The 69,630-nt window shown below is 50.3% G+C and overlaps 2 protein-coding genes across 2 annotated transcripts in view; both read left to right on the top strand.

Moving 5' to 3' along the window:
• Positions 1–2,545, top strand: part of CNN2 (calponin 2) — a 20,446-nt gene extending 17,901 nt beyond the window's left edge. The window contains exon 7 of the mRNA XM_074305232.1: positions 1,145–2,545. Within this exon, the coding sequence (XP_074161333.1) occupies positions 1,145–1,417 (273 nt within the window). The 3' untranslated portion in view covers positions 1,418–2,545. The remainder of the gene's footprint in view (positions 1–1,144) is intronic.
• An 8,286-nt stretch (positions 2,546–10,831) lies between these two features.
• ABCA7 (ATP binding cassette subfamily A member 7) lies at positions 10,832–67,354 on the top strand. The gene is given in 51 exon segments (XM_074305218.1): positions 10,832–10,959; positions 23,808–23,881; positions 24,020–24,059; positions 24,062–24,112; positions 24,444–24,585; positions 25,512–25,624; positions 27,211–27,332; positions 27,884–28,054; positions 28,463–28,543; positions 29,000–29,216; positions 29,787–29,926; positions 33,916–34,032; positions 36,081–36,242; positions 37,129–37,328; positions 38,236–38,412; positions 38,645–38,867; positions 41,297–41,518; positions 42,356–42,560; positions 42,659–42,769; positions 44,226–44,397; positions 44,571–44,702; positions 44,953–45,092; positions 46,506–46,643; positions 47,087–47,274; positions 47,483–47,561; positions 47,952–48,154; positions 48,559–48,607; positions 48,858–48,959; positions 49,914–50,065; positions 50,192–50,316; positions 50,400–50,498; positions 50,773–50,965; positions 51,052–51,146; positions 51,929–51,961; positions 52,214–52,319; positions 52,412–52,486; positions 53,259–53,428; positions 54,748–54,925; positions 55,745–55,860; positions 56,073–56,217; positions 56,336–56,459; positions 60,662–60,791; positions 61,039–61,171; positions 61,306–61,368; positions 62,640–62,746; positions 63,286–63,427; positions 64,331–64,465; positions 65,118–65,221; positions 66,252–66,344; positions 66,570–66,807; positions 66,959–67,354. Coding segments are annotated over 50 exon segments (6,663 nt in total). The 5' UTR covers positions 10,832–10,959; positions 23,808–23,815; the 3' UTR covers positions 67,103–67,354.
• The last annotated feature ends 2,276 nt before the right edge of the window (positions 67,355–69,630 follow it).

Raw genomic sequence — 69,630 nt, 5'->3', positions numbered from 1 at the left:
TTGAACCCTAGAATATCAGAACTGGGAAGGTCCTTGGAACAGACAATGTCAAGGCTGCAAAGGCCCTTAGATCACAGAATGTCAGAACTGAGAGGACCTTTAGAGCATAAAATGACAAAGCTGGAGGGTTTTTAGAACCCAGAAAATCAAGGCTTGGAAGACCCTTAGAACCCAGATGTCAGAACTGGGAGGACCTTTAGAACATAAAATATAGAATATCAAAACTGAAATAGGTCTTAGAACATAGTATTTTGAAACTAGAAGAGTCCTTAAAGTTTAGAACTTAAGTTAAAAGTTTAGACTATTATGGCAGAAATATTAATAGTCAACATTTATTCATTCTTTAAGGACCTGGTAGATATAATCTTATTTGTTCTGCACAACAATCTGTGAGGTAGATGCTAGTGTTAGGCTGATCTTATAGGAGAGGAAACTAAGAAGTTTCAGAGACTGGCCCCAGTGTCAATGACAGAATTAGAACTGGGGTTTTCCCAAGTCTAGCCATTGCACCCCTAAGAAATCACCTTAGAGCCCAGAATTTCCAAAGAGCTGGATCAGAAGAAGCCAAGGGAAGGGGGAGCCCTGAAAAACAGAGTCAGATTTGGGAGGGAACTGTGTTAATAAGGCAATTTATTAATTGCTGACACAGTTCTTAAGTGACAGGGATACAAAGAAAAAAAAAACTTACATTCTAAGAAGGAAATATATATATAACTACCTACCTTCAAGACAGAAGCAGCTAGGGTCAAAGACCATCTCTGTAGGAAAGGCACTAGAGGAAGGTAAAGACCCTGGGGGCAGGAAAGATGGATCAGAGCAAGGTTTCCTGGAGAAGGTAAGACTTGCCTGAGTTTTGAAGAAACCAGAGAAAGGAAGAGCCAGAAGGGAGAGGAGAGAAAGCATACCAAGCATGGGGAACAGCTTGTACAAATGCTTAGAAAGGGGAGATGCCAGAAAGTGATGTAAAGCCTGGAGGGACTGGACCTGGAGGGAGTATCGGCAGGTCAGCAGTGGAGTTAGGACCAAGGCTGGGCCTCCCACATCCTGGCTGTGTGACGGGGGCTGGGCTGGAGAGGACCCAGCCAAGGAGCCAGGGACTTGTGGGATTCCGAAGCCTGAATTCCTTTTTCCTTCCTGCTTGCAGGTGGGCATGACAGCCCCTGGCACCAGGAGGCACATCTATGACACCAAGATGGGCACAGACAAGTGTGACAACACCTCCATGTCTCTGCAGATGGGCTATACCCAGGGTGCCAACCAAAGCGGGCAGGTGTTCGGGCTGGGACGGCAGATCTACGATCCCAAATACTGTCCCCAGGGTCCCAGTGGAGATGGGCCAGCGGTGGGCCCGGGTGACAGCCCCAGCTCTGTGGAACCCCCCGAGTACCACTATTACCGGGAAGAGGAAGGGTACTGAGTCCATGGGGCCCCCCTCCTCCTGCCTTCCTCTCCCTCATCCTCCCCCTCTTGTTTTCACCACCCCCTGTGCTCCTGGTTTTTGTCCTGTGCTGGAAGAATTTTGTTCCTGTCTGAGCTCTCTCTTTGACTCCTCCTGTGGTCTCAGCCACATCTCTCCCCATCTCTGGGCCTTCGTTTCTCTATTTGTCAGATGAGGGGCCAGGCCTGGCTGTCAAAGGGCTCCCTCCTGCACTGATGTTGGTCAATTCTGTGTATTTGAGTGTCTCATCTCTTGAGCAGAGTGCCAGGTTCTCAGACCTGGAAATCTGGGTGGGTGGGCAAGAAGTCCCTCGGCCCTCTCTCTCTTCAGCTCTGCAGGGGTGTGAGTGGGGCTGGGGGATTATGAAGGACCAGTCCTGCTCATTCCTTGCCTGGACCAAGCTGTCTCCCCCCCTCTTCCTGACCCCGCTTTGGCTCAGCCCTGGGTCCTGCAGATGAAGGTTTTGGAGGGAGGAGGGGGAAAATAGGGCCACCATAGGGTTTCCTGTCAATGTTGAGCTTCCTGCTTATGAGGTTGGCTGGTGGTTTCCTCATCCCTGTCAAAAGATGTTGAAAAATGATGTTTCATTTTTCAAAGGGGGGAGGGGAAAGAGCACCCACTCCCTTTCTTTTTCCTCCACTTGTTCCCTTTCCCACAGGAGCAGGGAGGACCATTTCCAAGGGACCCCCAGCCAACCTTTCAACCAAAACCTCCTTAATCTAGTAAGGGACCAGTCTGGTTTTAACTTAATGTAAGGAGAAAGACTCCAAATAAAAGAAGCTACTTTGTATTTCTGAAAAGGAAAGTTAGCAGCTCTAACCCTCCCTCTCTGAGCCCCATCACAACCCAGGGAATGAATCCCTTGGGCCCCTGCATCTTCCCCACCCCTCCCCACCTGGCAAAGCCTTGGTTCAGACTGGATCAGCTGCCTTCCTTCTTGAACACTGCACAGTGGCCCTGCTGGGCTGGGCCAGGTCAGCCTGGCTCAGGGGGCTTTCCTGGGAGAGTCATCCCATCAGCCCTTGGGGCCTGGGAGAAGGACCTAGAAATAATGTGAAATGGTGATGTGGGAACACAGGCAATAAAACACATTCTTTGTTTAAGAAATGAAGATGAAGGTCGTGTCTGATGCTCAAGAAATCTAGGCAAGATACGAACTCGGGAGTCTTGGGGAATCTGGCCGTTGGAGGCTACTGGGCACGGGATGGGGCAATCGTCTGCTTCTGGGACTTAATGGGTAAACAAAAGAGCTCCCTTTGCCAGTTCCCTTTAGTTCATTCATTCAGCAAACATTTATTAAACACCTGCTGGATAGGGGATTCAGTCATACACTGGAGACCGACTCCAATCAGTCAATTAATTATTCATTGCCTATTATATGTGAAGTGCAGAGGATACAAGTACAGTGAATGAGATAATCTACAGGAGCCTATAAACATAGATTATTGCATAAATATAAAATTAACAAATACCTATTTATATTTTACACATACAGAGTCATTAAATTTCTTGACAATGAAGGTAGTTGAGAAGATCAAGAAATATTCCATGTACAAGGTTGTTCCTGAGCTACATCTTAGAGAGACTGAGGCAGAAGTAAGGAGGGAGGGAATTCTTGGCAAGAGAAAGAGAAGGGCATTTAGCTGGACTGCAGAATGCAGAAGGGGTATTTATGTCAAGTGAGATTGGAAAGACAGACTGGGGGCAGGTTGTGAGGGTTTTATTTTTTAATAGCATTTTATTTTTTTCCCAATTATATATAAAGACAAGTTATAGCATTCATCTTTTCCCACTTAATAGTATTTTTCCCAATTACATGGAAATATAGTTTTCAATATTCACTTTAATACTATTTTAAATTCCTAATTTTTCTCCCTCCTTCTCCAAGATATCAAGTAATCTGATATAGGTTATAATATTTCCATATCAGTCATGTTGTGAAAGAAAAATCAGAACAAAAGGGGAAAACCACAAGAAAGAAAAAACAACCAAAAAGTGAAAATAGGATGTTTTGATCTTCATTCAGTCTCTATAGTTCTCCCTTTGGATGTAGATGGCATTTTCCATTCCAAATCTATTAGAATTGTCTTGTCTGTCAAAGTTGGTCATCATACAACGTTATATTGTTCCTCTGATTGGTTCTATTTATTTCACTCAGCATCAGTTCAGGTAAATCTTTCCAGATCTTTTCCGAAATCTGCCTGCTCATCATTTCTTATAGAACTACAGTATTACATCACATTCATATACACAACTCGCACAGCCATTCCCCAATTCCCTCAATTTCCAATTCCTCATCACCACAAAGAAAAGTTGTATAACTTCCATTTTTACAAAATTTTGCACTCCAATTTTTTCTTTCTCATCTCTTCCTAAAACAGCAAACAGTTTGTTATAGGTCATATATGTGTAATCATGTAAAACATTTTCATATTAATTGTAAAAGGAGAAACAGACCAAAAAGAAAAAAAGCCATAAAAGATAATAAAGTGAAAATAGGATGCTTTGAACTCCATTCTATAGTTCTTTTTTTAGATGTAAATAGCATTTTCCATCATGATTTCTTTGGAATTGTGTTGCATCACTGTATTGCTGTTGGAATTGTGTTGCATCACAGTATTGCTGAGAAGAGTTCTTCATAGTTGATCGTTACACAATGTTGCTGTTACTGTGAACAATGTATTCCTGGTTCTGCTCACTTTAGTTAGCATCAGTTCATATAAATCTCTACAAGTTTTTCTGAACCCATTCCGCTCATCTTTTACAGAACAGTAGTATTCCATTACATTCACAATACTCCAACTTGTTCAGCCATTTCTCAGTTGATGAGCATCCCTTCAATTTCCAAAATTTTATTTTTATTTAAATGCTGGACAGAGAAGCATTTTTGTAACAAGAACAATATGGAATCTGTGAAGTTGAATAGGGGAGTCACATGGTTAAATGACTTGGGCAGGAATGTGTAGGGCAGACTGAAGTGGGAAGAGATTTGAAGCCAGGGATCAATGAAAGCTGTTGCAATGATCCAGGCAAGGAGGTGATGCTTAAATTCAGGTAGAAGCTGTGTGAGTAGAGAGAAGGGTTTGGATGGAAGAGGTGTAAAGGCAGAAATAGCAAGATGCTCCAGTTGTTCCATGGAGCTGTGATCCTCCCACACCCTCCTGTAATACTTGCCTTCCCATCAGTCCAATGGAGGGACTCCAGCCACTACAGGGAAGTTCTACTCAGAGTTCCCTAGGCATCCTGAGAAGAACAATGCAGTACACAGGCCATGCTTCCTCCATTCCTCCATCTCACCATATAATCAGCCCCCTTCCTTGCTCACACACTTCACTGGTGACATCTTTTACTAGGCTTCCCCCTCACCCACCACGAGATTCTCCAACAGTCTGGAGGACCTTTTGGGGTCCTTTTTCTTGGGGGTCCATGGTGGTTCATGATACATAGATTCAACACCACTAGAAGAAGACATGGTGATGATCAACCTCCCTCTCCAAATAACACAAGTGCTTTGAGAGACAAGCAGGAGAAAAAAAGCCCTTCCAATTTCTGCAATCAGGAAATGCTTCCTGGAGGAGGTGACATTTGAAGTGGACATTGGAAGATAATGTAGAGGGGATCAATTTGCACAGAGGAAATGCCCTGTCTCTGTGATTCTTGATCCCTTCTCCACCCATCGAGGGAATGAATCTAAACCATGGAGTCACTATACTGATCCACATCTAGAACACTGGATTTTGAGTCCTGGATTCAAATACTGCCTCAAACATTTCCTAGTTTTATGATTTTGTTTAAAAAAAATCATTTTACTTTTCTTTGTATTAGTTTCTTCATCTGAGAGTGGAATGTGGGATTCAATAGCTTTTAAGGTTCTTTCCATCTCTTCATGGGCTAGGTTAAAGCACCTCGCCTTGAGTCAGGAAGATGTGAATGCCTAGCTGTGTGACCTAGGGCAAGTCAATTAAGTCTGTTTGCCTCAGTTTCTTCAACTGTCAAATGAGTTAGATAAGGAAATGACAAACTACTCCAGTATTTCCACAAGAAAATCCCAAATGGGGTCATGAAGCATCAAACACAACAGAAAAAATGATTGAACCAGGTTCTTTCCAGCTTAAAAATCTGTTTCTGTGATCTTATCAGGGATGGGAGCCAAGCTAGTAGCTGAACCCTACTGGGAACTTCCTGCCCCTCATAGCTGGGCAGGACCAGGGCAGGTCTTTTATAAAAACAACAGCTTCATTTCTCCCAAATTTGGCTTTATGTTCCAAAGGGTTCTCCTCACAAAAGCTCTCTATGGTATTATCATACCCATTTTATAGGTAAAGAAACTGAGGTTCAGAGACATAAAATGACCAGCCCACAATTACAGAACCAAGTTCTACGGTATAGAGCAAAGAGCCATGAATGATGGAATCACAGGATCTGAGTTCCAATCTCATATCTGCCAGTTAAACACCTTCAGTCACCAACTTAGGGCAAATCTACTTAGCCCCACCAGCCTCTAGGTTGGACTGAGTCCAGGATCTTCCAGCTTTGGAACCATGGTCAGCTTTTGAGGCCCTGGCTTTCCCCTAGAATGATGAGCTATTATTGAACTTTGTCGGGCACATCAGGGAACCTGGGAGAGAGTTCCAGACCTGCTATTTATGTGACTTGGCCAGGTTACTTATTTTCTCAAGACCTCAGTTTCTTTACCTATAAAACAGTGAGGAAACTACCAAAGGATTTCTATTTCCAAATGGGCACAGAACTTTGCTTTATAAATCTGTTCCTTTTTATTGTTCGACTGTATCCAACTCTTTGTGACCCCATTTGGGTTTTTCTTGCCCAAGATAATGGAGTAATTTGTCATTTCCTTCTGCTCATTTTACAGATAAAGAAACTGTGATAAATAGGATTGAGTGACTTATCCAGGGTCACACAGTCAGGAAATGTCTGAAGTCAGATTGAAAGTCAGGTCAGATGTTCTAGTCACTGCACCACCCAGTGCTTCCTATCTAATTGTTATTACTATCTCTGTGATGTTGGAGTCTCCTTCCTTCCTTTCTTCGAGGCAATTGGTTAAGTGACTTGCCTAGGGTCACACAGTTAGGAAATGTTAAGTGTTTAAGACCAGATTTGAACTCAGATCCTTTAGGACTAGTGCTCCATCTACTGTGCCATCTAGCTGCCCCCTTGCTGGAACCTTTCCTCCTCAATTTTTTCATCTGTAATAATGATGGGGCTAGATTAGATCTTGAAAGTCTCCTTCCCTCTGGCAGAACCTCAAAAAGGAAGATTCCAGACTTCCTTCTCCATCCTCCTGGCTCCAGACTCCCTCCTCCTTGAAGGACTCCACGTTCCCTACCCACCACTCCCTAGGGACACAACCCTCATCCAAAGCTTTTACCTATTCCCCAGATGCCTGCTGGTTGGCCTTCAGCCACGGCAAGCTGCCATCCTCTGTGAGGATGCCCCTCCCATACAAAGATGACTTTGTGATGTTTTCCAGCCTAATGGACTTGAACTCTGGACCAGAATGGTCAGCTAGAAGCAGAACACTCTATCTCATTAAAGGGGATTTCTGCTCCTATTCAGGTCACTTTGGCTGCCTGCCCTCTTAGCTCTGAAACTGCCTGTGATTCTGCAAAGACCATTTCTGCTTTAAGTACATTTAGAGGCAGCTAAATGGTTCAGCTGATGATGTTCAGGGCTGGCCTAGGAAAACCTGATTTCATATTCAGACTCAGACATTAACCAGCTATGTGGTCCTGAGTCAGTCAATTCTGTCTGCCTCAGTTTCCTCAGCTATAAAATGGGGACAACAATAATACTCTCCAAGGTTGTTGTGAAGATAGTATTTGTAGGGCACTATGTAAGACCTTAAAGAGCTACATAAATGCATCATTTGATAGCCTCCATTAGGAGGATATTTTAGGATCCTACAACTGAAATTGGTCATTGACAGACACCAGGGAAGGCTGCCTGGAGGAGGAAGCATCTGAGATGGACCTTGAAAGGAAGAATTCCCATTTGCTGGGTATGTTGCAGACAGGAGGTATAGTGTAAGCAAACTGTCAGTGAGGAAAGGTGGCAGGAAAAGAATAAGATGTAGGAGAAGTGGTTCGGTTTAGGAGAAATATAAAAGTCTTGATAGTGTGAGATAAAATTCTAAAGAATAGGTGAAGCTAGGCTATTGGAGGGACTCAGTGGCAGACTTGAGTTTGCACTGTGCCTTATAGGGCAAAATGAGCTGAGCGCAGGGAGGGGTAGGGCCGACCTGAACCTTTACATTGTTCCAGATCCTTCTAAAGAATGGATGGGAGGTATTTAATAGAGATCAGATTGCTTGCTCTCTTGGGGAGAGAGAAGGTAAGGAAGAGAGGAAGGAAAAATCTGAAACAAAATCTTTTCTTAAATAATATTTTATTTTTTCAAATACAATAACTATACAAAGATATTTTTCAACATTCACTTTTGCAAAATCTTATGTTCCAAATTTTTTTTCCTCTCCTCCCTCTTTGTCCTCTCTAAGACAGCAAGCATGGAACACAAAATCTTACCAAAAAATGAATGCTGAAAACTATCTTCACATATATTTGGAAAAATAAAATACTATTGAGGAAAAAAAAGTAAAGATAAAAGAAAAGAAAAGAATGGATGGGAGAGGCAGAAAGACTATTAAGTCAAGTCAAGTCAAGATCAGTTGGGAGAAAATTATTCAGGTCAGGGGTGATATAGGCCTAAGAAGGGTGTGACTATGGGAGTGGAGAGATGGGGAACCAAATGGAGAAAGATTTCAAGGGAGAATCAACTGGACTTGTCAACTGGCTGGAAATGAAGGGATGACTCAGGGTTTAAGCCTGGAGGACTGGAAGGATGGTGATATCATCAACAGAGGCAGGAAATCAGGGGGAGGGGCAAAAAAAATTGGATCTGTTCTTGTTGAGATGGAGGAGACAGGATGTCTTCTCTGTTGGGGTGCAGGCTTGAAGAACAGAAGAGAAGGCTGGGAGTCACTTGTCTGAAAAGAAGTCAAAGTTCACAAGTTCCAGAGCTGGATGGGACCTTAGGGATCATCTGGTCTAATCTACCTGTGCCATTGTGGATTTTTTTTTGGAGGGGGGGTTTTGAGGGGACGGGTAGATACCATGATACATAGACTCCTACACCTGGAGTCAGGAAAACTCCGCTTCGTGAGTTCAAATCCATCCACAGGCACTTACTAGCTGTGTGACCCTGGGCAAGTCATTTCACCCTGTTTGCTTCAATTTCCAGGAAATGGCAGCTTTGAGTGTCAAATTATTAATGTTCTTGCTGTGGCTGTAGTTCTGGAGAGTGGGATGTGTACTTTGGACCAGAGACAACAACAGAATTGAAAAGCTATTTTCTATCACTAAGATCAAATACACAATGGCCTAATCAGGGAAGGAAACAACTTCAGGGGATTGAAATGATTTTTCCAGATTTTACAGACAGACCTGATATTTGAACCCAGATATTTTGACCCAAAAGCCAATGTTTGTGTGGTCATGGTTGTTTCTGTTGTTTTCCTAGCCACATCGTAATAGCCTCCCCAAAATGAAAGGGAATGTTGCATGAACACTTCCGGGGGTAGGGTATAGAAGGAAATGAAATAGAGCAGAGCCTGGGTACCCATATTTATGGAGTAATGACAGGTAGAAAGAAGATCAAAACCAAGAAGTGGAGTAAACTCAGAGAAGAGAGTATCCAGAAAGAGGGGTGAAAGAGGAGATGGGAAACAGAAGTGAAGATGAGAAGTGAAGGAGGGGGTGAAGATGGGAAAAGGTCACTGGGAAGGAAACTGACACCTTTCAAGAGACTGATTGATGGGAGGGATATGAAGAGCAAGGAAGTGTTATCCGGTAAGGAGAGACCATTCTTTCTAGGGGTTTAGTTATCAAGAAAATAGAGAGAAAATAATAGCTCTGGAGGAGTGGGCTGGAAGAAAAATGTTTTTAGGATGGGAAAGCGAGCAAATATGTATGGCCAGTGAGAAACAAGGAGAGTGGAAGTCAGAGCTGGGAGGGATTCTAGGAAAAAGGATGCAAGACAACAAGGGATCTTCAGAACACAAAACACAGTTATTCAAACTAGAACAGACCTTATGATGTAGAATGTCAGAGCTGGAAAGGCATTTGTATAGGTAGAGAACTGGACTTTTAGACAAGAAGTTTTGATTTCAAATCCTGTCTTAAGTAGCAGTTGTGAGAATTAAGTGAGATCACTGTATGTAAAGCACTTAGTACAGTATCAGGCACAAAGGAATGTTCACATCAATGTTACCTATCGTCATCAGTAGCATGACTCAGCCTCAGTTTCCTCATCTGTAAAAATGGAAACCATAATAACACTTGCTTTCCAGGATTGTTGTTGGGACCAAATGAGATAATATTTATGAAGCGAATTGCAAACGCTCAAACTATGTATAAGTAGAGAATAGTTACAGAAGACCAGAGCAGAGGAACTTGAGCACGCCGGGTGTCGGAGCTCGAGGAAAGTTTAGCACCTAGAATGCCGGGGCAGAATTGTTGCCTGGGAGGTGAATTGCAGGAGGGAGCCGGGGTTTTTTACCCAGAGAACTGCCCTCCCCTGAGGGACTAGTAGGTTTCTGAATGAAGCCCTCCCTGCTTTTGGAAAAGAGGAAGGAGAGAGGGACGGGACGGAAAGGACGACCCCGGCTTTCGAGGCTGTCGCAGCTACCACTGCCTCACTCGGGGCCATTTGGGCGGCCCAGGAGGAAGCATGCCCTGGGGTAGTGAAGGTGGCAATTTCCCATGGGGCAAAGCTCTAACGGTCTCTCCTTGGTTAAAGCCCGTATCCGATCTGAGACTGTCCAGGGCCATTCCTCTCATTTTACAGACTAGGAAACTAGGACGCCAAAGCTTGGGCAGGGGTGGGGACGGGATGCCATTTTTCAGTCCTCATGCACCGGGCTTGCCCCAGCTTCACCCCCCCCCCCGGGTTAAAAGCGGGGTCCGAGGTATCTCGAGGCTGGACCAAATGGCCTTCCCAGTGCCCTGCAGTCAGTTTCCGAGTCAGTTCTCGGGAGTTTGCAAAGCAGTAGAAAACGCATGAGCCTCGTGCAGGGAAGCCGGGAGGGGAGGATGCCACAAGGCTCGGTAAAACACTCGGGAAATTGCGCAGCTCCAGCCGAGCATCCGCCCAGCCTCGGAGGCGCCCGTGACGAAGCAGGAGGCGGCTGGCGTCGGAGCGCGCGGTGCCTTTAAGGCGCACCTGCGCTGCCCACGAATAACCTCCTGGCGGCTCCCTCTGCACCCCTCAACCACTCCCATCCCCCAGCTTCGCGGCGCCGGGAACGATGCCGCTGATTGGTGGGAGCGGCAGCCAATGACGGCGTGAGGGGGCAGTACTAAGGAGATGTTGGGGGACCCGGGCTGGCAAGCCGAGTACTACGCGCTCGGGTCCTTCGCCTCGCTGCTGGCCTGGAGAAGGCGGGGTCCGGCCGGGGGCGTTCCCTTAAAGGGATCCCGCCATTCTACCTGACTCAGAGGGAGCAGGTAATCAGGGGATGCGAGAGGAAGACCTCCCACCCACTCGGGGAAGGGGCTGGAGGGCAGAGCCAGAAGCATTCCCGGGCTTAAAGGGCCCCGCCCTACAGCTGCGGGACTGAAAACCGGGGTTTCGGGGCTGAGAACCCCAGCGAATTTAGGGGGTTGGACGGTTGGGTGGTGGGGAGAAGAGACCAGGGACAGGAGTGACCTTAAGCTTTGGAGCCAAGGACATAGAACACGCTGCCTGAGCCTGGAGAGGGCGAAACCTTGTAACTTCAATGTCAGCGTCCTTGAGGTGTACCAGAGAACCCAGAAAGTCAGAGCGGGGGCCCCTTAGAGCATGGAATGTCAGAATTGGGGGGGCTTAGACCCCAGAAAGTCAGAGAGGAGGAGGGACTTAGAGCAGAGAACGTCAGAGCTGTGAGGATCCTTAGAATCCAGAAAGTCAAACTTGGGAGGGTCCTCAGAACACAGAACATCAGAGCTTGGGGGGTGTCTTAGACCCCAGAAAGTCAGAGCTGGGAGGGCCCTTAGACCCCAGAAAGTCAGAGCTGGGAGGGCCCTTAGACCCCAGAAAGTCAGAGCTGGGAGGGCCCTTAGAACCCACAAAGTCAGATCTGGGAGGGCCCTTAGAACCCACAAAGTCAGATCTGGGAGAGCCCTTAGAACCCGGGAGGTCAGGGCTGGGAGAGCCCTTAGAACCCAGGGTGTCAGATCTGGGAGGGCCCTTAGAACCCACAAAGTCAGATCTGGGAGGGCCCTTAGAACCCACAAAGTCAGATCTGGGAGGGCCCTTAGAACCCGGGAGGTCAGAGCTGGGAGGGCCCTTAGACCCCAGAAAGTCAGAGCTGAGGGGCCCTTAGAACCCACAAAGTCAGAGCTGGGAGGGCCCTTAGAACCCACAAAGTCAGATCTGGGAGGGCCCTTAGAACCTAGAAAGTGAGAGGTGGGGGCCTTAGAATAAAGACGTTTGAGGGTGGGGCTTTTACCTTTCATAAAGAGTTGGAAGGGCTCTTAGAACCCAGGATGTCAGTAGAAGGTTCAGAACTGGGAGGGACCTTAAAAACTTTGGAAACTATAGCTCAATGACTCATTTTGGGTTGGTTATATAGATTTGACAGTCATCTGCAGAGAGGTGATAATTAAGTCCATGGGAATGAATAAGATCACCAAATGATCATCTTAGAGAAGAGAGGACCCAGTGCAGAGCCATGAATAACACTCCTGGTCTGTGAGGGTGATAACACAGGAAAGAAGACTGAGAAGAAGCAGACTGGTTGGATAACCAGGAGAGAGCAAGAAATTCCAGACAAGAGAATATTGAAGAGAAGGTGACCCTCAGTGTCCCCTTAAAGGGGTCCCGCCATTCTACCTGACTCAGAGGGAGCAGGTAATCAGGGGATGCAGAGGAAGACCTCCCACCCACTCGGGGAAGGGGCTGGAGGGCAGAGCCAGAAGCATTCCCGGGCTTAAAGGGCCCCACCCTACAGCTGCGGGACTGAAAACTGGGGTTTCGGGGCTGAGAACCCCAGCGAATTTAGGGGGTTGGACGGTTGGTGGTGGGGAGAAGAGACCAGGGACAGGAGTAACCTTAAGCTTTGGAGCCAAGGACATAGAACACGCTGCCTGAACCTGGAGAGGGCAAAACCTTGTAACTTCAATGTCAGCGTCCTTGAGGTGTACCAGAGAACCCAGAAAGTCAGAGCTGGGGGCCCCTTAGAGCATGGAATGTCAGAATTGGGGGGCTTAGACCCCAGAAAGTCAAAGTTGGGAGGGTCCTCAGAACACAGAACATCAGAGCTTGGGGGGTGTCTTAGACCCCAGAAAGTCAGAGCTGGGAGGACCCTTAGAACCCACAAAGTCAGAAAGGCCAGAAATTAGAAGTGGCCCTTAGATTTGACAATTAAGAAAATAGTGGTAACTTTGAAAAGAAATTCAGATTAGCGATGAGATAGAAAAGCAAACAGACTACAAGGGTTGAGGAGAGATTGAGAAGAAAATAAGTAAGTCGGGAGGACTAGAGTTAAAACCTGACCTCATACTAGCTGTGTGACCAGGGGTAAAAAGAGGGAGGAGGGGGAAAGAAAAGAGGGGAGAGAAAGAGAGAAACGAGAGGAAGAAGAGGGGGGAAGGGAGAGAGGAAGAGGAGGGGGGAAGAGACAGAAAAAGAGGGAGGGAAAAAGAGAGAAAGAAGGAGAGAGTGGGAAGAAAGGAGAGAAAGCATACCTTTGTTATGCTCATGGAGTATGGGAAGGGGAAAAGATAGGAATAGTCCCCAAAGTTTTCATTTTAAGCTATAAAAACCACACTCAAACTTTTTTGTTGTCATTGTTTTGCTGAGGCAGTTGGGGTTAAGTGACTTGCCCAGGGTCACAGAGTTAAGAAGTATTAAGGCTAGATTTGAGCTCAAGTCCTCCTGACTTCATGGCTGGTGCTACACTCAAATTTTTGAGATACTAAGATTTTTCCTATACCTATATATTGGTCTTACAGGGCAAGATGAGGTGGCAGCCATAGGATAGGGACAGACACGGGGCTGAGGAACTTCAGAGGACCGAACAATCCCTTTGGTTTGGGGGAGCATTGGTGAAAGCTTGAGTAGATGGACGGATGGGTAGATAGAAATATGGATACATAGATATATTGATAGCTACATAGAATTGTAAAGCACTTTAGAAGCTGTTGGTTATAGGATTCTGGATTTAGACTTGGGAAGACCTTTAGAGGGTATCAAACCTAAGTCCTTTATTTTCTTGTTGAAGAACTGTCATTCATTGGTTTTTCAGGTGTCCAGTGATCCTATCTAGAGTTGGGTTATTTTTGTTTGTTTTTGTTTTTTGATTTTCTTTTTTCTTTTTTTTTTTTTTTTTCTTTTTTGAGGCTGGGGTTAAATGACTTGCCCAGAGTCACACAGCTAGTAATTTTCAATAGTATTTTATTTTCCAAAAACATATAAGGATGGTTTTCAACATTTGTCCTATCTAGGGAAATATTGGAGTGGTTTGTCATTTTCTCCTCCAGTTCGTTTTATAAAAGAGGAAACTGAGGCAACAGAGTTAAGTTATTTGTTCAGAGTCACATAGATACTAAGTGAGTGGCTGAGGCTGAATTTGAACTCTGGAAGATGAGTTTTCCTGACTCAAACCCAGGGCTACATCTACTCTGCCTCCTAGTGGCCCCTGTGAGGAACAGAGACCCAGCAAGTTTAAATGACAAACTGAACTGAAAGTAGATGTCTCAGGCAGGATTTGAACCTCGGATCTCCTCACTCCATCTGCTGTATCCTGCTGCTTCTCTAGCAGATTAGAGGATCAAAAAAAACAAAAACAAAAAAACAAAAAACCACAACCTCTTCCTTAAAAAATGGAATGGATTGTATCCATTAAGCATCATCAGACATGCTCCCTTGCCAGGTGTGTTGCTGAATCAGTTTCTGGTATTGAGTGCTGGTCCATCTGGCTGCTGAGTTCCCTTCCAACTCTGCTGAGATACTGTCAGTCAAACAGCATTTATTAGTCCTACTGTGTGCCAGGCACGGTGCATGCTGTGAATCTGTAGAATAGACTATCACTCTCTTCTCATTCTATTTTCGGGGCCCCGAGGCATAAGCAGGTTCCCTACTTTTTTGCAGGTCTATATCATTCTTCCCCACCCTCACCCCTGTTCCTCTCTACCCCACCCTAAGCACAGCTACAACTGTAGAATATGCCCACTATTTAGCCCCCTTTAAATATCTCCCCTGGCAACAATGGATGACACTATCTGTCTCCCATAGGAACAACCTCTTCCCCAGAAATTTATTTGAGTCTCCCCCATTGTACCTTCAGGCTGGCTTGGACTAGACCCAGTGTAAGGAACCTGACTTGGGCAAGTTCTGAGCCTGTACAGGAAGGGAAATCAGAAGGATTCTAGATTGCAAAACCCATAATGTAAATACTGGAAAGGATCTGAGAAAATTCAGGACTTAGGTCAATTAGGGGCTGATAGAGGTCCTGTCAGTTCTAGATCTATGATCTTGTGACATCAGATAACAGCAGTAAAAGGAGCACATCGAGCATAGAATGTCAGTACCATCTAAAATCTGAAGTGATTCAGAGGTTGAAGAGATCATTTTTGGCTGGAGTTCAGGTAGAATCAAAAAAGTCTTAGAGAAAATGATGTTTGATCAATTTATTAATCAATAAGCATTTAGTCACCCACAATTTTGTTCCGGGCCCTAGGTGCAGGAAGACAAAAGTGAAAGAGGATACTACTTATTATGGGAGATGGGTGGTAGGATAAGGAATTGATGAGTAAATGAAAAACATTTAGTAAACACTAAGTGCTGCATTCTGGGGATATAAATGCAAAGCAAAGGGTTCATGGCTCAAAGAGCTTATATTCTAATGGGGGAGATAACAGATATAAGGGAATGGAGGCATTTTGGTGAGTAATATTGCAGAAGAGCAAATTGACACAAGGTATCCAGGAACAATGGCAGAGTTGATTTTGTTATGATTCTTCATTCTAAGAGGGAGATGCAGGGAGTGGGGAGAAAAGGATACAAGGATTATTCAAGTTGTTACAGAAATTGAAGGAGAGTGAAATGAAACAAAGTTTTCCTGAAATAATGCTTTTAGAAAGTCAGTCATCAATCAGGACAGATTTTGGAGGCCAGGAAGAGAGAGGGTTAGTAGTAAATAAAATTGATAAAGCTACAACAGTGAAAGTAATGCCTTGGAGATATCTTTTCAACTATTGGACTTTCCAGGATTGACTTTAGATAATGAATGTTTGAAATTATTTTTAAGCTTAGGAATTAGAGAAAAAATTTGGGCAATATGGAAGAACTACTATGCTAAGTTCTATGGAGAGATTTTTTTTGTGTGTGGATCTAGTGTAACAGAAGTTTTTAATTTTTGAGTTTCTTTTTGTTAATTTATTATTTAGAATTCAGGACTTCTGCAACTTTTGGTTAATTGAAAACCTGTCCTGTGTTAGTATTAACCTTACTTGATTAAAACTTGATTCTTGGAATAATAATGTTAAGAGAAGGGTAGAACTAGTTTTCTTAGTTGAGAGGTTGTTAAGATGGCTGAAATTTATCCTGTAGGATGTTTATTTGCAACCTTAAATTTTTCTGAGGTAAAAAAAAAAGCCAGAAGAAAATAATCAGCTTTCATCAACATGTAAACCCCTTCTTCCTCTTTTAGCCTATTTATGAACCCTTTAAATGTAATTTGATTCTGTAATAAACTTACTTAGTTTACCTATAGTCTGTTTGATTAACTTTGTATTCTTAAAGGATGCATGAGATTATGACTTTCCTAAACTAAGGTTGTTCAACTGTTGTAATATTGAAGGAAGCATAGGATTATGAATCTGTCATTAACTTTATGGCCTAAGAAAAATGTACAAGATAGCAGAATGTAAAAGAATTGTTTTTCTGTCACTCTGGCATAATTTTATCTTTGAGGCCTTGTTAGAATACTAATTGAGGTTCAGATTTTTATTGTAAACTTATGCTTAAGTATAATAAAATGTAGATTTTTCTAAACTCTATAATTTATGTGCTAGGCTTATTTTGGCAGAAGTTTACTCCCATATAACCATAAATAAAGAGGAGATATTTTGCCCATAACAACAGTTAATGATGAGAGAAAGAGTGGAAAATACTAAAAACATAGTAGCTATAGTTCTCAGCCAATATAGGATATCAGAAAAGCCCACATTTATGTTACTAAATAAACAAGATAAAGGGCTTTAACAGAAACAAATATAAGTGGAAGGCTTATCTCTAGAACTTGTCAGTGAGCTTACTGACTTCTCTGTTATCTAAAACCTATGGGGGTAAAAAATTGACAATTTCATTTTTTAAAAAATGGCTTTGGAAACCAGTGAGAAAGAGAATGGTACTACAGGCCCCTAAATCTTTATAGCAGAACTTTTTGTAATAGCAAAGAATTGGAAATGAAATAGTTGGTCATTGTTTGGGGAGTGGATAAATGAGTTGTAGGAGATGAATGTGAGGGAATATTACTGCCCTGTAAGAAGTTATGATTATAGAGAAGCATGAGAAAACATAAGAACTGATTCAGGGTGAAGTAAGCAGAACTAGGGAGACAAAATTCACAGTGACTACATTAATGTTAATGGAAAATTGAAAGAAGCTAAGTGATGCAGTGGATAGAGTATCATGTCTTTAATGAGAAAGACATGAGTCCAAATACTGCCTTAGGTGCTTACTAGATATGTGACCCTGGCAAGACACTTAACCATTACAGTTTCCTCAACTGTTAGAGAGAGAGAGAGAGAGAGACAGACAGACAGACAGAGAGAGAGAGAGAGACAGAGAGAGAGAGAGAGAGAGAGAGAGAGAGAGAGAGAGAGAGAGAGAGAGAGAGAGAGAGAGAGAGACAGAGAGAGAGAGAGAGAGAGGGAGGGAGGGAGGGAGAGAGAGAGAGAGACAGAGAGAGAGAGAGAGAGAGGGAGGGAGGGAGGGAGAGACAGAGAGAGACAGAGAGAGACAGAGAGAGACAGAGAGAGACAGAGAGAGAGAGAGACAGAGAGAGAGAATAATAGTATCTACTTACCTTAGTGGTTGTGAGGATCAAAAGCAAATTCTTTGTTAAGTGCTTATTAAAGTGTCTAACTTTATAAATACATGTTCCCTTTCCTTATTGAATGTTTGATCTTGGACAAACTGCTAAACCTATTCCAGTCTCAGTTTCTTCATCTGTAAAATTATAAGGGTTAGTTAGACTCAATGTCTTCTAAATATCCTTTCAGCTTTTAAGTTTGTGATCCTTTGCACATAACAATAAAATGATTGAAACTGAATTCAGTGAAATTTCAATGATCTATCAACCTCAAAGCATAAATGTAGAGGAGTCACACCTTTCCTTACAGAAATGGGGAACTATAGGTGTGGAATACTGCATAGGTCAGACTTTTTTGGTTAAAATTGGTGCATTTCCCTCTACTTCTTTGTTAAAATTGGATGGCTTTCTGGGAGGAGAAAGAATGGAGTACTTTGGGAAATGTGGGTGATATAAAGACAAAAAAGATCAATTTTTTAAAATATGAAAAGGCTTTTATTAATTGACACTTATCAATGTAAAATCTAGTCATCAAAAAAAAAAAAAAAAAAAAAAAAGCTCAAGGCATAAAGCAATAAGCTCATGAAAAACAAAAGAACCAAGAAAAATCTGAGCAAATGGGAAAGCTCTTAGAAGAAAAAGAGAAAGAGAGAGCATGATGGATTTGATCAAAATAGTTGAAATTACACAAATCAACTCAGTCAGTTATCACCCTCTTTCAGCCTTGGGGTGAAATAGTTCTGAAAAATGCCCCCCCAAAAGGAGGAAGAACATAGAGAAAAATTGGGACTACATTCTTCTGAAACCTAGCCCAGAACAGGAATAAATGGAGACCCAGAGCCATGAGCTACAGTAGCCAAAAAAAAAAAAAAAAAAAAAAAAAATCAATGAGACTGGATTAAAAGGCCAAATGAAATGAGCAGTGAGAGAAAGAAAATGAACCTGAATGGCAGTTTCCCAGAATATCATGTCTCAGATCACCATAAAAAGAAAATAAAATTGGGTTACAGCAGTAGGAACCAGGTTTGTTGTTATTGTTCAATCATTTTAGTTGTGTCCAAGTCTTTGTGAGTCCTTTTGAAGTTGTCTTGGCAAAAATTATGGAGTGGTTTGTCATTTCCTTCTGCAATTCATTTTACAGATGAGAAAACTGAGACACACAGTTAATTGATTTGCTTAGCATCATACAGCTAGAAAGTATCTGAGACTGAATTTGAACTAAGAAGATAAGGCTTCCTGATTCCAAATCCAGTACTTGTACACTGCAGCACTGCCTAGCTTCCCAAATACCAGGTAGAAGCAGTTAATAGAGGACTTTGATCCTAAAGCTCCAACACCAACTCCATCTCCTCCACTAGTAGTTTTGTTGAGATTGAAAAGGGAGACCCCCAAAAGTTTGGGGTCATAGACAGGTGTTGCGAGGTGTCTCAAAAGAATTTGCAGACTTGAACCCGTTTCCATTCAAAGGGCAAAGTTTTTTGTAACACCATTACAAAGCAGGCTGAATTTCCAAAAGAAATTAGAAGAGAAACAGAAGCAGGAAGATACATTTATCCAGCTTTCTATCACTGACATGCTAATTCTATGGCCCATAGGAAGGATGGAGGAATGGTCTCCAGTATTTGGTTATCACTGACCAACAGACTCTCTATGTGACAGTCAGCAATGAACTGAGGAGTAGTCCTGGAATCAGACAGATTGTCAGAACAATAGCATTCCTAAGTTGGGGAAGAAGTACAAAGCCAGAGGACTTTGGAATCAGATATTTTGCCAGAACAGAAGCCCCCTAAGATCAGGGGACCCCAAAACCACCACTGTATTTCCCTTAGATAGGGATTCCACCCCTTAGTAGAAAACCTTGCTGAGTTGTAGTGACTAAAAAATTGGTTGATGAGCCTTCTCACACTTCCTTCTGGGCTAGTCTCTGGACAGTAAAAATCCACATTCTGACGCCATGCACTATTCAGAGCTTTTCATGTTGGTGGGACCTATTGATGTGGTGCTAGTGAGAATTGACATGGGGAATCCACTCTGGTTGGCACAGGTCCAATGCAAAAGAATTCTCAAAGCCGAAAAGTCTATATGGCAAAAGAGAAGTTTATTGGCACCGAGAGGCCAGCTTTGCTAGGAAGACAGACTTCTCAGTGGGTAAAGTCCTGTCAGGGAAAATGGCAAAGGTTAACACGGAGAAGATAATATTTTCAAAGTGACAGGAGTCCTTGCAGGCATCCTTGCCAAGAAGAGAGTTCCCTTGGCAAAGCTAATTCCTGTTTCAAACTTCTGCAGAAACTTGGAGTTCAGAATTGTCTTTTGTTAGCAGTCTGAGGTTTGGGCTTCCTTTGAATGAGATTCCTTCAATGTTGTCAATGCCCCCAGGCCTAGGTTTCTAGTTGAAAAGAGACTATCTTGGAGTTTTGAGCCATTCAGGCTCAGATCTCCAAATGAATAAAATCACTTTACTGGAGTTTGATCTACTGGGAGTAGTCCCAGCTAATCTTCAACTCAATAGAGGGTATGACCACATCTCTGGCCAGATCTCCAACTGAATGAGATCACTAACTGCCCTGAAGGAGAGCTTCACAGTTCACTACCAGAGCTTGTCTTCCTTGGCACAGCCTCTAAGATCACCATGACATTTCTCCTCGTACTTGTTTATGACTATTATCTCTAGGACATAGATAACTTTTGTACAGATGCCATGAAGATCTGAGAAGTAGATATATCACTGTATGATGAGCAACAGTTTTCCTTAGAGAGTGTTGCTGTTAAAGTTACTTTGTTTCAGGGGCTGTTAGGTGGCTCTGTGATAGAGCACCAGCCCAAAAATCAGGAGGACCCGAGTTCAAATCTGTCCTCAGATATTTAATACTTCCTAGCTGGGTGACCCTGGCAATTGCCTCAGCAAAAGAAAAATTACTATGTTTTTATTTGTTATTTTACTACAGACATTCATTTTATGTGTACATACATATTTCTATATTCTTTTTTATTCCCATTTAATAATTGCCATTGTTTTATAATATCCAATTTAAAATTACTCAGATCCTTAAGTTCCTTTGTTTATTATATTATATCTGTCTAGTTTTGAAAGGAGCACACTGAGGTCCCCATATATTCTAATTTTGCTGCTATTTCTTCCCGTAATTCAATTAAATTTTCCTTTAAATTCTTAGTGGCAGCTAGGCAGTCTAGTGGAGGGAACATCAGCCTGGAGTTAAAAAGACCTGAGTTAAACTTGAATTTTACCTTAGGTTGTGTGACCCTGGGCAAGCCACTTAACCCTGTTTGCCTCAGTTCCCTGTAAATTATAAAATTGAACTGGAGAAAGAAATGGCAAGCCACTCCAGTATTTTTGCCAAGAAAATCCCAAAGGAGATATGAAGAATTGGGCACAACTGAAATGAATGAACAACATTATTATTAGATTCCAATCCATTTGGTATATATACATATTTCATATGTACATATATATAAAGTTTTGATGTTATTTCATTATCTGTGATGACTTTCAGCATCATCTTACTTCTGTCTTTTAACTATGATTATTTTTGTTATTATCTTGACTGTGAAACCATGAATATTATCTTTGCTTTTTAAAATTCATCTGAAGTATAAGTTTTGTGCTAGTCCCGTCCGTATTTGAACTTGGGAATCTTCTTATAAAAAGCATATTATTGAATTCTGCTTTCTAATGCATTCTGCTACCTTCCTCTGTCTCTCATGAGTGAGTTCATTCCATTCATATCCACTGTAATGATGGTTACTTTTATATTTCCTTCTATGATATTTTTTTTATAATTTTTCCTCCTCTTTGTTCCCATATTCACAAAAAAGGTGATACAAGAAAAGATCATCAATTGAAATAATATGAATCCACTTCTCTGTCCTTACACTTTTAACTTGATACAGATTTTGATCATTAATTTTTATGCTTTCTTTTTTATTTCCTCTTTATTGTTCATTATTCAAAATGAAAGTTTGTTTTGCTTGAGACTGTTCTTCCTTTGATGCTACCCTCTTTAAACACCCTCTCATTTTTCTTTAGCCCGACCTATTTCTAAATTTAACAGATTTTTGTATATCTAACTTGGTATTTTTTTCACTGATTTGGAAGCTCCAGATTTGGGCTGTGATATTTCTGGATATTTTCTTCTTGAGATTACTTTCAGGAAGTGATCAGTAGATTTTTTCTGCTTTCATTTTATTCTCTAGTTGTAATAAATCTAGACAATATTCTTTAATGATTTCTCAAAATATATCTAGGTATTTTGTTTGATTGTAATTTGGGGGAAATCCGGTGATTCTTAAATTATTTCTCCTTGATATGATTTCTAGATTAGTTGTTGTTAATAGTCGACATTTTACCTTTTGATTTTTCTTTCCTAATATTTTTTGTTATCTTTAAGAATCTTTGAATCCTGGTTTGTTCATTCTGGTTTTTAATGACTTCACTACTTAGGTAAAGTGTTAGGATTACTAGGTAGAGAAGATTAGAGAAGAGAAGAGAAGAGATTAGAGGAGAGAAGAGAAGAAAGAGAAGAGAAGAGAAGATTAGAGAAGAGAAGAGATGAGAGAAGAGAAGAGAAGAGAAGAGAAGAGAAGAGAAGAGAAGAGAAGATTGAGAAGAGAAGATTAGAGAAGAGAAGAGAAGAGAAGAGAAGAGAGAAGAGGGGAGGGAGGAGAGAAAAGAGCACGAGCAGGGAATTCTCCAGCACTTCCACTCTTCCTGGAGTGCTGTCCTCTTTTATCCTCCCAGAGAATGGGCGTGAGATAATGCAAGGGCTTCTGGGAAGAACCACTTCAGCCAATGAGCTTGCTCCTTCTATCAAATCAACCTGAGTTCTCACCTTGTAATTGTCCAGACAACCTGAATTCTCACCTTGTCACTGTCCAGACAACCTGAGTTCTCACCTAGTAATCCTAACAGTAAGGTTTTCTGACTTTTTTTTCCTCCTTCCTTTTTGCCCCTTAGGAATGCTAATTTCACTTATAAATTAATTTTTCATCTCTTCCAACCATTCTTAATGTTCTTGTGGCCAAGCTTTTATTTTCTGAGGCTCTTTTCTTTTGGCTTTCCCTTATGAAATTTTCTTAATCCACAGGGTTTCTTGAATATATATAAACCTGTGTTGAATTAGGCTACAAGGAGAAAGAGCCAGGAGCCAGGATGCTGGCAGAGAGCAGGACCAGGTTTGAGGGATGTCTGCTTGCTATTCCAGTCCTGTCTTTTTTTATATTTCCAACAGAAGCTCTGATTTCAGGTCTTTTGCTGGGTCCCTGGTGTCAGTTGCTCCAGAGTTTTGCTTTCTCCCAGGCTCTGGGCACTTTGTTGACTTTATTTCCTGCTGTGACTGGGATATGTTGGCCCTTTTTTATGCCATCTCTGTCTCCTTCTTGCATAAAACTGGGCTTCGGGCCTCCTAGAAGGCCACACCAGAGGGGCTTTCTGGTCCTGTCTCCCTGGGCAGTGAGGTTTGGCTTTCTCTTGCTGCTTTTGTCCCCAGGGCCCAGCTCCAGTGGGTATTGGCTAATTCCACTGCTCTGTCTCTGCTCAGAACTCCGCAGGCTTCTGGCAACTATCCGGCAGAGAAAACTCTGCTATTCTCTCTTGTGTGGTTTTATTTATCATTATTCCTTCTGGTGTATTTTTAGAATTTTACTGGATTTCTGTGGGAGAACTATGTTCTCTTAGGATCTTTCACGTCACCACCTTAACAGGAAGACCTTTACTTCAGGGTGATGGCCAAGCAGCGGAGAAAGTTTTTGGTGGAGAAATTATTGTTTGTTGTTCAGTCATCTATCATCTGACTCTTTGTGACACAATTTGGGGTTTTCTTGGCAAAGACACTCCGCAAAAGTATAGAAGGGACATGATCTGCTTTATCTGAAGGAGATCCTCATTGATGAAATTGTAGATCCTTTGTATCTTGTTTTGAGACAAGACTCCCTTCATTTATAATTTTATTTTTATATTTCCTATGAATAAACTTGTGAGTTTTTCAGCTCCAGGCTTATGGAAGGAAGGCTGGCCCCAGAGCCTGGCTCCTTCCTTGGGCTGGGAATGGGGTAGAGTTGGGGAGGGCACCCAGGCTACTTCTACTCCTTGTTGCTCTATTCCTCAAACCCTCCGGCCCCTCGCCCGTATGACCCCTGACATCTCTGTCTTCAGTTCATTTGTCTGACCTTTCTGACCTCTTGACCCTTGACATTTTTGTCCATCCACTTCCCTGCTCTTCCTTTCTTCTGACTCCTGACCCTCTCCCATGTTTTCTCTAGCATCTACCATGGCATTTTGCACCCAGCTGATGTTGCTGCTTTGGAAGAATTTCACATATCGAAGGAGAAAGCCGGTAATGGGGGGCAGGGAGGAGAGAAAGGGCCCAGGCTAAAGCGAGGCTTTCTGGATCCGTGGAGCCATGATCTTGGAGGGGGCTTGGAGGGGGTTCCTGGTAATCCCCTCATTCGCTCCCTGCCTCCTGCTCCCCCAGGTACAGCTGGTCATCGAGCTGCTGTGGCCCCTGTTCCTGTTTTAATTCTGGTTGCCGTCCGTCAGTTCCACCCACCCTTCGAGCACCATGAATGTGAGTTGGCTTCCAGGACCTTGCCCTCTGCCTTCCTCCACTTCTCCAGGAAGCCCTCCTTGATTTCCCCTCCTCTGAACCCAAGCGTGCTCTGTCTCTCCAGTTCTTACCCCTGTCCCCACACAACTCCATCATCTCCTTGTCTTCCATCCCACAGACCCCAAGCTCCCGTCCACTTTTTTGCTTCACATCCCTTACACCCTTTCCTCCCAACCCCCTGCCTTCCTGTGTATTTGAGTGGGCAGTGCCCTCAGGGTCCCAGGGCTCACTGGGAATGGGGAGCTGTGGGTGGAAGAGAGCAGCTGGGTCCTAATGCATCCACTGTCCACAGGCCACTTCCCTAATAAGCCGCTGCCTTCCGCGGGCATGCTGCCCTGGTTACAGGGCATCTTCTGCAACATGAATAACCCCTGCTACCAGTACCCCACGCCGGGGGAGACCCCTGGCATCCTGAACAACTTCAATGAATCCCTGTGAGTGAACAGAACTGAGGCGGGAGGAAGGGGAAAGGGCGAGGGCAGGGGGCTCCTGGGCTCTGCCCACACTCTCTGGGGTCTTGCTCCCTTCATCCCCAGTGTTCCTGTGTTTGAATGATGGGTCTGCAGGGACTTTGAGGACCTGGCCAGGTCTGAAATTTTGTGTCCTAAGCATCTCTCCAGTGTCAGGGTCCTGGGTCTAGAGTCTAGGTTCTAAGGCTAGGTTCTGGATGTGGCAAGTTACATTTATTGGTCAAGGAACGTGCATGTGTTAAGGGCCTACTATGTGCTAGGCCCTGGGGATCCAAATACAAAAGCCACGGAGGGACATTTACAAGTCAACATAAAAACCTTATTAAGTAAGAGCGAGGTCATTGGCAGGAGGACACTGAGGGTCCAGAAAATGGGGAGACAAGGAAAGGCCCCATGGAGGTGGGGCTTGGACCGAGCTGTGAGGTAAGCCAGGAGTTTTAGGGGCAGAGCACAGCGATGACATGTCGTGCACTAGTTAGCCAGCCCAGCGTGCTTCAGACATACAAATACAAGAGGAAGAATGATGGGCCTTCAGCGCCAAACAGAGAAGCTTGGGTTGTCTTTCAGAGCTAGTAGGGAGCCACCCGAGGTTTTTGAGCTAGGGAGTGACGTGGTTAGTCTGCTTTAGGAACATCAAGTCACCAGCTGATGGCCTAGGACTGCTTGGGGGAGGAAAGCTAGTGGGAAGCTGTTGCAGTCGTCTAAATCAGAGGGGAGAAGGGGATTCATACTGGGGGAGAGGGGTATCAGAAAAGGCCAAGGTAGGAAACTGCAGGGCTGGGGGGGGAAGACTTAAAAAATGCTTGGGCCTGGGGGATGAAGGCAGAGAGAGGTCAGGATAAGCTAGGGCGGCCATTCTCTTTCTGAGTGCCCTCATACCTACTTTCCAGGGTCTCCAGGGTCCTGGCTGATGCCCAGCTGGTGCTGAGCAGCCCCAATACACGTAGAACCCTTAGAAGCTTCAGGAAACTGCTGCCTTCCCTACAACCGCTCCAGGGGTCTGGTGAGGGGAAAAGGTGGTGGGGAAGCGATTGAGGGAGGGGAGGAGGGTGGAAGTACCAGAGAGTGGGTGGGCATGGGGCTCTCAGATCAAGGGTAGTATTCAAGAGTGCTGAGCCTGGAGCCTGGAAGCCCCAAGTTCAAATCCAATCTTAGATTCTGATACATGTAAATAAAAAATTTTAACATATATTTTTTTTAAGTTTTAAGTTCCCCCACTGTCTTACATGAACCCCAAATTATCTGGAAACAAAGAATTATCTAGAAGGAAAATGGCTCACTCTATAAATGGGTTACCATTGGACAAAACTGAGAGAATTTGTGAGCAGTGAATTACCTAAAGTACCTAAAAAAAAATCTAAAAACTCCGATTCCCTCAGTTCTTTCTCCAGAGGCAGATACTATTTTTTCATTATGAGTTCCTTGCAATTGTCTTAGATCTTTGTATTGTTGGGAAGAACTAAATCATTTATAGCTGACCATCATCCAATCTTGCTGTACCTGTGTACAATGTTCTCCTGGTTCTGATCATATTCTGATTATATTCATGTAAGTCTTCCCAGATTTTTCTGAAAGCATCCTTGAACAGGCTATGTAACCTCAATTTGCCTCAGTTTCCTCAAATGTAAAACATGGAGAATAATATTACTTAACTCTCGCAGGGTTGGTGTGAGGTTCAAATAAAGATAATAGTTGTAAACCATCTAGCACAGTGCCTAGCATGTAGTAGGTAATATATAAATGTTTATCCCTTCCTCTCCCCTTTTCCGTTGTTAGAAAGAATTTGAGTTCTTGGGAGACAGTGGCTGACTTTTTTTGGTCTTTCCCAATGACACAATTTAGTGCAGTGGAAGGAAGGAATTTGGAGTTCAGAGACAAGCATTCAAATTCCAGCTCCACCACTTTTTTGCTTTCAGCAAGGTTATTAGCCTTCTCTTTAGAACTCAGTTTCTCCTTCTATGAAAGGGGTAACTATTCCTGCCCTGCTTTCCTCACAAAAATGGATAGGATAAAATGAAAGAATGGATTTGGAAAATGCTTTCTGAAACTGTAAAGCAGGGGTTCTCAAACTACAGCCCGTGGGCCAGATGTACCGCTGAGGACGTTTATGCGGCCCCCCGGGTTATGGCAAATGGGCTGAGGGCAGAGACAGAGCGTGAGCTTTTGCTTTTACTCTAGTCCGGCCCTCCCACAGTCTGAGGGACAGGGAACTGGCCCCGTTTAAAAAGTTTGAGGATCACTGCTGTAAAGTATTTTATAAACTGTAAAGTGCCCCACAAACTCTTAAATGTGCTTACTCTCTCTCTCTTTCCCCAAATATATTATATATTAAAATGAATATACAATATTTTATATTATATAATATATTATAATATTTAATAAATATAATATATATTTATATATACACACATGTTCATATCTTTATATATATACATGCTATATATTATTACGTTATGCTATGTATCATACATTATATGTGACATAATATAACTTATTTGTTGTTTATATATTGTTATATATAAAAACAACATGTCCATACCCATACCTGTCTGTCTGTAAGACCTGTGGTTGGGACCCTCTCCTCCCCAGCCCTGCCACTCCGAAGCTATCTGCTTCCAGGAGAGACCTTCTCGAAGTTCCTGCAGGAGAACACATCCCTGCCTCCGTCTCTGGCTGAGGAGCTCCTGGACACCCAGCTCAGTTTGCAAGGGGTAGGGAAGGCCAGGGGCCCAAAGACTGGGCTGGAATGGCGCTGGGGATGGGGAGGGACAAGGATGGGGGCATGTAAAGGGCCAGAGGCTCGGCGGGCAGTGTGGCAGTGGATTTGTGAAGACACGTCTGAACTGCCGAGCGTCGTGAGCCGGAGCAATTGAAGCGTAAGAACAGACAGCCTCGAAGGGTCTGGGGCTCTGATCACCCAGTCGCCCACGATTCCAGAGGACTGATGGAGAAACATTCTCCTGGCCACCCCCATAGAGAAGCGAAGGACTCAGAATGAGACTTGTTTGCTGTGGAAACCTGTTTTGCCCGACAATACGTGTTTATAAATGATAGGAGTAGTTTTTTGCTTTTGTTTTTGTTTTTTTTCTTCTTTTTGATAGGGATGAGGGGGAGAAGAGAGAGGCAGAATTTCGTTATTTGCAAATAAAACTTAAGAGAAAGTCAGAGACAGGGCCTGGTGAATAGAGTCCTGGGTTTGCATTTAAATCCTGTCCATGTTCAGTTGTGTTTGGAGAAGTCACTTAACCCGTCTCTTCCCCAGATGCCCCCGGCCTTGCCTTTGCCGGACCTGGTCTGCAATGCCTCCTTACTGGGCACCTGGCTCAGCGCCTCTGATGCCCTGCAGGAAGGCCTCTGTGCCCTCCCTCCAGCAGAGCTCCGAGCCCTTGGGGCCAGCTTCCTGTCCCAGGCAGACCCGGAGCGGCTGCTTGCTGTGAGTCCGGGGGCCTCGGGGTGGAGGGGGTTAAGCTCGGGTCCATCTGGCTGGGGCTCTGGTCTTCAGAAGGGCTGTCCCTGGGAGGGGAGGATTGTGGGAGAAGCGAGAAGCCTGGATGTCTGACCTCCCTCTGGTCCTGGGACTGAAGGAAAAGGAAGCCCTTCCTTCAGCTTCCACATCCATCAGCCCTTCTATCTGTCCATCCCTTTGTCTGCCGTCCACTCTGTCTCCATCCTTCCATCTATCAGTCTCTCTCCCTTTGTCCACCTCTGCTTTTCCCTCCACATGTCTCTTTCTCAGTCTGTTTGTCCTTTTGTCTCGGAGTCCCTCTGTCTGTCCGTTTCCCCACGTTGATCCGTCCCGCCATTGTTCTGCCTCTCCTGTTCATTCCCCTTCCCTTCATAGGCATTGAGGGCCAATCACAGACAGCTGAGCCCTAAGGCTGTGAACACCTTCATGGAGGCATGGGAGGCTACCAGCAGGGAGGTAAGAGGCTCTCCCTGCCCCCCTCCCCGAAGGGTGAGGATGGCCGGCAGGGGACCAGATGCTGGGAGAACGGAGTGGGGAGGAGTGGGACACAGACGCCCCGGCAGGAGTGTACGTGAAGGCCTGGGAGAAGGCCAGTGCAGTGGGGATTGTGTCCTAGAAGGGAAGGTGAGGAAGACTTTCAAGTGTGTCCAAGAATCCAAAAGCTTTGGGGTTAGTAGATCAGAGTTCATATTATAGGCCTGCTTGATGTCCCTGAGCCTCAGTTTCCCCATCTGTAACATGAGAAGGATGAGATAAAGTCTAAATCCAAGCCTAAACCTAATGACTTCTAGGACAGGAAGTTCATGGGAGACCTTGAACCCCAGGGTAAAAGTTAGGGGATCATCCCTTGGGGTCCCCAGCCCTGTGCCCTCCCATACCTCTATGGGGCCTGCTGGCCCTCTACCTTTCCAGCTTTCCACCCTGCCTGGCTTAGCAGAGCTGCGGGCAGAGCTGCGGAGGGCCCCAGATCCAGGGGGCCCCCTGGAAGAAGTGTCTCGAGTCCTGTGTGGAAAATCTAGGGATCCAGGAGCTGAAATCCCCTTCCTCAACTGGTATGAAGACAATGACCTAAAGATGGTGTTGGGCCAGGGCCGGGGAAGACCGTCCTCTCCCCTGGACAACAGCTCTAGTGAGTTACATTTTCATCCCTTCCCTGCCCACCCCCGGCCCTCACCCAGCCCACCCCCGGCCCCCTTCAGGGTCAGCAAGGCAGTGCCGCTCACTGGGAGGAAGCACGGCCTTGGAGTTAGGAGGGCAGGCCGGAATCCTCGGGCAATCACTTTACTCTGGACCTGTTTTTTTTCTTCTATAAAATGGCAATAATAATTCCTGCCGGGAACTCCTCTCAGAAAGTAACCTCTCCCCCCTCCCCCCGAAAGAGCCTCAGACCAGGAATCAGGAGTGCTCGCTCCGACCTTCACTTGCTTTGTGACGCCCAGTTTTTCCCTTCTCCGAGCCTCAGTCTCCCCATCTGTAAAATAAAAGTTTAGGGACAGTAATACTGGATCTGCAGGCAGGCAGCCCAGGTTCAAATCTGACTGGGCTAATTATTATCTCCGATCCTCAGCTCAGATGGAATAGTCAGGGACTCTGTTTCCCCATCTATCAAAGTCCCTTCCAACTGTCAGTCCAGGATTCTGTGACTCTCAATTGGAGGTTGTCTGGGGCTTCCTCTCCTTCTTCCCTTTCCAATCCCTAGGTTCCTTCTGCCAGACACTAATTGAGTCCATGGAGGCACATCCTATATCTCGGCTTCTGTGGTGGAGACTAAAGCCCCTTGTTCTTGGCAAGGTCCTGTATACTCCTGACACGCCATTCACCCAGAGAGTCATGGCCAAGGTGAGGGGGTTCCATCTTTCCTAGAGCCTGAGTTCTGCCTCTGGCTCAGTCTCTCCCCTTCTGTCATGTAACTCCTGGGCGCCTCTGGGCCTCTCCCTCTGTGATCTGGGTCCGATTCTGGATCCTGGGAGGGGACAGTCCTAGAGAGGAGGGGGCTGTGAGGAGCACGAGGGTCCTAACAAAGCCCAGGCTTAATCAGAAGCAGCCTGGGATAAGAGTCAGGGGACTCCTGAGTTCTAACCATCTGTCACTCAGTTAGTGGGTGATCAACGGACTTCTCTGACCCTTCATTGCTTTTTTTTTTTTTTAAGATGTGGGATCTGGACAAGATAGTCTGTTTTATGATCTAAATCCCAGGTTCTAACGGCTGGGCTCTAAGGGCCCTCCCAGCCCTAACCTCCTGGTTCTAAGGGCCCTCCCAGCTCTGACACCCCGGGTTCTAAGGGCCCTCCCAGCTCTGACCTCCCGGGTTCTAAGGGCCCTCTCAGCTCTGACCTCCCGGGTTCTAAGGGCCCTCCCAGCTCTGACCTCCCGGGTTCTAAGGGCCCTCCCAGCTCTGACCTCCCGGGTTCTAAGGGCCCTCTCAGCTCTGACCTCCCGGGTTCTAAGGGCCCTCCCAGCTCTGACCTCCTGGTTCTAAGGGCCCTCCCAGCTCTGACCTTGTGGGTTCTAAGGGCCCTCCCAGCTCTGACACCCCGGGTTCTAAGGGCCCTCCCAGCTCTGACCTCCTGGGTTCTAAGGGCCCTCCCAGCCCTGACCTTGTGGGTTCTAAGGGCCCACCCAGTTCTGACCTCCTGGGTTCTAAGGGCCCTCCCAGCCCTAACCTCCTGGTTCTAAGGGCCCTCCCAGCTCTGACCTCCTGGGTTCTAAGGCCCTCCCAGCCCTGACCTCCTGGGTTCTAAGGGCCCTCCCAGCCCTAACCTCCTGGTTCTAAGGGCCCTCCCAGCTCTGACCTCCTGGGTTCTAAGGGCCCTCCCAGCCCTAACCTCCTGGTTCTAAGGGCCCTCCCAGTTCTGACCTCCTGGGTTCTAAGGGCCCTCCCAGTTCTGACCTCCTGGGTTCTAAGGCCCTCCCAGCCCTGACCTCCTGGGTTCTAAGGGCCCTCCCAGCCCTAACCTCCTGGTTCTAAGGGCCCTCCCAGCTCTGACCTCCTGGGTTCTAAGGGCCCTCCCAGCCCTAACCTCCTGGTTCTAAGGGCCCTCCCGGCTCTGACCTCCTGGGTTCTAAGGGCCCTCCCAGCACTGACATCCTGGGTTCTAAGGGCCCTCCAGCCCTAACCTCCTGGTTCTAAGGGCCCTCCCAGCTCTGACATCCTTTGTTCTAAGGGCCCTCCCAGCTCTGACACCCCGGGTTCTAAGGGCCCTCCCAGCTCTGACCTCCCGGGTTCTAAGGGCCCTCCCAGCTCTGACCTCCTGGTTCTAAGGGCCCTCCCAGCTCTGACCTCGCGGGTTCTAAGGGCCCTCTCAGCTCTGACCTCCTGGTTCTAAGGGCCCTCCCAGCTCTGACCTCCTGGGTTCTAAGGGCCCTCCCAGCTCTGACCTCCTGGGTTCTAAGGGCCCTCCCAGCTCTGACCTCCTGGGTTCTAAGGGCCCTCCCAGCTCTGATCTCCTGGGTTCTAAGGGCCCTCCCAGCTCTGACCTCCTGGTTCTAAAGGCCCTCCCAGCTCTGACCTCCTGGTTCTAAAGGCTCTCCCAGCTCTGACCTCCCGGGTTCTAAGGGCCCTCCCAACTCTGATCTCCTGGGTTCTAAGGGCCCTCCCAGCCCTGACCTCCTGGTTCTAAGGGCCCTCCCAGCTCTGACCTCCTGGGTTCTAAGGGCCCTCCCAGCTCTGACATCCCGGGTTCTAAGGGCCCTCTCAGCTCTGACCTCCCGGGTTCTAAGGCTCTCCCATTTCTGACCTCCCGTGTTCTAAGGGCCCTCCCAGCTCTGACCTCCCGGGTTCTAAGGGCCCTCCCAGCTCTGACCTCCCAGGTTCTAAGGGCCCTCTCAGCTCTGACCTCCCGGGTTCTAAGGCTCTCCCATCTCTGACCTCCCGGGTTCTAAGGGCCCTCCCAGCTCTGGCCTCCTGGGTTCTAAGGCTCTCCCAGCTCTGACCTCCCGGGTTCTAAGGGCCCTCCCAGCTCTGACCTCCCGGGTTCTAAGGGCCCTCCCAGCTCTGACCTCCTGGGTTCTAAGGGCCCTCCCAGCTCTGACCTCCTGGGTTCTAAGGGCCCTCCCAGCCCTAACCTCCTGGTTCTAAGGGCCCTCCCAGTTCTGACCTCCTGGGTTCCAAGGGCCCTCCCAGTTCTGACCTCCTGGGTTCTAAGGCCCTCCCAGCCCTGACCTCCTGGGTTCTAAGGGCCCTCCCAGCCCTAACCTCCTGGTTCTAAGGGCCCTCCCGGCTCTGACCTCCTGGGTTCTAAGGGCCCTCCCAGCGCTGACATCCTGGGTTCTAAGGGCCCTCCAGCCCTAACCTCCTGGTTCTAAGGGCCCTCCCAGCTCTGACATCCTTTGTTCTAAGGGCCCTCCCAGCTCTGACACCCCGGGTTCTAAGGGCCCTCCCAGCTCTGACCTCCCGGGTTCTAAGGGCCCTCTCAGCTCTGACCTCCTGGTTCTAAGGGCCCTCCCAGCTCTGACCTCCCGGGTTCTAAGGGCCCTCTCAGCTCTGACCTCCTGGTTCTAACGGCCCTCCCAGCTCTGACCTCCTGGGTTCTAAGGGCCCTCCCAGCTCTGACCTCCTGGGTTCTAAGGGCCCTCCCAGCTCTGACCTCCTGGGTTCTAAGGGCCCTCCCAGCTCTGACCTCCTGGGTTCTAAGGGCCCTCCCAGCTCTGACCTCCCAGGTTCTAAGGGCCCTCTCAGCTCTTACCTCCCGGGTTCTAAGGCTCTCCCATCTCTGACCTCCCGTGTTCTAAGGGCCCTCCCAGCTCTGACCTCCCGGGTTCTAAGGGCCCTCCCAGCTCTGACCTCCCAGGTTCTAAGGGCCCTCTCAGCTCTGACCTCCCGGGTTCTAAGGCTCTCCCATCTCTGACCTCCCGGGTTCTAAGGGCCCTCCCAGCTCTGGCCTCCTGGGTTCTAAGGGCCCTCCCAGCTCTGACCTCCTGGGTTCTAAGGCTCTCCCAGCTCTGACCTCCCGGGTTCTAAGGGCCCTCCCAGCTCTGACCTCCCGGGTTCTAAGGGCCCTCCCAGCTCTGACCTCCTGGGTTCTAAGGGCCCTCCCAGCTCTGACCTCCTGGGTTCTAAGGCTCTCCCAGCTCTGACCTCCCGGGTTCTAAGGGCCCTCCCAGCTCTGATCTCCCGGGTTCTAAGGGCCCTCCCAGCTCTGACCTCCCGGGTTCTAAGGCTCTCCCAGCTCTGACCTCCCGGGTTCTAAGGGCCCTCCCAGCTCTGACCTCCTGGTTCTAAGAACCTTCCCGGCTCTGACCTCCTGGGTTCTAAGGGCCCATAGCCCTGATATCCTGGATTCTGAGGGCCTCCCAGCCCTGGCACTGTGAATCTTTGCTCTTGTCTGCTACCCACTGGCTTTTCCTATATGTTCTGTAATTAGAGATTGATCCTCTGTGCCCCATCAGCCTCTGGGGAAGGCCAGATGAGAAAATGGGGATAAAGATTCATTTTCTTGAAGAGATGAGAGAACTATGAAGACCTGAGTCCTTCTGTCCCTTGGTTTCTTGTGATTTCCCTCTCCATCTCTCTCTTTCCTCTTCTCCCCTCTCTGTCGCTCTATCAGTTTTGTCTTTCTCTTACTTCTTCCTTTCCTTTCTCCTTTCTCCTCCTCCTTTCCTCTCTCCCCTTTCTCTTCCCTTTCCTCCCTCCTTCCCCCATTCACTTCTCTTTCTCTCTCCTCTTTCTCTTCCTTCTTCCTCTCTGACCTTATTTTTCTCTTTCATTCCCTCTCCTCCTTCCTTCCCTCCTCTTGCTCCCCCCCCTCACCTTGCGCAGCCCAGATTGAGGAGGGAAGGGCAGATGGGAAGGGGCCTAACCAAGCTGCTCTGTGTGTGTCTGTATCCAGGTAAACCAGACATTCCGTCAGCTGGCCCTGCTGAAGGAGTTCTATGGCCTCTGGATGGAGCTCGCACCCCAGATCTCCAGCTTCATGAACAACAGCTCCGAAGTGGAGCTCCTGAAGGTAGGAGCCGGCTGGCGGATCCCGGGAAGCTTGGGGGGCCAGGCTGGGATCAGCAAGATCTGGGAGGCAGTGGGGAGGGGGCTGGGTGTGCAGTTAGCGTACTGGGGAAGATACATACTCTGTCACTTCCTACCCATGTGACTGAGCAAATCAGCTCATCTCTCCTGGCCTCAGCCTAGGCAGCCTCCCAGGTCACGTCTAGCTCCAGCTCTAGAGTTTTGATTCCATTTATAGACATTTATTAAGTACCTTCTGCATAGTCAGCCTTGAGCACCCACCCAGTGGAAGAATAATGGGCTAGAAGTTAGGGAATCTGAGGTCTAAAAGGATTTTTTTTTTTTTTTAATCTTGGGCAAATTCCTTCCCCTCTCTGACTTTCTTCTGAAAGAACATAATGATTCAAGTCCGAATGCAAGACCTGGGCTTGGGACTTAGAATAATCTGGGGCAAGTCACCTTCTCACCCCAAGTCTTGAGTTTCCTCATATATAAAGTGATCTTCCAGCCCTGACATGTTCTAAGGGCCCTCCTAGCCCTGACCTCCCATGTTCTAAGGGCCCTCCCAGCTCTGACATCCTGGGTTCTAAGGGCTCTCCCAGCCCTGGCATCCTGGGTTCTAAGGACCCTTCCAGCTCTGACATCCTGGGTTCTAAGGGCCCTCCCAGCTCCGACCTCCTGGGTTCTAAGGGCTCTCCCAGCCCTGGCATCCTGGGTTCTAAGGACCCTTCCAGCTCTGACATCCTGGGTTCTAAGGACCCTCCCAGCTCTGACCTCCTGGGTTCTAAGGACCCTCCCAGCTCTGACCTCCCGGGTTCTAAGTACCCTCCCAGCTCTGACCTCCCCGGTTCTAAGGACCCTTCCAGCTCTGACCTCCTGGGTTCTAAGGACCCTCCCAGCTCTTACCTCCTGGGTTCTAAGGGCCCTCCCAGCTCTGACCTCCTAGGTTCTAAGGACCCTCCCAGCTCTGACATCCTGGGTTCTAAGGGCCCTCCCAGCCCTGACCTCCTGGGTTCTAAGGCCCTCCCGGCTCTGACCTCCTGAGTTCTAAGGCCCTCCCAGCTCTGACCTCCTGGGTTCTAAGGGCCCTCCCAGCCCTGACCTCCTGGGTTCTAAGGCCCTCCCGGCTCTGACCTCCTGGGTTCTAAGGACCCTCCCAGCTCTGACCTCCTGGGTTCTAAGGACCCTTCCAGCTCTGACACCCTGGGTTCTAAGGGCCCTCCCAGCTCTGACATCCCAGGTTCTAAGGGCCCTCCCAGCTCTGACCTCCTAGGTTCTAAGGACCCTCCCAGCTCTGACATCCTGGGTTCTAAGGGCCCTCCCAGCCCTGACCTCCTGGGTTCTAAGGCCCTCCCGGCTCTGACCTCCTGAGTTCTAAGGCCCTCCCAGCTCTGACCTCCTGGGTTCTAAGGGCCCTCCCAGCCCTGACCTCCTGGGTTCTAAGGCCCTCCCGGCTCTGACCTCCTGAGTTCTAAGGCCCTCCCAGCTCTGACCTCCTGGGTTCTAAGGGCCCTCCCAGCCCTGACCTCCTGGGTTCTAAGGCCCTCCCGGCTCTGACCTCCTGGGTTCTAAGGACCCTCCCAGCTCTGACCTCCTGGGTTCTAAGGACCCTTCCAGCTCTGACACCCTGGGTTCTAAGGGCCCTCCCAGCTCTGACATCCCAGGTTCTAAGGCCCTCCTGGCTCTGACCTCCTGGGTTCTAAGGACCCTTCCAGCTCTGACACCCTGGGTTCTGAGGGCCTTCCCAGCTCTGACATCCCGGGTTCTAAGGGCCCTCCCAGCCCTGACCTCCTGGGTTCTAAGGCCCTCCTGGCTCTGACCTCCTGAGTTCTAAGGCCCTCCCGGCTCTGACACTCTGAGTTCTGAGGGCCTTCCCAGCTCCAACATCCCAGGTTTTAAGGGCCTTCCTAGTTCTAATGTTGGAGAAAATAAATTTAGCTAAGGCTGGCTTTAGAAAGGAAGAAAAGGGATGAGGAGCATTCAAGGTGGACACAAGTAGAAAATGGGGTCAAGTCCTCAGCTAAGAGGTTTCCCCTTCCCCTTTTCCTCCAGAGGCTGCTCCAGATGCCCTCCTGGGAAGAGAGGCTGAGGCGCCCCAGGAACAGGACGTTGGCCCTCCGCAACTTCCTGGGCTTAGATGGGAGCGGCTACACTTGGAAAGAGGCCCATGAAGACATAACTCTGATGGTGGACAAAATGGGGAAGGTGCTGGAGGTGAGACGAGGACCCCTCTCAAGGCCAATGATTTTAAGTTCCCCAGCCCACCTCTCCCTGATTTCCAGCTCTGTTTATGTGTGCAGAGGCTGTAAGTGTGGCAGTGCATTGCTGTCATTGCTAACTGCCTCAGTTTCCCCAACCTTTAAGGCTATCATAAACATCAAATAAGATAATAGTTGTAAAGTGCTTTGAAAATCTTAAAGCATAATTATAATGATGGTGGCTGGCATTTAAACAGTGCCTACTCTGGGCCAGGGGCTTTAAAAATAATTTATTTGATTCTCATAACAGTCCTAGAAAGTAAATGTTATTATCATCCCCATTTTATAGATGGAGAAACTGAAGCAGAGACAAAGTGACTTAGTCAGGGACAATGTCTTAGGGCCAAATCTGACCTCTGATCTTCCTCCCTCCAGCCCCCTTTGCTGCTGGGAACCTAAATGCCAGTAGTGAGGATGAGGATGAGGATGATGAGTGTTCTTTCTTCCCTCATTAGAATATAAGCCCCTTGAGAGCTGGTGGGTCTTGTTTGCTCCCGTTTGTACTTTCAATGCCTGGCATGGTACCTGGCACAGAGCAGGTGCTTGGAATGTCTCTCTGTCTCAGTCTTCTCCGGGACCAAATCTGCCCCTTGGTCTCTTGGGGAGAAACATGTTCTTGTTGGGAGGGCCTGAGGAAGCAGGAGCCCTCTTACCATCCCCAGCAGCTGGAGCTTCTGTGCCAGAGGGTGCCCGGGTGAGAGCAGCAGACACAGGACCACCACGAGCACTTAGTCTGAATCTGCAACTCTGTGGGGTTGGGGACTTCCAGCGTGGAAATTCTCCTTCCCTCCTGTCGCTGGGAGTCCAGAGTCCCCGAGCGGTCGGCCTTCTCTCCTGTCTAGTGTGTTTCTCTGGACAAGCTGGAGCCGGTGATGACTGAGGACCTATTGATAGACCGGGCCATGGAGCTGATGGAGCAGCAGCGCTTCTGGGCTGGTGTTGTCTTCCTGGGGCTACAGGATGGGGGAGCTCCCAACCACATTCGCCTCAAGATCCGGATGGATATCGATGATGTCACCAAGACTAATAAGATCAAAGACAGGTTGGAGGTGGGGTTGGGAGGCTGGGGTGGTTCATCCTGGACTGTGGGGCCGCCTAGACCTAACCTTACCATGACCACTGTGGTCCCAGACCCATCTCACTGCTATTCTCTATTTTGAGGGCCCTCCCAACTCTGACCTCCTGGTTCTAAGGGCCCTCCCAGCCCTGACCTCCTGGTTCTAAGGGCCCTCCCAGCTCTGACCTTCTGGGTTCTAAGGGCCCTCCCAGCTCTGACCTCCTGGGTTCTAAGGGCCCTCCCAGCTCTGACCTTCTGGGTTCTAAGGGCCCTCCCAGCTCTGACCTCCTGGGTTCTAAGGGCCCTCCCAGCTCTGACCTCCTGGGTTCTAAGGGCCCTCCCAGCTCTGACATCCTGGGTTCTAAGGGCCCTCCCAGCTCTGACCTCCTGGGTTCTAAGGGCCCTCCCAGCTCTGACTTTCTGGGTTCTAAAGGCCCTCCCAGCTCTGACGTCCCGGGTTCTAAGGGCCCTCCCAGCCCTGACCTCCTGGGTTCTAAGGGCCCTCTCAGCTCTGACCTCCTGGGTTCTAAGGGCCCTCCCAGCTCTGACCTCCTGGTTCTAAGGGCCCTCCCAGCTCTGACCTCCTGGGTTCTAAGGGCCCTCCCAGCTCTGACCTCCTGGGTTCTAAGGGCCCTCCCAGCTCTGACTTTCTGGGTTCTAAGGGCCCTCCCGGCTCTGATACTATAGGATCTGATACTCTATGTTCCTTTCGATCTCTGCCATTGTGTTGGAGGAAGCTGCGGACTACTAGTTCATCTGGAGAGAGGCTGGGGATGGAAATCCTTGCTGTGTTCGCCCTTTCCAGGCGGCACAGGAGCCTGGTGTCCCGGCACCGGGGTCTGTGCTCAGCTAGCCTAGGGGGCTGTGCCACTTTCATGCCTGTTGTGTGCAGGTTCTGGGACCCAGGCCCGGCAGCAGATCCCTTCCTGGACATGCGCTATGTGTGGGGTGGCTTTGTCTACCTTCAGGACCTTCTGGAGGGGGCAGTTGTGCAGGTCCTGAATGTTTCTGCTCGCCCTGCCAGCATCTACCTGCAGCAGATGCCCTACCCCTGCTACGTGGATGACGTGTGAGTGGCCCCGCCCCCTCATCCCTGGAGCCTCTTGGGGCACCTTGACCATCCATACCCAGGCCCAGCTGGGCATCGGGGGTGCCTGAGCCCCTTTGGGCATCCCCACTCTGGGCATCTCTTCACCAGACCCTGCAAGAGGGAGCTGTCAGACCGAGGGCGCCGCCTTGAGGAGAAGGTCAGGGTGACGGCCTGGGCCCTTCCTCCTGCTCCTTCTCCCCCTCCCCATCAGGTTCCTTCGGGTGCTGAACCGGTCACTGCCCCTATTTATGACCCTTGCGTGGATCTATTCCGTGGCACTGACTGTGAAGGGCATCGTTCAAGAAAAGGAAGCTCGCCTTCGAGACACCATGCTGGCGATGGGTCTGAGCCGCAGCGTTCTCTGGACCAGCTGGTTTATCAGTAGCCTCTTGCCGTTCTTGATCAGCAGCAGCCTGCTTGTTCTTATCCTCAAGGTGAGATGGGCCTCCGTGTCCTCACATCTAGGGACCTCCCCCCCGCGCGGTCTCCCAAATCCAGCCCTGCTCCACTTAGTTCCCCACACCTAGAACCCCTCACTCCATCCCCACTTCTTCCCACTCAGGTCTCCCCTACATTCCCTGGCTCCCCCTCTCACAAGTAGAGATCTCGCCTATATATCTCATCTAGTCATGGATCCCCCAATGCTCCACCCTATCTCTCTTTCCATATCTGTGCTCTCCACCCCATTGCCCACCAGGGACTCCCACATGCTAACCCTCCATATTCTGGGCTCCTTTTCTACTGTCTGCACCCATGTTCTAAGGGCTCTCCCAGCCCTGACCTCCTGGGTTCTAAGGGCCCTCCCAGCCCTGACCTCCTGGGTTCTAAGGGCCCTCCCAGCTCTGACCTCCTGGGTTCTAAGGGCCCTCCCAGCCCTGACATCCCGGGTTCTAAGGGCCCTCCCAGCTCTGACCTCCCGGGTTCTAAGGGCCCTCCCAGCTCCGACCTCCTGGGTTCTAAGGGCCCTCCCAGCCCTGACCTCCTGGGTTCTAAGGGCCCTCCCAGCCCTGACCTCCTGGGTTCTAAGGGCCCTCCCAGCTCTGACCTCCTGGGTTCTAAGGGCCCTCCCAGCCCTGACCTCCTGGGTTCTAAGAGCCCTCCCAGCTCTGACATCCCGGGTTCTAAGGGCCCTCCCAGCCCTGCCCTCCTGGGTTCTAAGAGCCCTCCCAGCTCTGACATCCCGGGTTCTAAGGGCCCTCCCAGCCCTGCCCTCCTGGGTTCTAAGAGCCCTCCCAGCTCTGACCTCCCGGGTTCTAAGGGCCCTCCCAGCTCTGACCTCCCGGGTTCTAAGGGCCCTCCCAGCTCTGACCTCCTGGGTTCTAAAGCCCCTCCCAGCCCTGACCTCCTGGGTTCTAAGAGCCCTCCCAGCTCCGACTTCCCGGGTTCTAAGGGCCCTCCCAGCTCCGACTTCCCGGGTTCTAAGGGCCCTCCCAGCTCCGACTCCCTGGGTTCTAAGGGCCCTCCCAGCTCTGACTTCCTGGGTTCTAAGGGCCCTCCCAGCTCTGACTCCCTGGGTTCTAAGGGCCCTCCCAGCTCTGACCTCCCGGGTTCTAAGGGCCCTCCCAGCTCTGACATCCCGGGTTCTAAGAGCCCTCCCAGCTCCGACCTCCTGGGTTCTAAGGGCCCTCCCAGCTCTGACCTCCTGGGTTCTAAGAGCCCTCCCAGCTCCGACCTCCTGGGTTCTAAGGGCCCTCCCAGCTCCGACCTCCTGGGTTCTAAGGCCCTCCCAGCTCTGACACCCTGGGTTCTAAGGGCCCTCCCAGCTCCGACCTCCTGGGTTCTAAGAGCCCTCCCAGCTCCGACCTCCTGGGTTCTAAGGCCCTCCCAGCTCTGACACCCTGGGTTCTAAGGGCCCTCCCAGCTCTGACCTCCTGGGTTCTAAGGCCCTCCCAGCTCTGACCTCCCGGGTTCTAAGGGCCCTCCCAGTTCTGAGGTCTGATCTGCTCTGTCCTAAGTGCCTCTCTCCTAGCTCTGACATCCTATGGTCTTTTTTTTCCCTAGTAAATTGATTTATTTCTAATACACATTGCTTTATGAATCATGTTGGGAGAGAAAAATCAGAGCAAAAGGGAAAAACCATGGGAGGGATGAGAAACAGAAAAAAGAAATGAACTTAGCATGTGTTGATTTACATTCAGTCTCCTTAGAACTTTTTCTGGATACAGAGGACATTTTCTGTCCAAAGTCTAGTGGGACACATATTATTTCTTAAGCTGTCTCTCATCTAAATCCAGAGGTCCCTATCCTTTGAACCCCAGAACCCCTCTTCTGTGCTGGGACCCCTTCCCACTTAAATCACCTATACCAAGACCTCCCCACCCCATTCTGTTTGGGGGCATTTCCCATGCCCCCCACCATCCCCCTCCACCCCAGGGCCTCCTTCCTCTGTGCTCACACCATTAAACCAAGGGTTCTCCGTCCTTTGCCCCCCAAGCCCAGGGTCCCTACTGGTGACCACTCTGTCTTTTACATCCCGAGGCCCTTTAGATCGACTCCCACTTTTTACCAGATGGGGAAACAGAGGCCTAAGTGACTAGCAGAAGCTCTCTCAGGCAGTCAACATCTTGTCTCTGGTGTTCACCACTTGTGCCATCGATCCCGTGGGCTCCATTTTATACCTTGGTAAATGAGAGAGTTGGACCGGAGGCCCCCTCTCTGTAACCCCTGTGGTCGCGGCCCCCTCAAGCCTCCTCTTACACCTGTGCTCTGTTGGCCCGATGTCCAGGTGTGTTTCTGCCCTGAGTTTTAGGGCCTGGATCCTCCCCCAGGCTCGGCCTAATGGGAGGGAGAGGGGGCTTTTGAGCCCCCAAATGGCGGAGCTTTCCTGGACGTGCCCAGTCACCCCATCCCTTTCTCTCTGCAGCAGGGGGACATTCTCCCCTATAGCCACCCCCTCCTGGTCTTCCTCTTCCTGGCCACCTTCGCCGTGGCCACGATCTGCCAGTGTTTCCTGTTCAGCACCGTCTTCTCCCACGCTAACGTGGCGGCCGCCTGCGGGGGGCTCCTCTACTTCACCCTGTACCTGCCCTATGTGCTCTGCGTGGCCTGGAGGGACCGAATGCCCCCAGCCCTGCGGCTGGCTGCGGTGAGGCTTGGGGTGTGGGCAGAGGGAGGCCTGGGAACAGAACGGGTCCGTTGGCAGGGACTCTGGGCAGCGCTTCTCTGTGGGCAGCAGGGGAAAGACCGCTGCCCAGGGAAACACGGCTGCTCTCAATCAAGACGCCCACCTCCCGACTTCCGGAGCCCTGGACCCTCCCCAAATGCTCAGACTTCTTCCCCCATAGGGCTCTTCCAAATGTTCCTTCTGGATCCCACACCCACTAACTCTGCACTTCTGTGAACCCCCCAGCACTGTCTGTAGAGCCCACCTAACCCTGAAGTTTCTTAGACTAACGTCATTCCCTGACTGCCCTCCGAACTCGATCTCACGCCTTCCCTTTGTGCCCACAGAGAGGTTTCCCTTCTCACTTTCACGAGTGGCTTGACATGTTTATTAGGGCGTGATATTTATGCTACTTCGTGAAAAGCTTGAGATAGATGCTTGAAAGAGAAAACGTGTCAAAATAACGTGCCCTCCTGGGGACCTCATGTTCTCTCTAGATCCCCCCGTGCTCTCTATAGACTCCCTACAGCCCCAGAGCGGTCCGAGACCTCCCCGTCCCTTATAGATCCCTCCTTCCCATCTGCAGACCCTGGACAGAGGCCACGCTGTGCCAGCTTCAGGCTAGGACAGCTGCCAGTCCTGAATGGCCTCCCTGAGGGCTGGCAACACCAACCTTGTGTGGGTTCTGGGACCAGGCTGCAGAGCGGGGAGGCTTGGGCCTGCCGAGTGCCTGGAAGAAAGAGGCTAAGGGAAGAGGAGGCAGTGCCCTGGGGAGGGGAAGGGAGAGATGCCCCCTTCACTTTCCTCCTGGCTCTCTAGAGCCTGGTGTCTCCAGTGGCTTTTGGCTTTGGCTGCGAGTACTTCTCCCTGTACGAGGAGCAGGGTGTGGGCATCCAGTGGCACAACATGGGCCGGAGCCCCGTGGCCGGTGATGTCTACAACCTGGCGCTGTCGGAGGCTCTGCTGCTCCTGGACGCTGGGCTCTATGCTCTGGCCACCTGGTACATCGAGGCCATCTGCCCCGGTGAGACCTGGGGAGAGGCGGGGCTGGGCAGAGGGGGTTGGGGCCGGGAGGCAGGACGCTGGGGACCTAAGGAGTGCACTCTCTCCGACTCACCATAGGCCAGTATGGAATTCCGCAGCCCTGGAATTTCCCCTTCCGGAAGAGCTACTGGTGCGGAGAGATGGAATCGGCCAGTCTGGACCCCGGCCCCCCCAAGGATGACCCTCAAGGTGGGTCTTTTTTCCTCCCCCATACCCGCTGACGACATGGTCCTAGAGGTTAAGCCCTCCTGCGCCCCTCCTGTTCCGTCCTAGCGAGCCTGCAGACCGTCCTCAGTTATATCTCGGTCTCATACTCCCCAGAACTCTGGGTAAACTTTCCCAGCCCTCACAGACCTGTCACATCCTTGGAGACTCCTCAGCCCCCCAGCAACCTTCATGCCCCTAACCTTTCACGCTCCCTGTGGCTGCCGAGCCCCCCAGTGCCCAGTGCGTGGTGAGCCCATAACAAGTGCTTGTCACGGGGGCAGCGAGGTGGCACGGTGGATAGAGCACTCTGGAGGACCCGAGTTCAAATCGTACCTCAGACATTTAACACTCCCTGGCCGTGTGACCCTGGGCCAGCCCCTCGCTCCCAACTGCCTCCGCAATGCTTGCCACCCTTGCCCCGTCCGTGTCCCTCCAGCCCCTCATGCCCCTTGATACCACTCACTCACTAAAGACCGGGGGCTTTCCCCTAGCCTCTGTGAACTTCTGTTAGAGAAAAAAAAAGTACTTTGGTCCCTGCAGTTCAGTTAATCAGCATCCTGGCAATGCCACGCACTTTATTTTGCACATTTCCAAACCTTGTTTAGGAAAGAGGTCCGTGTGATTCAGCAGGCTGCCAAAAGTGGAGGACCCTGCTCTGGCCCCCACCTCCATATTGGCCTTCCTGATTCCTCGGACCCCATCTAGACCCGTCAGGCAGAGAGCCTCTGCCCCCCAGGAAGCCTCATACCCTCATGGCCCTTCCATGCCCCCCTTCTCATGCCAACCCAAGATCAAGGAATGACATCCCTGAAGATCCGTCCCCTGTAGCCTCCTTCTCCCGGGGAGGGCAAAGCTTCTATCGTAGCAGAGACCTTAGGGAGGGGGAAGGAACAATCATTAAGCGCCTACTGTGTACCAGGGCTAATATTATGCTACAGCATTTTCACAAGAAACTATGGCAGATAAAAGTTAAGTGACTGCTCAGGATCACAGAACTATCCATTTCTTTTTTCTTTTGTTTTATTTTGTTTTGCTTTTAGCTGAGGCAATTAGGGTAAGTGACGTGCCCAGGGTCACACAGCTAGGAATTAAATGTCTGAGGACAGATTTGAACTCGGGTCCTCCTGACTAAAGGGCTGTCCCAGCTGGTGGATTTCTAAAGCTGAATTGGAACGTGGGTCTCCGGCCCCAGCACTCTCTCTACTCCACCTGCCCGCCCGCCTCAGCCAGCCCTGGGTGAATGGAATAGAATTGCAGCCCACTCACCCCCTCGCACCTTACAGATCCTCTTTGTCCCCCAGGACCCCCAGCGTCTCTCTGGGGTTTTCATTGCTTTCCCAGACTTCACAGTAGCGTGGATCTCCTCTGTGGTGTTGGGGGGAGCCTCCCGTGGCCGGGGCTGGGGGATCCGCATGCTCTGGTGCCTTGTTTCCTGCAGTGCTGGTGGAAGAACCATCTCCTGGGCTACCGGTGGGCGTGTCGCTTCGGGGCCTGGTGAAGTACTACCCTGGCAGCGCCCGCCCCGTCCTGCAGGGGCTCAGCCTGGACTTCTTCGAGGGCCACATCACTGCCTTCCTGGGCCACAATGGGGCTGGCAAGACCACGACTCTGTGAGTGCCGCCCGGCGAGGGGGGAGGGAACTGCACCGTGAGGCTGGGGGGGGGAGGACTCTTCCCCAGCCCCCACCTCCCCCCATCTCTGGAAACCTCCTTGAGCCCCAGCCCCATGCTGGCACATCTCCTCAGCCTCGGCCTGCCTTAGCTCTGACTTGTTGTACTCCCAGCTCCATCCTGAGCGGCCTCTTCCCCCCTACCCGGGGATCAGCTTTCATCCTGGGCCAAGACATCAGCTCCAACCGGGCAGCCGTGCGCCGCAACCTGGGCCTGTGCCCCCAGCACAACGTTCTCTTCGATATGTAGGTCACAGGCCTGGGCACGGTCCTAGCAAAGCCGATTGTCAGTGCTGGGTGGGCCTTGGGACAGAGTCAGGGCTGGGTCTGGAGAGCAGTGAGGGTAACTTAGAACCCAGAATGTCGGGGTGGGGGGACCCTTAGAACTTAGGGACCTCAGAGCAGAAGAGGGTCTTGGTTCCAGGCTCTGGAGAGGCCCTCGGGAAGAGTGCACTGAGCATTGGGGGAGGGGCTCATGCTCTCTTCCTGTCCCCAGTCTGACTGTGGAAGAACATATCTGGTTCTATGGACGCCTCAAAGGGCTGAGCCAGGCAGCCGTGAGCCAGGAGCTGCCTCATCTCCTGCAGGACGTGGGACTCCCCCACAAGCGGCAGGAGCAGACACGGCACCTCTCTGGTGAGCTTTGGACCCTCCTGTACTTCTCCAGATCCCATCCCCTCCCCTCCCCTCCCATTAGCCCTCTGGGTCCTGTGCTCAACCACGTAGTCTGACTTAGAGGCGAGAACAGAAGGAACGCTGAGAGACCAGCGCAGGGGGCTGGGGCCAGGGGCCTTGGCTCAGAGGACACTCCTGGGCTCACAGATGGCGACAGTGGGGGAGGTGAGGGTTTGGGGCAGACAAGGGTATTGTAAATAAGGTCAGGGAGGCCGGAGGATACAGAATTTGGGCTTTCCTCCCTGGGCTGTGGAAACCTGGGAAAGCTGGCTGAGCTGGGGAAAGACTGGTGGCCTCTGCAGGAGACACTGGAGGCAGGGAGGCCAGGCAGGAGGCTGCTGGGATGGTAGCAAATCAAGAGAGGGTGAAGTTGGCCCTGAGCTTCACCGGTGTCATTGGGAGCGGGGGGAGTGGGAGGTGGTGGTGATGGATAATACAGTGCCTGGGATGCAATGGTTGCTTAAATGAAATTGAATTGACCCCCAGGGCAAGATAACCATCAGATTGTTATCTGATGGGGGTCAGAGAAAAGAGACCATAGGATAGTTGCTGTTCAGTCATTTCAGACTCTTGGGGACCCCCTTTTGGGGTTTTCTTGGCCAAAAAACCTTCTGGAGTAGTTGGTCATTTCCTTTCCCAACCCATTTTATAGATGAGGAAACTGAGGCAAACAGGGTGAAGTGACCTGCTCAAGGTCACGGCCTTGGTAAGTGTCTGAGGCTGGATTTGAACTCAAGGCTTCCTGACTACACCTACCTGCTCATAGGATCACAGTGGGAGCTTAATAAATACTTTTGGACTGATTGATTGAAAGCTTTTATACAGTTAGAATGGACCTTCATTTTATAAAAAAGGAGGCCGAGTCCTGCAGAAAGAAATGTCCTGCCCCCAGCCTCGTGAGTTCTGGACCTAGATAGATAGATGCAGTAAGCGTGCCTCGGCCTTCTGCCGCTGAAGGCAAGGCCTTTTCTGCAACATTGTGTTACCTGGGGAGGGGATAAGATGGGCAAGGGATGTGCTGAGAGCGGACGGGGGAGTCTTGTTTCCTTGTCTGGCCCTGGAAGCCCAGACTTAGAATCAGGATCCCTGGGTTCAGTTTCCAGTCCTGCCTCTTACCAGCCCCAAGTTAGTTATCTTCTGAAAGTCTCAGTTTCTTCACCTGTAAAATAAGCAAGTTGGACTCAATGAGCTGACCGCTCGCTCATTATACCTCTGATTTCATATGCCGGCCTCCCTGCCCCCAGCTCAGGACCTGGGACCCTCTGCTGCCCCCTTGCAGTCACTATCCCCTCCAGACTCCTGGCTGTGCTAGACACCGATGCAGGATGCAGGGGGGCAGTCCTGACTGCTCCTGGCAATCTCCCCCTCTCTCAGGAGGGATGCAGAGGAAGTTGTCTGTAGCTATTGCCTTTGTGGGAGGCTCCCGAGTGGTCATCTTGGACGAACCTACAGCCGGCGTGGACCCGTTCTCCCGCCGAGGCATCTGGGAGCTGCTGCTCAAGTATCGGCAAGGTGGGTCAGGACCTGCTTGTTGAGAAGTTGCTCGAGTAATCCCCTCTCCCCTTCCTGCCGGGATCCTCATCTCTCCTCTTGGAGGGCCGGCACAATGCCTCGGATAAGACACTGGACTTGGAATAAGGAGGACATGGGCTCAGAGCCTTCCCTTCTTAGCTTGGTGACTGTGAGACCTGAGTGGTCACCTAGAGGGCTGGACTTAATGGCTTCTAGCACGGTGATCCTCATTCCATTCAATCCAGATCCTGCATCCTCAATGCCAGCTTAAGGGCCACCTCTTCCTGAAAGTCTCTCCTGATTGCACCCTTGAGGTTTCTGAGAGCCCTTCTCTCAGCCCTGAAAATACCCAGATCCCTCCCTTTTACCTGTGGTGAGGACCAGCTTCCTCCAGGAAGCTTCCAGAACTCCCCGGGGTCTACTCCCCTTGCCACCCTCTACAGGTCGCACAGTGATCCTGTCCACTCACTACATGGATGAGGCAGAGCTCCTGGGAGACCGTGTGGCGATGATTGCGGGGGGTCAGCTCCGCTGCTGTGGGTCCCCCCTCTTCCTCAAGAGCCACTTGGGCACAGGCTACTATCTGACCCTGGTGAAGCAGCAGCCGACCATGCTCCTCAAGGCTGGGAAGGTGGGGCTCAGACCAGACAGGTCTTAATTTTCCTCTCTCCCATGATTTTTCCCTTTTTCCCTTTTATTCTGATTTTTCTCTCCCTACATCAATATGTTAAAAATAGATAAAAATTAGAAGAAAAACTTAAAAAAAGAAAAAGAAAACCCAGATCCTTCATGGCCAGGACCCTCCTTGTCCTGTCCCCATGATGCCCTTGTGCCCCCAGGACCAGGACCATGGCAAGCTAGAGAGGAGCTGGAACAAAGGCCTAGAAAGCAAGGAGGGGAACCCGGCTAATACCACTGGTGAGTCTCTGATGATGGACCAGCCCGTTATGTCCTTATGGCCTGGGTTCCCTGACCTCCCGGGTTCTAAGGGCCCTCCCAGCCCTGACCTCCCGGGTTCTAAGGCCCTCCCGGCCCTGACCTCCCGGGTTCTAAGGGCCCTCCCGGCCCTGACCTCCCGGGTTCTAAGGGCTCTCCCATCTCTGACCTCCTGGGTTCTAAGGGCCCTCCCAGCTCTGACCTCCCGGGTTCTAAGGGCCCTCCCAGCTCTGACCTCCCGGGTTCTAAGGGCCCTCCCAGCTCTGACACCCTGGGTTCTAAGGACCCTCCTGGCTCTGATATCCTGTATTCCATAAGTGTCCTCTCTATGTGATGAGGGAGCTTCTTTACGTCCTGTCTCCTCTTGTCCAGATGTGGCCCAGCTGCTTGCACTGGTACAGAAACTTGTTCCTGAGGCCCAGCTGGTGGAGGAGCTGGGCAATGAGGTGGTGCTCACCCTGCCGTACGCTGGTGCCCACAACGGGGCCTTCGGGGAGCTGTTTCAGGAGCTGGACAAGCACCTCAAGGAGCTTGGCATCTCGGGCTACGGGATCTCAGACACCACCCTAGAGGAGGTAGGGAAGGCTGAAGGCTGGTGGGGCTCCAAGCACCAGGTTCCCCTCTCCTCGCTTTACCAGTATTGCCAAATTCCCCCCATCCACAGGGTCCTGTGGAGAAAGGGGTCCCTGGAGGCTCCCCTCTCTTCCTCTAATATACCCCAGGATCACAGGACCAGGTCTGACTTCCAGATCTTAGCAGTGGGCAAGTTTGGTGCTCTGCTTGAAGATCTGTCATCTCATTCCTAAAGCGTGGGGATCAGAGCAGCTCTGAACCTCTCCTCCTCATGTCTGGAGCCCCTAGAGTCTTGTCTTTCCTCCCTCACTATTGCATCATTTTTGCGGTCTCCTCTCCTCAGCTTTCCCCCACCCCACAGGGATCCTTGCCCTCCTCCCTCCAAGCCCCTCATTTCTCCTTCCAGATCTTCCTGAAGGTGGCCGAGGATAACGGCGTCGATGCAGACCCAGAAGGTATTACTGGGTCACCGTAAGGGGCTTGCAGGGGATTTTCAGAATCTCTGACCCAGAGGCATCTGTGGGGAGCTGGGTATTTCCTGAGCCCAGATTGGGGCCCTAGGTCCACCACTGACCCCCGGCAGCTTGGCACCAGACTGGGGAAGAGCCAGGGAGGCCGCGACCCCATTGCGAGGAGCAAGCCTTAGAGGCTGCTGGTCTGGAGAGCAGCCTCTCCCTCCATGGACAGCCTCTGTCTCCCTGGCAGACTGTGAAGGCCAGCCTCTTCGGCTGCATGTGCCCGCCCCAGTCTCTGCCCGTTGCCCGCAGATGATGAGCAAGGAGCATGCAGAGGAGAATGGGGATGTGGGTAAGTGTGCCCGTGGCTGCCCTCCCTGGCACTGGCATTGGAAGAACCTCGGGTTTGGAGTCAGAGGGAAAGGAGAGGGAATAGGCATTTATATAGCGCCAGCTGTGTGCCCTGTGCTAGGGCTTTTGACAGTTTTCTCACCACCCTGAGAGGCAAGAGCTATTATTTATGCCCATTTTTCCAATGAGGAAACTGAAGTAAAAAAAAACTGTGACCTGTCCAGTATCACACAGCCGAGCCTGAACTTGGATCTTGCTGACCTGGCTCGGTGTTCTCTCCACAGAGCCACCTCGCTGCCTCAGAAGGGGCACTGGGGTCTGTCTGCGGCTTTTTGACTGTGTGAACTTAAGCAAGTCACTTTTCCTTCACCAAGACTCCCTATGTCAGATAAAGAGGTCAGCCTATGTCAGGGGTGGGTGTAAAACTCAAATAGAAACAGATCCCTGTAATAGCAGATTGACCTAGAAAACCTCAGACTATTTAAAGCAATCCCAATAGACTGGGCAAAAAAAAAAAAAGCCATCTGAGTCAGATTTTTTCTGGATTTGCATCCAGAAAAAGAACTATGGAGACTGAATGTAAATCAGCACATGCTATGTTCATTTTTTTTTTAATTTTCCTCTCTCCCATGATTTTTCCCTTTTTCCCTTTTATTCTGATTTTTCTCTCCCTACATCAATATGTTAAAAATAGATAAAAATTAGAAGAAAAACTTAAAAAAAGAAAAAAGAAAACCTCAAACCATCTCTGTTGCATTACAATTTTATTTTGTTAAATGTTTTCCAATTGCATTCAAATCTGATCAGGGCAGCATTCTGGAGCCTAGGCAGCCCGGGGTCCCTGGAAGTTGAACCTCTGGTTTTCATGACCCCCAGAGCCCCTTCCTGCTCCAAAGCTTGAGTGTTTTATGACCCGTTCCCGTCCTTCCTCCCCTGCTGCTCTTGTCCCCAACAGCAGCCGATTCTGCAGAAACACAGGCTCTGCACCAAGAGCTGGGCAGCTCTGGGCGCGTGCAGGGCTGGGCCCTCACCCGGCAGCAGCTCCGGGCCCTGTTCACCAAGAGGTTCCTTCATGCTCGCCGCAGCCGCCGAGGGCTTTTTGCGCAGGTCAGTGGGTGTTGTGGGTGTCTGGGGCATAGGCCTGGGGTGTGCAGAAGGAGGGGGCTCTAAGGGGCTTTGGAGACTTCAGGGATCCCGGGCTCCCTTCGCCAAGCAGCCCTGGTGTGCCCTTAGATCGTGCTCCCCGCCTTCTTTGTGGGTCTGGCCCTCTTCTTCAGCCTCATCGTGCCCCGGGTTGGCCACTACCCGCCCCTGGAGCTCCACCCGGCCATGTATGGGTCCCAGGTCTCCTTTTTCAGGTGAGTGCCAGGCCGGGCAATGTGGGCAGTGAGGGCCCGAGCCAAGAAGGGCCACTTCTCCTTAGTGGTTTTTGTGTTTACAGTGAGGATGACCCTGGAAGTCTCCGATATTCCCAACTACTGAACGCCCTCCTGTCCAAGCCCGGCTTCCAAGGCGCTTGTGGGAGGAGGAGCTCAGGCCTGTAAGTGCCCCCCACTGAGAGGCCCTTTTTCCTCTGGCTCTCTGTGGTACTTTGTAGCAGTCCCTGGATGCCTTGTAACTCTTGCAGGCTCTGAGACTGAGTCATTGTTGCCATATTTAACTCCCACAGGATTAGTGGGGGGCGGTGTAGTTCTCAGGACTGGGTACAAGTGGGTCCTTCTTGGAGGGAAGGAGTGTGTGAGAGAGTGGGGGGGGGGGAGGTTCTGGAACCAGGAAATCATCCTGGCCTCGCTCAGACTCTTGGGACCTCACAGGGGGCAGGATTGTGCCCAGTCCGCCCGCCACAGCTTCTTGACGCCCCCAGTCTCCGAGGCTGTGGCTCAAGTCTTTGCAACAGGCAACTGGACCCAGCAGTTCCCATCCCCTGCCTGCCAGTGCAGCAGCCCCAGGGCCCGGAAGATGCTCCCTGACTGCCCGGAAGCGGCGGGGGGCTTCCCCCCTCCCCAGGTAAGGCCTAGAGAAGGGAAATCCGAGGCTCTCTGGGCCTGGGGGCCGGCAGGCTGGGCCCGCACTGAGGTTCTTTCCTGGGGCAGATGCAGGTGGGCTCGGGAGACCTGGTGCAGAATCTGACGGGAAGAAACATCTCAGACTATCTGGTTAAAACCTATCCTCGGGTCATCAGCCTGGGGTAAGGGCTCTGCTCATCCTGCTCAGCGTCCGAACCAAAGCCCCATTGCCATCCGTGCCGCTTTTGTGCCTACCCTTCATCTTTACTCTCTGTCCCCTAGGAACATGGACTGTCAGGGCTGGAAGGTCCTCTAGAACCCACAATGTCAGAGCTGGGAGGGCCCTTAGAACCCAGGATGTCAGAGCTGGGAGGGCCCTTAGAACCCAGGATGTCAGGGCTGGGAGGGCCCTTAGAACCCAGGATGTCAGAGGCAGGAGAGACCTTAAAACCCAGGATGTCAGAGCTGGGAGAGACCTTAGAACCCATGATGTCAGAGCTGGGAGGGCCCTTAGAACCCAGGATGTAAGAGGCAGGAGAGACCTTAAAACCCAGGATGTCAGAGCTGGGAGAGACCTTAGAACCCAGGATGTCAGAGCTGGGAGGGCCCTTAGAACCCAGGAAGTCAGAGCTGGGAGGGCCCTTAGAACCCAGGATGTCAGAGCTGAGAGGGCCCTTAGAACCCAGGATGTCAGAGGCAGGAGAGACCTTAGAACCCGGCATGTCAGAGTTGGGAGGGCCCTTAGAACAGAGACTATCTTGCCCACTGTAGTTCCCCATCCCCAAAGACCTTTCTCTGTCACAAGTAGTCACCTACCCCTAGGCAGGTTATAGGAGGGAGGCCGCCCCTGCCCCCTGACCTGTACTGACTAGGAGAGTGGTGGCCAGAGGAAAGCTCCCATCCTGCCCCTTTTTCAAATCTGGGGAAGAGCGACTAGAGCCCTTCCCTTCTTCTCTTCTCTCAGGTTGAGGACCAAGAAGTACGTCAATGAGATTAGGTGAGCTAGAGGGGAAGCAGTTAAGGAAGCAGGTTTTGAGAAGCAGGGGGTAAGGGAGGCCTAGGGAAAAGGGGAGAAGGGAGGGCTAAGGGCGGGCTGGGGCATGTGCTGGGGAAGAGTATTTGCAGACCTTGGGTGACCCATAGAGGAACAGGATGGACAGGGGAGAGAGACTAAGGGCTGTGGACAGAGCAGTGGAGGCTGGAGGAGGCTCCATGGCCTGCTCTGAATCTGGACCTGCCTCATCGCCAGATATGGAGGCTTCTCCCTGGGGGGCAGCTCCGGCTTGGACCTGGGCTCAGGGCCAGAGATCCTCAGCACCATCCAGGAGTTCCAAGCCTTATTCTACGGCTCCCAGGTGCTGGGGCAGGGGGTGGTGTGGATCACAAAGAGATGGGGGTGGGGCGGGGAAGGAGGGCTGGTCTCTAACTGTCCTCTCTCCCTGCCTAGAACAAAGTGGTACAGAACCTGCTCCAGAATCTCAGTGCTTGGGCTGAGGATCTGGATTCACAGAACAACGTGAAGGTGTGTGGGGGTTCTCCAGGCCCTGGGATCCTAGGGGCTGCTCCATCTCCTCTCTCCCAACCCCACTCTCAATCTTGAAAGCCAGGATTGGGTCTCCAGTGGGGGGCAGATGGGGTCCCCCATCTGAAAAGGAAGCAATCAGATATGAGGGTCTCTGAGGGACCTTCCAACCAGTAACTGTAGTCCTAAATCCCACCTCAGATTCTTACTAATATGTGGCCTTAAGCAAGACATTTAATTCCTCTCAACCTCAGTTTCCTCATCTGTATAATGGAGATGATAATAATAGCCCCTGCTTCCCAGGGCTGTTACAAAAATCAAATGAGATAACACATATAAAGTACATTACAAAACTGAAAATGTTATAGAAGGGTTGACTAACTTCATTATCATCAGTTTGCTCATCTGTAAAATGGAGGTGATGATAATAATAGCACCTGCCTTCCCCGGATTATTTCAAAATAATATGTAAAAGATGGTCTTTATAAAGTACTTAACAAATCTAAAAGTTCTATGTAAATATTCATGACCAATCCCACCTCAGTTGTAGATTTAGCTGTGTGAGCACCTGCAGGTTGCTTAATCTTTCTCACCTTCATGTTCCTTATCTATAAAATGGGGATAATAATGGCCCGGCCTCACCTGGAGGCTCAGAGGAGGTGATAGACATGCAGCTCTTTGCACACTGAATGTGTTCTATCTGGTTCCATTATCGTTACACTGATAACCTGCCAGAGGCCAGGGGCAATGACAGGGACTATCCTTGGTCCAGGTCTGGTTCAACAACAAGGGATGGCATGCCATGGTGGCCTTCATCAACAAGCTGAACAATGGCTTCCTGCGTGCTCACCTGCCCCCAGGGGCAGACCCGGAGACTTACAGCATCACCACTCTCAACCACCCCCTCAGCCTCACCAAGGAGCAGCTCTCCGAAGTCATCCTGTGAGTGCCGGCCCGAGGGCGCCCTGTCCAGTGCCCACCAGCTTCTCTCCCTTCTCTTCCCTTCTGACTTGTATTTGCCCCAAGCCTCTGCCATCTCTTCATATTTCCAATGCACGTTTATTTTGAGTCAACAAGAGATACTAACCCAAAAAAGTCACCTACAGAGTCACAAGCAGCTGGCTTATTGATTTGTAACAGAGCAAGGGATATACCCTATGCCGTTGGCAATAGCGTACTCACACTGGCTGCTGTCATTGGCCAGGTTTTTTTTTCTTCATATTTTGATAATTGTATTTCAATATAATTGCTTTTCTTACAATCCTACATATTTTATAAACTTTTTGAAAGATTTTTCAGCTTCCCAGCCTATCAGAGGTATCCAGGACATAATATCAGTTAAGAAGCCCAGGTCTTGATGAGCTGTCCTTCCACATCTCGATTGCATGATCCTAGGGCCTCTGACCTCCATGACTTTTGACCTCTTAACTGTAGGGCCTCTAGCTTTTACATAAGTCAGCAGGGAGTTAGGGAAAGAGCTGTGAATTTAATTGGAATCCCAGCTTTGTTTTCCTACAAAAATCCTCACTCTAAAATGAGGGGGTTGGACCAAGTGATATCCAAGGTCCTTTCTGATTTTCAATTTTATGATCCTTTATTTCTTTTTGTTTAATTTTTTTTAATTTTATAATTATAATTTTTCACAGTATATATGCACAAGTAATTTTTTTTTAACATTATCCCTTGTATTCACTTCTTTTCCAAATTTTCCCCTCCTTCCCTCTACCCCCTCCCCTAGATGACAGACACTCCCATACATGTTAAATGTGTTACTGTATATCCTAGATACAATATATGTGTGCAAAATCGAGTTTCTTGTTGCATGCTAAGAATTGGATTCCAAAGGTAAAAGTAACCTGGGTAGAATGACAATAGTGCAAACAGTTTACATTCAATTCCCAGTGTTCCTTCTCTGGGTGTAGCTGTTTCTGTCCATCATTTGATCATTTATTTCTGACCATTAATTTTGTGCTCCTTGGCCACCATGATCTTAACCATAATTCCATCATAATTTTTAACCCTTGTGCTTGGTGACCTGTTGTGATCTGTGATCTTAATCATGGATTCCTTTAACCTAGTGTTATCTCTAGTTTTTTTCTCATGATCTTTGACCTAATTACCGGTGCTTTCTAACTGCATAGTTGGTGGTCTCTCAGGAAACCCAGCTGCAAGCCCTTTACCAACCTCTTCCTCCTTCTGTGTCTGTGATTTTTCCCTGCTGTTGGCAGCCAACAGCCCAGTAACCCCCATCTCCTTCCTAGGATGGCCTCTTCGGTGGATGTGCTGGTGTCCATCTGTGTGCTCTTTGCCATGTCCTTCGTCCCAGCCAGCTTTGTACTTTTCCTCATTGAGGACCGAGTCAGCCGAGCCAAGCACTTACAGCTCCTGGGGGGCCTGCCTCCAACCCTCTACTGGCTGGGCAACTTTGCCTGGGACATGGTAAGAGGGACTGGGGGCAGGGCAGAACATGGGTCAAGGGATTAGAGGTCTTGGATTCTACTCCAGCCACTTTTGTCCTGAGTGTGAGTCTCCGGGTCTCAGATGGTCTTAACACCTCCACAAGTTCTGACATTCCCTGTTCTCTCAGAGACTGGCATCTTGGGTTCTAAGGGCCCTCTCATCTCTGACATTTGACATACCAAGGTTCCTCTTAGCTCTGATGTTCTTTTGTGTTCTAAGTCCTTGCCAGCTCTAACATTCTCTATTCATTATTCTGAAGTGTTCTACCCACTACCAGCCCTCCCCACCTTCTGCCTGCCCTGTTCTAAGGGCCTTCTCGGTACAGATATTCTGAAGTCCCTCTGAGTTATGACATTCCATGTTCTAAGGATCCGACAGGCTAATGTTCTTCTGGGGAAACTCGGTCCCATCCTCAGTAAGCTGAGGATCCCATGGGCACAGACACAGCTCATGTAGGAAAAAGAAAGGCTCCGGCAGAGACAGGACAGGGCCAGAGACAGTTCTGAGTCACTTGTGCTCATGGTTGTGGGAGCCAAGAGCCAGAAGATGTGGGAGGGCTCCTTCCCTGGAACCCCTTCAGCGTCAGAGTGGGAAGAGCTCTGAGAACATAGAGGGCCATGCCTAGGTAGGACCCACCCCATCATTTTAAATCATTTTAAGAAAGTGCCCTTTCTCCCTGGTGCAGAATGTTTGTGATGTGGGAGAGACCTGCCATCCTCCTGAGTGCACGTAGATGGAGGGAGGTGACGGGAGGGTGAGTGGCAGGTGGTCGTGACCAAGCGCCTCTTGCTCCCACAGTGTAATTACCTGGTACCCGCAGGCCTGGTGGTGCTCATCTTCCTGGGCTTCCAGCAGCGGGCATATGTGGCTCCAGCAAATCTGCCCGCCCTCCTGCTGCTGCTGCTGCTGTATGGGTGAGGGCCCGTTCCCTGCCCGGTGCCCTCTGCCTGCTCCATGGCCTCAGAGAATGCCCAGATTTTCCCTTAGGGCCCATATCCACTGATCGTGCCCACTCCTCTCTGCTTCAGACTACCTTAATGCCCATGCCATGCAGTTATTGCCTGCACTTCCCACAGGCCGCCTGCCTTCCATGATACCCCTGCCATCCCTTCTCCTTTCTCTCCAGCTGGTCCATCACACCACTCATGTACCCAGCCTCCTTCCTGTTCTCCGTGCCCAGCACAGCCTATGTGGTCCTGACCTGTCTCAACCTGTTCATCGGTATCAACGGCAGTGTGGCCACTTTTGTACTGGAGCTCTTCTCCAACCAGGTTTCGCTGTTCTGAACATTGGCACCTAGTGGGGGGTGGCAAAATCTCTAGATTAGGTTCCTGGGGGAAAAGGGGAGATGTATTAAGGGTACCTAACCTGCCTCTCTGCCCCAAACAGAGACTGAAGGATGTGAGCTGGATTCTGAAGAGGGTTTTCCTCATTTTCCCGCATTTCTGCCTAGGCCGAGGGCTCATTGACATGGTTCGGAACCAAGCAATGGCTGATGCTTTCCTGCGCCTGGGTGAATATCCCTCAACTAGCTCAAACAAAGCTCTGTTCTTGTTCTAAGGGCCCTCCCAGCCTTGACCTCCTGGGTTCTAAGGGCCCTCCCAGCCCTGACCTCCTGGGTTCTAAGGGCCCTCCTAGCTCTGACCTCCTGGGTTCTAAGGACCCTCCCAGCTCTGACCTCCTGGGTTCTAAGGGCCCTCCCAGCCCTGACATCCTGGGTTCTAAGGACCCTCTCAGCTCTGACCTCCCGGGTTCTAAGGACCCTCTCAGCTCTGACCTCCCGGGTTCTAAGGGCTCTCTCAGCTCTGACCTCCTAGGTTCTAAGGGCTCTCCCAGCCCTGACCTCCTGGGTTCTAAGGGCCCTCCCAGCCCTGACCTCCTGGGTTCTAAGGGCCCTCCCAGCCCTGATCTCCCGGGTTCTAAGGGCTCTCCCAGCCCTGACGTCCTGAGTTCTAAGGACCCTCCCAGCCCTGACATCCCGGGTTCTAAGGGCCCTCCCAGCCCTGACCTCCTGGGTTCTAAGGGCCCTCCCAGCCCTGATCTCCCGGGTTCTAAGGGCTCTCCCAGCCCTGACGTCCTGAGTTCTAAGGACCCTCCCAGCTCTGACCTCCCGGGTTCTAAGGGCCCTCCCAGCCCTGACCTCCTGGGTTCTAAGGGGCCCTCCCAGCCCTGATCTCCCGGGTTCTAAGGGCTCTCCCAGCCCTGACGTCCTGAGTTCTAAGGACCCTCTCAGCTCTCACCTCCTGGGTTCTAAGGGCCCTCCCGGCCCTGACCTCCTGGGTTCTAAGGGCCCTCCCAGCCCTGATCTCCCGGGTTTTAAGGGCTCTCCCAGCCCTGACATCCTGAGTTCTAAGGACCCTCCCAGCCCTGACCTCCCGGGTTCTAAGGGCTCTCCCAGCCCTGACGTCCTGAGTTCTAAGGACCCTCTCAGCTCTTACCTCCTGGGTTCTAAGGGCCCTCCCGGCCCTGACCTCCTGGGTTCTAAGGGCCCTCCCAGCCCTGATCTCCCGGGTTTTAAGGGCTCTCCCAGCCCTGACATCCTGAGTTCTAAGGACCCTCCCAGCCCTGACCTCCCGGGTTCTAAGGGCCCTCCCAGCCCTGACCTCCTGGGTTCTAAGGGCCTTCCCAGCTCTGACCTCCTGGGTTCTAAGGGCCCTCCTAGCTCTGACCTCCTGGTTCTAAGGGCCCTCCCAGCTCTGACCTCCTGGGTTCTAAGGGCCTTCCCAGCTCTGACCTCCTGAGTTCTAAGGGCCCTCCCAGCTCTGACCTCCTGGGTTCTAAGGGCCCTCCCAGCTCTGACCTCCTGGGTTCTAAGGGCCTTCCCAGCTCTGACCTCCTGGGTTCTAAGGGCCCTCCCAGCTCTGACCTCCTGGGTTCTAAGGGCCCTCCCAGCTCTGACCTCCTGGGTTCTAAGGGCCTTCCCAGCTCTGACCTCCTGGGTTCTAAGGGCCCTCCCAGCTCTGACCTCCTGGGTTCTAAGGGCCCCCCCAGCTCTGACCTCCTGGGTTCTAAGGGCCCTCCCAGCTCTGACCTCCCGGGTTCTAAGGGCTCTCCCAGCTCTGACCTCCTGGGTTCTAAGGGCCTCCCAGCTCTGACCTCCTGGGTTCTAAGGGCCCTCCCGGCTCTGACCTCCCGGGTTCTAAGGCCTTCCCAGCCCGACGTCCTGAGTTCTAAGGGCTCTCCCAGCTCTGACATCCTGTTTTTTAAGGACTACCAGTTCTTATATACAGCTTTTCTATAGCAAACAGAACCCTGTTCTGTGTTTATCTGTGACACATGGGAAAGGAAGCAGCCAAGAGCCAGAACAGTGTGATCTGAAAGAACCTGAGGTACTTCTCACAGCAGGAGAGACAGGACTCACAGGCTTAAGACCAGAGAGTCCCAGAAGGAATGAGGCAACAACCCAGGCTCTGTCCCTGTTATGATTCAGATATACTAAGTTCTGAGCCCTTAAGAAGGAGTCCTGGGATCTCACCTAGAAGGGTAAAGCAGGAAGCAGCGGGTTCAGAGCACTCAATCCAGTCCAGCCCCCTCACATTACAAAGGAGCCGACTGAGGCCCAGGAAAGGAAGTGACGGGGCTCTCAGAGTTAGTATCAGAGCTGGCACTAGCGTCTGGGGCTCTTGGCGCAATCCCAGGCTCTTTCCACTCCCCCAGACTGCCATTCAAGGAAAGTGTTATAAGGATATAGACTTTGGTCAGACTTTGAGAAACATCATTGGGCAGTGGCAAGAATTCTCGTCTTGAAGCCAGGAGACTTGGTTTCTTGTCCTAGCTCATCCACTTAATAATTGTGATTAACTTTGGACAAATCGCTTAACTCCTGAGCCTCAGTTTCTTGGCTTACAAAATGGAGATAATTATTTTTGAAGGAGTTTCTTCCTGGGACTGTTGTGAAGGAAGTCCTTGGTAACTTCTAGAAAGAAGACTCCTTTTGGAGTTGGAGGGCCTGGGTTTGAATAGTTCCGCATCCTGGGTCTTTTCTGTACTTTCTAAGGTCCCATAGTCAGCTCTGGGCCCTTCAGTCTAAGAAGGACATTGATAATCTGGAAAGTGTCCAGAGGGGCTAACTAGAATAGTGAAGAGCCCGAGTCTAAACTGAAACTTGGTTAGCCTGAAGAAGATTCAGTTTGAGGCAGGGAAGGGGCGTTAAGCCTTTTAGATGCTTTAGAAGGGGACTTGACTGGAAAGGAATGATCAGGGTCAGTACGAAGGAGTTAGAGGGATTTAAGTTCAATGCTGAGGAAAAAATGTCCAGCATGGGATGGCTGGAGATCTTCAGGTGAAGGCAGGATAGCCAGGCCAACCAGCAAGTCAAGAGCATTCTTAATTTTTTTAATAATAATAATAGCTTTTTATTTTCAAAATACACGCAAAGATAGATTTCAACATTCATCCTTGTACAACTTTGTGTTCCAAATTCTTCTCCCTCCTTTCTCCCTATCCCCTCCCCAAAATAGGTTAAACAGGTACAGTTCTTTTATGCATATTTTCACAATCATCATGCTATGCAAGAAAAATTAGATCAAAAAAATGAGAGGAAAAAACAAGCAGACAACAAAAAAGTAAAAATACCGTGTTGTGATCCACACTCAGTTCCCACAGTTCTCTCTCTGGATGCAGATGGCTCTCTCCATTATAAATCTATCGGAAGTGGCCCGAATCAGCTCGCTGTTGGAAAGAGCCAAGTATGATCATTACATGGTCTTGTTGTTGCCATGTACAGTGATCTCCGGGTTCTGCTCACTTCGCTCAGGACCAGTTCATGGAAGTCTCTCCAGGCTTTTCTGAAATCGGCCTGAAGAACGTTTTCTTTTTTTGCTGAGGCAGCTGACGTTAAGTGACTTGCCCAGGGTCACACAGCCAGGAAGTTAAGTGTCTGAGGTCAGATTTGAACTCGGGTCCTCCTGACTCCAGGGCTGGTGCTCCATCCACTGCACCATCTAACTGAGCCCTGAAGAGCATTTTTAAACACTTAACTCTGTGCCAGACTCTGGACTAAGTGCTGGGAATAGAGTGACAAGATAAATGGCCCATAGTGCACAGAGAGAAAGACCTGAGTTAAAATAGACTGCAGACACTTTACTAGCTGTGTGACGCCGGACAAGTCACATAACTCTGCCTCAGTTCCCTCATTGTTGTCCAATTGTGTCCAACTTGAGATTTTCTTGGCAAAGACACTGGCCATCTATCCAGAGAGAGGACTGTGGGGACCAAATGTGCTTCGCCACATAGCATTGTCCTTTTTTGTTTTTTGCTTGCTTTTTTTTTCTTTTGTGTTTTTTTCCCCTTTTGATCTGATTTTTCTTGTGCAGCATAATAAATGTGAAAATATGTTTAGAAGAATTGCACGTTTAACCTTGTATTGGATTACTTGCTGTATAGGGGAGCGGGAAAGGGGGATAGAGGAAGAAAAATATGAAACATAAGATTTTGCAAGGGTGAATGTTGAAAATTATCTTTCTTTGTAAGCATTTTGAAAAGTAAAAACCTATTATTATAAAAATAAATAAATAAACAATTTAAAATTATATATTATAGAAAACTTATAAAAATAAGTAATTTTTTAAAATTTTAAATTACTTTTAAAAAGAGAAGAAACTGGAATAAGAGAAGACAGTCTCGGTGCTTGGAGTTTGTTTTCCCCTCCTCCCATCTCTCCCATCCTGCTGTGGTGGCTGGCAGGCAGGTCTCATGTGGTGTCTTTCTCCCCAGGAGATGAGCAGTTCAAGTCCCCGCTGAGCTGGGAGCTGGTTGGCAAGAACCTGTTTGCTATGGGACTGCAGGGGCCCATCTTCCTTCTCCTAACCCTCCTCCTGCAGCACCGAGCCCGCCTCCTGCCTAGGTCAGCCACTGCGAGACGGGGGTCAGAATCAAGGAGCCATGGTCTGGGGGGACGCTGGGAACCAGTGGGTAACCATGGGGGCTCTTGGGTTTGGATGAGAAAGGCAGACGCGCGGGGGGTATAAGATTTGACTAGGGGTGGGTTGGGGGTAAGAGTAGTCTAGGGGAGAAGCCTGGGGTTGTGGGCTTTGGGGAGCACAAGGAGGAAAGATTGCCTTCTGCTCATGCTTACTCACAAGTACTTCCAGATGGCCTCTGGGACCCCAGCCCCAGCCCAGAGAGGAGGAGCAGGAGGAGGACGAGGATGTGAGCCGGGAGCGGGAACGGGTCCAGCAGGGGGCCACCCAGGGAGACGTCTTGGTGCTCAAGAACCTGACCAAGGTGAGGGCATGGATCCCCCTGGACAGCTCCCCACTTGGGGTTTAGAGACGTCTGGGGGCAGCCATTTGTTTGCACATAGGTCCGTGAATCTGTCTGCAATGGTCATCTTTGTTCCTTCTCCCACTCTTTGCCAGATATACCAGGGTCAGAAGAAGCCGGCCGTGGACTGCTTGTGTCTGGGGATCCCCCCGGGGGAGGTAAGGATTTATAAGCACGTCTGGAGCAATAGCCCCCTCATGTAAGGATTTATGGTCCAGACTTTACAGATGAGGAATCGGGCTCTGAGCTAATAAATCCAGTCCCACAGATAGTTATAAAAACAGTGTTAACGACTGTGGGAATCAGGACAGGTCTGAAGGATTCTGCAGAAGAGGGGGCTCATCCCAGGGGGCCAGGGACCGCCAGGGCAAAGCTCATGGGCGGAAGGTTGATCCCCAAGCCCTAAGCGGAGCCAGTGAGCCAGAGAGGCGGGAGCAGAGAGCAGGGAGGGGCGCAGAGGCCTTGAATGTCAGGGTGAGGGGGCGGCCTAAGCTAGCCAAGTGAGGGGGGCAGACCTCAGTCGGGTTGGCAGCTGGGAGAGAGTGGGGGGACTCGGCCGGGAGGCCAAGCAGGGGCTCTGAGAGGAGTCCTGGAGGAAGTGAGGAGGATGGAGGCCTGTGAGTGGGGGGGACGGCTGGGGGAGTCTTCTGTGGGAAGGGTGGTGGCGCCTCCTGCTGGAATATTGGGGTTCTGGGGGTGCCTGCAGAAGGCCCACCTGGAGGTTCCTAGAGGGCAGACGTAGAGATTTCAGAGTCTGACTTCTCTGTCTCTCTGTGTCTGTGTCTGTCTGTCTGTCTTTCTGTCTCCGCCTCCCTGTGTCTGTCTGTTTCTGTCGCTGTCTCTGTCTCTTGTCAATCTTAATATCTTTGTCTCTGTCTCTCTATTTCTCTCTGTCTCTATCTCTATATCTCTGTCTATCTCTGTCTCTCCATGTCTGTGTCTGTCTGTCTGTTTCTGTCTCTCACTATCTCTCTGTCTCTTGTCACTCTTAATATCTGTGTCTCTGTCTCTATCTCTATATTTCTGTCTGTCTCTGTCTCTGTATGTGTGTCTGTCTTTGTTCTGCCTCTCCCTGTCTCTCTTGTCAATCTTAATATCTGTGTCTCTGTCTCTATCTCTATATTTCTGTCTGTCTCTGTCTCTGTATGTGTGTCTGTCTTTGTTCTGTCTCTCCCTGTCTCTCTTGTCAATCTTAATATCTGTGTCTCTGTCTCTATCTCTATATTTCTGTCTGTCTCTGTCTCTGTATGTGTGTCTGTCTTTGTTCTGTCTCTCCCTGTCTCTCTTGTCAATCTTAATATCTGTGTCTCTGTCTCTGTGTCTCTGTGTCTCTTTGTGTCTCTGTCTCTGTGTCTCTGTCTCTGTGTCTCTCTATCTCTTTGTGTCTCTGTCTCTGTGTCTCTCTTTCTGTGTCTCTCTCTCCTTGTAGTGTTTTGGGCTCCTGGGGGTAAATGGGGCAGGGAAAACATCCACGTTCCGCATGGTGACGGGAGACACCCCAATGAGTGGGGGTGAGGCTTTCCTTATGGGCTTCAGGTGAGTGAAGGGGAGCCCTAATGGAGGGAGGCTGGGGCAGGGGAAGATGCCCCTCTCCTCAAAATCCTAGACTATTGCTAGGGGACAAAGGGCCTGGAGTCCACCGTTCCTGTCCTCAGAGCATAACTTTCTTTGGGCTCCCTCTGGTTAATCCAGCCCCCTACCCGTTAATCCCTGTTTCTCCATCCTTTTACTATCTATGTGCTCTTCCCTGGGGTCCCTACCTTCCCATCCCCCCTTTTCTACATCCTTCTTTCTCCTTTCATCCCTCTATCCTCACCCCCATCTCCCCACCTCCCTCTGTACCCTATTCTCGATCTCCCATCCCTTTGGTCCCTCATCCCTGTCTCCCAGTGCTCTCTTCCTCATCCCCCTCTCTCCATTCTCCTGCATCCCATCCATCTCCCTATTCCCATGACACCCTTCCCTCTCCATCTCTCTGTGTCCCATTCTGTGCCTTTTATCCCTCCCTCCCTATTCCTTCATCCCCCTTCCCTCTCTTTGCTATTCCATCTCCTTGCTCCCTCCTCCCCCCACAGCATCCTGAGTGACCTGCAGTCAGCCCAGAGCCACATGGGCTATTGTCCCCAATTTGATGCCATCACAGAACTTTTGACTGGTCGGGAGCACCTGGAATTTTTCTCCCGACTCCGGGGGGTACCTGAGAGGGAGGTTGCCCAGGTAAGCCTCCAGGGTGCCGTGTTTCCTGTTAACTCTGAACACCCAAAGAACATGCAACTTTATCCTGACCTGTGCCACGGCCCTACGACCTGCTTAGCTCATAGGGTGGGAGTCAGGATCCAAAGAGGTAAATCTGTAAAATTGCTGCAGACATGAAAGTACAATCCCCAGAATCCCATTAGAACCCAAGCCCCTGGAGGCTCTCCCTGCCCTGCAGGGATACAGGCTGGGAATACCTGGCTCCATCCTCAGCCTAGTTTATTGATTTGATGTCCCATTCCTGGGCATGAGCCCAGACATGAGCCTCACCAGATTGATTCCTGAATTGCCTTGGCCAAGATAATGCTTTAGTGGAGACCACCCTTCTGATGATAAACCAAGAAATAAGCATTTATTAGCACCTACTGTGTACCAGGCATTGAGAATGCAAAATCAAAGTGAAACACTTCCTACTCTCAAAGAATTGATCCAGGGGAGACCCCCAACACCATATGTGGCTCAATGCAAAATAGATCCCAAGCTCATTTGGAGAAGGCAGGAGTGAGTAAGTGGGGAAAGGGAAGGATAGAGGATCAAGAAAGACCTCTTAGCAAAGGTGACATTTGAGCTGAGCCTTAAAGGAATATATATTATTATATTCCTTATATATAATCACATGTAATCATATAGCTAATAAAAGGCAGAGCCAGCATTTGAATCCAAATCTCTCAAGTCCAAATACCAGAGCTCTTTCCATCAGACCTTGCACAGGAAGGTTGGTCTTGTCATGAGCAGAATTACTTTTATAGCCCCTTGAGCGTGGGGGATTCTCCCTGATTTCCCTTTGTGCCTCCTTCAGTGCCACTGAGCCCACGTGGAGACCCTCAGCCTTAGGGGGGTTCCTCCTGGTCTCTCCCTTTGCAGGTGGCCCAATGGGGCCTGACCAAGCTGGGGCTGCTACAGTATGCAGATCAGCCCTCAGGTGGCTACAGCGGCGGGAACAAAAGGAAGCTGTCCACTGCCATTGCCCTAGTGGGAGGACCGCCAGTTATCTTCCTGGTGAGTCACTCAGGATCGTGGATGGGAGGGGGACAGAACCCCCAGATCACACCCCTTCAAGCTCACAGATCTCTACTTTGGGGAAGCAGGGAAACTGAGGCACGGAGCAGGACCAATCCCAGAAATTCTCAGCCTCTGAGCCTCACGGACCCGTTGCCTCCTTCTGAAATTGTTTTCTGCTCCTCATAGTCATCACTAGTGCTAGGTGATCTTCAACAACTTTATTCCCTCTCTGGGCCTCAGTTTCCCCTTCTATAAAATGGGAGCCTTGGATAAGGTTCCAGCATACTATAGGAAGGAGGCCTGGTTTTGGAGGTCAGAGGATGTGGATTTGAGTTCTGGTCCCAGTAATATCGCTTTGGTCAAGGCACTTCCTTTCTGTGGGCCTCGGTTTCCCCAGATGTACAGTGAAGGGCTTGGGCTAGATCTCAGATCATTTCAACTCAAAATTCACAGATTCTGTGAGGGAGTGGGAGTGAGGGAAGAAAGAGATGAAGGGCTTGCATGGGCCTCTCCCCAGCCCACCGTGAGGAGAGAGCTGTGCCCTGTGGAGGAGGCTGGGGCAGAACTCTGAGTCTGCAGGGTGTGGAGTGGAGCACTGGGCACATCTCCAGTCTGCTGGGATTGCTTGATGCTCTCTTCTGCCCCCAAGGATGAGCCCACCACAGGGATGGACCCCCGGGCCCGGCGCTTCCTCTGGAACAATGTCCTGGGTGTTGTCAAGGAGGGGCGCTCTGTAGTGCTTACCTCCCACAGGTAGAAGACACAGAGAAGTAGGGAGGGAGAGAAAGAAAGGGGAGAGGGGAAGGGGGGGGAGGGAGGGAAAGGGGGAAGAGAGGGGAAGGGGAGGAGAGGGAGGGAAACGGGGAAGAGAGGGGAAGGGAAGGAGAGGGAGGGAAAGGGGGAAGAGAGGGGAAGGGGAGGAGAGGGAGGGAAAGGGGGAAGAGAGGGGAAGGGAAAGAGAGGGGAAGGGGAGGAGAGGGAGGGAAACGGGGAAGAGAGGGGAAGGGAAGGAGAGGGAGGGAAAGGGGGAAGAGAGGGGAAGGGGAGGAGAGGGAGGGAAACGGGGAAGAGAGGGGAAGGGAAGGAGAGGGAGGGAAAGGGGGAAGAGAGGGGAAGGGGAGGAGAGGGAGGGAAAGGGGGAAGAGAGGGGAAGGGAAAGAGAGGGGAAGGGGAGGAGAGGGAGGGAAAGGGGGAAGAGAGGGGAAGGGAAGGAGAGGGAGGGAAAGGGGGAAGAGAGGGGAAGGGGAGGAGAGGGAGGGAAAGGGGGAAGAGAGGGGAAGGGAAAGAGAGGGGAAGGGGAGGAGAGAGGGGAAGGGAGAGAGAGGGAGGGGAAGGGGAGGGAAGGGAGGGGAAGGGGAGGAGAGGGGACGGGGGAGGAAAGGGAGAGAAAGGGAGAGGGGAAGGGAAAGAGAGGGGAAGGGGAGGAGAGGGAGGGGAAGGGAGGGAGAAGGAGGGAAAGGGGGAAGAGAGAGAGCAGAGAGACAGAGAGGGAAAATGATGGAGGGAGGGTGGGAAAGAGCAAAGAGAGGGAGAAAGAGTGTATGTGTGTGGGGGAAGAAGCCCCCAGACTGAGAATAAGCGTCTGGGGGGCAGGAAGGAGAAGCTGGGGGCGGCGTGGCTAGACTTGGGGTCATCGGTTCTTGGAAAGGGCTGTGACGGGGGAGAGAACGCTGGAGAGGGAGAGCCAGGGTCGGAGTGGGTGGGGGAGGATAGGGAGCCCTGGTGGAGAAAGCGCGCGGGTTGGGCGGAGGCCTCGGTGACTGACCCCGCCCGCTCCCTCCAGCATGGAGGAATGCGAGGCTCTGTGCACCCGCCTGGCCATCATGGTGAACGGGCGCTTCCAGTGCCTGGGCAGCGCGCAGCATCTCAAGAACAGGTAACGGGTGGGCGGGGCCGGGCGCCTCCTGTGCGGAGAGGACGCCCCGGGGCCGCCCCCCCCAGCCGTAGTGTCTCCCGGGCGGGACCCCCCTGCCCCCGCAGCCCCTCGCTCCCTCGGCCGCTGCTGCACCTCCCGCAGCCTCCCCCGGCCGGGCCTGCCTCCTCCTGGGCCTCCCCCTTTGGGAGGGGAGGCGGGCGGGGTCTCAGCCGGGCCCTTCGGCAGGTTCGGAGAGGGCTACACGGTGTCGCTGCGGGTGCCCGTCTGCCAGCCGGGGCCCGCCCGGGACTTCATGGAGGCCTCCTTCCCCGGAGCCCTGCTCAAGGAGCAGCACGGCTGCCTGCTGCGCTATCAGCTGCCCGCCGGGCACTGCCCGCTGGCCCGCCTCTTCGGGGAGCTGGCCGCGCACAGCCCGCGCCTGGGCATCGAGGACTTCTCTGTTACCCAGACCACGCTCGACCAGGTCAGCCTGGGCGGGAGCTGCTCGGCCTCAGGCCGGGGTCGCGTCGTTCCGGACCTGCCTCCCCCGGGAAGCCCTCCTTAACCCCCCTCACTCCGCTTCCCTGGCTGTCCACTTGCCTGCCCTAACGCGCCCTCCCGCCCTGTCCCCTCAGGTGTTTGTGTATTTTGCAAAGGACCAAGGTGAGGAGGACAGCCCCGGGAAGCCGGCCTCTCCCCGCGCTGAGTCCAGTTGCCGAAGCCCCCACAGGGTCAGCTGCTTTCTGGAGGACACCAGTGTGGCTGAGAGCTTGGTCTGACCCAGGACCGATGGAAACTCCTCTGGCCAGGAGCCTGCCCCCCAGGGTGGGGGAGGGGGCTGAGTGATGTCCGGAGCCTGGGGCAGCAACCACCACTGTCCCCTGTCTCCCTACCAGCCCCCATGGGGCCCCTTGTCCCCCAGGGAGCCAAAGGGAAGAGCCCTGAGGTCACCCCCAGAATGGGGCTGCTGCTGTGGCTCCGGGTCTCCCTTCTGCCTCCCCTTATTCACAAATAAAAGAGTAAAACCAAGAGATACCGGGACGTCTCACATGTGTGCCCACGCATGGCCTGGGTAGGGCTCCATGTATGCGTTCATGTTTATGGGTGTGTGAGGGGCTGGGCTGCTGAAAGGGAGAGGGCCCAAATCCTAACCCCGGCTTAGAAAGACCACCTGGGTGACCTTGGACAAGTCCCAGAAGCGCCAGATCTCAGAGAAGGATGAGCGCTTCCTGTCCTGCCCGCCTCGGACACACCTCCGGACAGATGAGGGAGAGCCATTGCTTCCAGATGCAGCCCCTTTCCCTTAGAGGAAGTCGGGCACGTTTTCCTAACTTACAAGTGAACTTGGCCTTTTTGCAACCCCCAATGCCTCCTCCTTAAATCCTTCTGGCTCTGCCCTCGGGGGCCAGTTAACCCCCCTTCCATGTGGGAGGCTGGATCAAAGCTGTCATGGCTTCCCTCCTTCCATTCCCAATTCCTTTGGCTGCTCTTTCCCTGGCTATTTAGCATCTGGATCCCCTTCTTTCTGTTCTGTCAGTTTATCCACACCCTTCCCGGACTGTGGCCCCAAAACTGAACACGATATCTGCCAAATGTGGTCCAACCACAGCAGACGCTCCCCTCCCAGTACTGGGCTCCTTGTCAGCCTGAGCTCGAAGGAGCCTTCCTGGCTGGTGTGTCACATGTCTTAAGCTTGGGGTCCACTAAAACCCTCAGAAGATGCAGGCCTCTCCCTGCCTCGGTTTCCCTAGGTGTAAAATGAAGCATTTGGATGAAGTGATCTCAGAAGTCCTCATCTCTAAATCCTGTTATCATCTGCCTTTAGAGCGAAAGTTGTTTCTTAGTATAATAAACCCAATTTTTGCCACAAACTTCCCTTCGTACATTTGGGTTTGGGAATTCTTTCACAAAGCCGGCAACCAGCCAGGGGACCCCACTGCTGTCAAGGGATCTCTCAACCCTCATGTATGATATGGAGGAAAGGACACTGGTTCTTAAAATCAGGATCTGGGTTCAAATTCTACCTTTGACAATTACTACCCAAATCATTTATTTTGGTTTTTTTTTTAATGATTCAATATTTTCCCCAATTATATATTATAAAAACATTTAACATTTTTCAAAAGGACTTCTAAATTCTCCCCCTCTCTCCTACCCCTCTTTGAGAAAATGAGCAATGTGATATATAGATTATGCAAAATCATTTCTTCTCCTGAGTTTTAGTTTCCTCATCTGTAAAATGATAGGATTGGACTAGAGGGTCCTCAAGGAACCCTCCTGCTCTCAATCTGAGATCCAGAATGTGTCTGCTCACACAACAGTTTTCTGACCACTAAGAATAAAAGAATGATAGCAGCATGGAGATGCCTCTTTGAACAAAAAGTTGAAAAAAAATTTTTAAAAATACTAAGACTCTAATTCCCCCCAAAATCTGTGATTCATCCATGTAGGTATTATCTCTACTCCATCGTGAAGCATTGTGCTCATGCATGAGATCAGGGGACCAAATGATGAGGTGGAGAATTGGGGTGGGAGATCCCCTCTGTTCGGAGGAGCAGGTTCTATGTGAAAGAATTTGCAAACCTGAAATCTATGTGGCAAAAGGATTTTTTGGCACTGAGAAGCCAGCCTGCCAGGAAGACAGACTTCTTAGTGGGCAAAGAATACAGCAAAGGTGGGTTACACTGAGAAGAAGGTACCTTCAACAGTGGACAAGGTCCTGTTTAGGACGCCTGAGAAGATTTGGGGTTCAGAATTAGTCATCTGAGGCTTGGGGCTTTGATTCAAAATTGAATGAGATTCACTTATTCTGGATCTCCAATTGAAAAGAGATTACTTATCTTGGGAGTTTGAGCTACTAAGAGTGGTTCCAGACTAATCTTTAACTCAATAGAGGGTGCGACCACGACCCTGTCCACACTCTCCAACTGAATGAGACCACCCAACTGGGCTCCCCAAAGAGAGGGCCTCTCCCAGAGGAGAGCCTGAGACCCAGGAACCTCCCTGAGAAGGGGGACAGCCCCAGGGCCCAGCCCAAAGATCATTTCCCCCCAAAAGATTTCAGTCCACATCATACCTGCCTAGTATGTCTGTCTGTCTATCCATTCATTTTTAATTCATTTTTAAAAATTTTGCCTTTGTTCTCCAAGAGGACCAATGACATAGGAAAGGTGATGTCTCAATTTGCAAATTAATTGGATTTAAGATCATCAGTCTCGTTTTTTCCCTGAGTCATCAGTGGCAAGACATAGATCAGCCCAACTGGAGTTGTCCCCACATGTAGAAGGCAATCTTGTCTTATTAAACT

This window comes from Sminthopsis crassicaudata, chromosome 1, assembly GCF_048593235.1.
Source record: "Sminthopsis crassicaudata isolate SCR6 chromosome 1, ASM4859323v1, whole genome shotgun sequence".
Classification (NCBI taxonomy): Eukaryota; Metazoa; Chordata; class Mammalia; order Dasyuromorphia; family Dasyuridae; genus Sminthopsis; species Sminthopsis crassicaudata.
This window is presented reverse-complemented; position numbering and strand designations above follow the sequence as displayed.